General features: G+C 36.3%; 3 protein-coding genes across 4 annotated transcripts in view; all 3 read right to left on the bottom strand.

Moving 5' to 3' along the window:
* LOC121413100 (probable 2-ketogluconate reductase) overlaps positions 1 to 6,378 on the bottom strand; it is an 18,147-nt gene extending 11,769 nt beyond the window's left edge. The window contains exon 1 of the mRNA XM_041605865.1: positions 6,292 to 6,378. The gene's annotated coding sequence lies outside the window, so the exon portion shown is untranslated. The remainder of the gene's footprint in view (positions 1 to 6,291) is intronic.
* A 7,956-nt stretch (positions 6,379 to 14,334) lies between these two features.
* On the bottom strand, positions 14,335 to 47,881 carry LOC121414383 (SWI/SNF-related matrix-associated actin-dependent regulator of chromatin subfamily A containing DEAD/H box 1A-like). Of its 2 annotated transcripts, XM_041607539.1 has the most exons (18): positions 47,568 to 47,881; positions 43,871 to 44,026; positions 41,069 to 41,511; positions 39,373 to 39,525; positions 37,600 to 38,149; positions 36,524 to 36,783; positions 35,426 to 35,637; positions 34,166 to 34,256; positions 32,560 to 32,795; positions 31,957 to 32,092; positions 28,314 to 28,448; positions 27,089 to 27,196; positions 24,746 to 24,988; positions 23,583 to 23,771; positions 22,270 to 22,388; positions 20,567 to 20,749; positions 18,016 to 18,125; positions 14,335 to 15,328 (listed from the first exon to the last, which is right to left on the bottom strand). In XM_041607539.1, exons 1-18 carry the CDS (start codon positions 47,758 to 47,760, stop codon positions 15,264 to 15,266), a joined length of 3,582 nt encoding a protein of 1,193 aa, XP_041463473.1. In that variant the 5' UTR covers positions 47,761 to 47,881; the 3' UTR covers positions 14,335 to 15,263. The 2 variants fall into 2 exon arrangements, with proteins under 2 accessions (XP_041463473.1, XP_041463474.1); XM_041607540.1 differs by lacking the exon at positions 39,373 to 39,525.
* A 15,046-nt stretch (positions 47,882 to 62,927) lies between these two features.
* Positions 62,928 to 66,738, bottom strand: LOC121413099. The gene is made up of 2 exons (XM_041605864.1): positions 66,391 to 66,738; positions 62,928 to 63,033 (listed from the first exon to the last, which is right to left on the bottom strand). Exons 1-2 carry the CDS (start codon positions 66,678 to 66,680, stop codon positions 62,928 to 62,930), a joined length of 396 nt encoding a protein of 131 aa, XP_041461798.1. The 5' UTR covers positions 66,681 to 66,738.
* Positions 66,739 to 72,089: the final 5,351 nt, after the last annotated feature.

Here is a 72,089-nt window from a genome sequence, read left to right as displayed (position 1 = left end):
AATAATTCTCAAACCAAGATGAAACATGTGTACAAGTGCATGTATTAGAACTAATAAACCCTGAAAACAACCATTTTTTAGAATAAAAAGCTAAAACTACAAGGCAAACCCTGATTTTGTAAATAGGCATCTTATAGACACCTAAATAATACACATAAGTGTATGGGATGAAATTAAGATGGTGTTACTATATATTCAATTTTTGAAGCACTAAATAATCATTTTCGAATGCAATTTTTTCTGGGCTTCATTTTTGGAACGTATCACAGACACAGGTGACAAGTGTGACATTCTAGCTCAGATTTTTTAAAACTCAAACCAATCACTTTAATAAAATGAAAGCAACTTGTGATTGATTGATTGGTGGGGATTTGTTTTACCTGACTGCTAAGAAAGCATAAATGCTTGTCAGCAAGCAACCAGAGGACCGACGGCTTACGGTTCTCTGCACAGGACCTAGTAATGATGATTAATGCCTTACCAAAGGGCACTAGCGCACCAAGTGGGAATCAAACCCGGGTCACCGGAATACGAATCCCCCGCTTTGCCGACTGAGCTATCGGGCCTCCATGTCCACATTATTTAATCGTACAGAGACAGATACCATTACGATCGTCATCCAAATGATTTATACACAAAGATAGCACTACGTACTATGAAATCGTTTGTACGGTGTCCATTAAACCCTATTTCAACTGGGCTATTTCAGACCTGGATAACCGGGAAGGGAGAGTCAATTTACCCCCTTCCCCGATCAAAAAAATTTACACGTGTGTAGAGCCCAATGAAAGTGCAAGACTGTATAGTAAAATATTCCAAAAATTAATAGTTTATATTCATTTTATAATTAATCACGTAAATGAGAGTATGAAATTTGCCCTAACTTTGGTATTAATTCAGTATGATTTTTACCTGTAACTCACTTAAATTAGCTAGTAGAATGCTAAATTTTTTATGCCAGTATCATTTTTTACATTTATAGCATTATGTATATATTTTATTGTTTTTTAATTTCTTATCTATTTCTTTGTATTTTCAAACCTTTGATTTTTTCTGAACTTTGTCGGGGACCAGTTTGCGTCTTTGCGAACATAAATAGTATCAAATAAATCCATTTAAACCACAAAAGTAAAAATAATCATACATTCATGATTTTTGGTTGAAAAACAAAATTTGCATTGACTTTGTACACGGAATCACAGGTTTTGAGGCGGGAAGCACTCAATTTTATACTCAGTTTTTCTGTTCCAAGGCATAGCATAAAATCTTACTGAGAAAAAGAACAAAGCAGGGAAAGAAAGCCACTCCAAAGCATAGCATTTTCTTCATTTCGAGAAAAAAGATGAAGGAATTTTGTTTTCTTTTTACAATAATACCGCTCCAAAGCCCCCATTTTTGGTCTCACCGGCTGCACATATCTACCACTTTTTTTCAACTCTTTTGCAGGTCATATTAGATTTAGGCACATATGCATATAAGCAGACAAGGGGCACTGCACAGACATAGCTTACCTAGGAATACCAAGGGAAGTTTCTGAATGTAGTTTTACACTCAGTTTTTCTGTTCCAAGGCATTGCATTTGTATCTTATTGACAAAAAGAACAAAGAAAGAAAGAAAGCCACTCCAAAGCATAGCATTTTCTTTGTTTCAAGAAAAAAGATGGAGGACTTTTTTTTTCTTTTTACAATAAGACCGCCCCAAAGCCCCCATTTTTGGTCTCACCCGCGACACATATCTACTACTTTTTTTCAACTCTTTTGCAGGTCTTCTTATTAGATTTAGGCACATATGCGTATAAGCAGACAAGGGGCACTGCACAGACTTAGCTTACCTAGGGATACCTAGGGAAGTTTCTGAAGGTAGGCATGTTATGCCTCTGTATTCAGTTCTAGGTTTTTCCTCCTCAAGATGGCTGGCTCACTTCTGGGAACAAGGCTTTCGTAGTCATATTTTATTGGCTCATTTTTCCAGCATCTATCCAGGGCAGCTTCAAAACTGTGCACACTTGGGGCAGTGACATCATTATTTAGGCTATTCGATGTCTTACGTATTCTAACATAAAAAGAATTCCTTTATTTTGGGGTCTTTGTCCTTTATATGAACAATTTTTTACTGTGACCTCTGGTATGTTCACTATATTTTTCTTCCAGATTAAGTTTTGTACATTAATCATAACTATTAAAGTGTTTATATGTTTCAATCATATCACCCCTAACTCTTCGATACACCAGAGTTGGGATTTTTAACTGTTTTAGTCATTGTGGAAAGGAAAGCTTCCTTAATTCAGGGAGTAATTTTGTTGCCCTTCTTTGTACGTTTTTGAAAATGTTTCTTCAGTACAGTGTTCCACACAGCATGGGCATACTCAACTTGTGGTCGGACAAGCGACTTATATAACAAAGCAAAGTTATTTTTGTCTAGATAAACAAAAGTTTGCTGATCAAGCCCATAACCCTGTTAGCCTTGTTTATCTTGGATTGAATGTGTTCTTCAAAGCTGAGTTTTTCATCAATTACAACACCCAAGTCCCTTTCGGAGGTTACATGTTCAAGCGCATCATTCATTAAAGTGTATGGAAAAGCTTCCTGCTGGTCCTGCGTGTTACCAATAGAGAGTACACTACATTCTAGGGGTTGAATTTCAGCAGCCATTTTTCTGACCAGCATTTCAGATGGTCAAGATCTCTCTGGAGTGAATTGGAATCATTCTGATCTCTCATAAACTTGAATAGCTTGGTATCATCAGCAAAAAGATAAACATTACTTTCAGTTACATCTGGAAGATCACTGATATATAACAAAATAACACGGGGCCAAGGACACTCCCTTGCGGAATGCCGCTATCTACATGACCCAAACTTTAGAACTCGCCATTCACACACACACCCTCTGTCTCCTTCCAACAAGGAATGCCTCGATCCAACTAACCATGCGTTCATTCATACCAAAACTACGGACCTTTTCAAGCAGTCGACGGTGAGGTACCTTATCAAAGGCCTTCATAAAATCTAAATAAATTACATCAATTGTACCCCTTTCTTCAAGAGCTTTAGACCACTCATCAACAACATTAAGCAACTGCAGCATCGTAGAACGACCAGGCAAACACCCATACCGCCTATCACTGAAAAATCCATTTGAATTCATATGATCAAGGATCTCATTGCGTAAAATGGATTCCAAAAGTTTACAAGCTATACATGTGAGGCTTCTTGGACTATAATTTGATGGAAGCGACCTATCGCCTTTTTTAAAAACGGCACTCACATTGGCAGATTTTCAGTCACAGGGAACGACACCTTTCTGTAAAGAGGTTTGATAAATGATAGGGCACCTTAACAGGGCACCTTTTTTCTATGGGTGTAGATCTAGAGTACGGTATATTACTATGGAATGAAAGACAGTGAAGGAGCAGATACTAAGTTACTAGGCCTAAATACTAGGTAATTATTAAAAGTGACAGAAAATTCATTTCACTTTTTTTACAGTATTTTACACTCCATTCTTACTGCAGTTGTATTTTTTGCCAAGGCTACATCACACACATCAAGATATGCATGATGTACATGTAACCTTGCAATGGCGAGAAACAAAGAAAACAAGATGGTGACATAAACATCGTGGCAAGTTTTCCCCGTCTTTTCATAATATTTTTCTTGCTTTTTTAATGAATTCTTGTTTAGAAATGAAATCAATATCGTAGAAATGTTGGAAATTAAGTTTTATCCCATTTGCATGATTTAGGGCCAGATATTTCAGAAGTAGAAATCTCGGGAGCGAAAGTTTAAGTTTTTTCCCGGTACACGTATGAATGGGACGCAATCCCTGGCTCCGTGGAGAGTAAGCATATAGTACGTTAGTAACTGATTTTTACTCTCTAGAAGCCTCCTGGCTACATACACTGGCAAATCTTCCAATCAACATTGACCAAAGCAATTGAGGAGTTCATACCCTCTGTTTTCAAAGGCATAATTGTGATATAATCCACAAATCCAAACTGGGTATTATTAGAATCACACCTACCAGAACGCATGGAAATCACTTCCTTTCTCCAGAACACAGTCCCCAACTCTCACAAATGAAACACACACTGTATATACACTTGGTTTCTCTCCCTATTATCATGGACCTACTGCAATAGTAGGTCCATGCTATTATATACTTGCGATAAAATACAGTCCCCTCTCAACAGGAAATCAAGTTTGATTTTCATGGCGGTGGGGACAGTTTCAACTTTCAACAGTAGGCCTGTAGATATACTTATGATGCATACACAGTTCACTTTGCATGCAGTGGGGACAGTTCCAACAGTAAGCCTGGAATACACATTTCGTTTGGCACGCAGTGGGGATAGCTCCAACAGTTTATCATACTTGTGACACTGTTCCCTAGCTCACAAAATAAAATTGTACTCGTTCAACAAGAGGATGGGGACAGTTTCCCAGTGCAATGAAGAAGACGTCCACATTTTATTTTTATTTTTTGGGGGGTCACGTCACCAAGAAGTGTGCCCCCGTGGGGGGAGGGGGGGGCACTCGACCCCAAAAGTGGTGGGGAAGTGTGCCCCATCAGATTACCAGTAGATCACATTCAGAACATTTGGGTATTGTTATCAGCAACATTATTATTGTAATTTAATATCTTAATCATGTTAATCATAACAACAATGATTATTATTATCATTATTAATTATCATCATCATAACTTAATATCATTCTTCATCATTATTATTTATTATTATATTAGTGTTTTCCTTTTATATATCATTACTAATTGTGGCTGCCCCCAATTTCATTTTGGCAGCTTCCTGCGCCCCTTGGTGAGTTGGATCGAAAGAAGTTTTTCTTATTCATGATATTGCTGATACAAAGTATTAATCAATTCTTTATTTCCTTGGAATATTATTCTAACGATTGCTGAATATGTTATGGATATATGTTTCGGAACTTGATTGATATTGATGTGCTTTTTGTTTATATTACGTAAATATACTAAGTGACATGACAATTGGTTATGAATGATGAGAAATAGTTAAGAATTATCGTATGAAACATGTGAAATGTTTTCATTAATGCTTCTTGTTTGAAATGTCACAGAATAACTAAAAGAATAACTTAATAAGACTTGATTAATGTTTAATTGGATAAGATATTATTGCAAATTTGCAATGTACATATTCGTTATGAAATTAATTGTTTGAACTGTTTAATGTTTCACGGCATTGTTTGGAATAAACTTTCAACATCCGTCTGAACGTATCTTTTGACTTTGTCTAAATAACTTGGTGGCAGGTACACTAAAAATACAGGCCTATCATGACCACCATCACCACCAAGTACCACAATTAGTGTCAATTTTTTTATCACGATTATGCCCTAAAAAGAGTTCAGGCTCAACCATGTCAACTGGCATTCCCTGGCAATCTCTGAAAAAAGGAATCGGAAGTTAATAGAAGAAAGCAGTGAGCCTAGTCTATGGCCGGGGGGGGGGGCACTCGACCAAAAATGTGGTGGGGGTGTGCCGCGGGCGAGACAAAAAACGGGGGCCTTGGAGCGGGCTTATTGTAAAAAGGAGGGTCCTCGGAACGGGCTTCGGAACGACAAATGTTTGTGAAAACGGGGGTCCTTGGAACGGATCGCCAGCGTGCGAGTGCGTATATGCATCCCTATGGAACGGTCATGTGTGCATGATGCAGCTAGCGCGGCCTCCGCCGGGGAGCTCTGCGGCCGCTTTTCACCAAAATTGCGGCTCATTCAATGCGATCGGAGCGGCGTAACGAAAAATATGCGAAGCTTTGGAGCGGATTTCTCTCTTCTTTTTCTCGATAAGAAGAAAATGCTATGCCTTGGAGCGGCTTTCTTTGTTCTTTTTCTCAACAAGGCAAAAATGCTATGCCTTGGAACGGAAATTTGAGTGTGAAAATGGGGGTCCCCTCCGCGGCACATACCCACTATGCATTATATACTGAGTGCCCCCCTGGGGTCTATGGCTTCTGCTACTAGTTTTAGTATAACTAACCTCGCAATTCGCATGCTTGTGTGTCATCGACGCGATGTCGCTTCTTCGATTCTTGGGGGCGTTCCGGGCCGGGGTACCGGGGTTTGAGGAAGCTTGTCGGCAAGTTTTGCCGGTATTGCGGTAAGTCAAGTTAGGATACCGGTACCGGTACGTTGATTTTAGATTTAGACTAGATCTAGTGAAAATGATTTCGCACATGAGTCATGACCTTTGTTTTGTAAATTAACTTAGAAAGCTCCTAACGTTTAAGTGCTGGGTATACATGTACTTCACCTTATCTACTAAGCCGTTCAGCAACTGTCCGCGAAAAATCAGACCAGTTTGGCATGTGCCTAGTTTGCTCTTTCGTGGCTTCGTAGTAGCCTCTTTCTTTTTTTTACATATATAGCGCAAGCGCAAGCGTGTACGTGTGCACGTGCAGCGCGAACTAGGGAATTCCCCTTTGGAGTCGCGAATCGGGGCACGGTGGGGGGAATTTCCCATATCCCGCTTCGCTTCGTCGCATTCATTACTCCACAATTCGCAACTGCAATGGGAAGTGATTCTCTGTTCAAAGTACAGTAAATCTAATGGAAATGCCCGTCAAATGGCAAAGAACAGCTGGGATATCATTGTCGAAAATTTGTGATCTGGAACATCAGTTTCACCCTGTTTCAGAGCTGACAATTAATTAGGCCTATATATCCCGGGGGGGGGGGGGGCACTTCCATTCACGAGTGGATACCATGCGCGACCATGGGGTCTCGAAAAGCACCCTAAACAAGTAATTTCCATATTCTGAAAATGCACCCCTTAACAAGTATTTAATAGCGTGTGAAACCCTACCCTTAACAAGTATTAGAAACAAAACGATACTCTTGGCAAATATTCCCTGAAATGAACCCCTAAACAAGTACAGGAATTTTTTATTGTTACAGGTCCTTCGGTCGTCGGCTTTACCTTTGGTTTAGTACGACCCAACCTTCTACACCTCGCGCAAATCGGACTCTAAACACGAACAAAAAGGACATCCTTTATAAAAAAAAATTATTTTGTTTTATCATCCCCACAAATTCGACCCTAAACACGTAATCTTCCGAGCGAAATAGATACCCTTTTTTCATTATTTTTGTGTTTTTGACACCCTTATCACGTTACGTACGTAACGTGCCCTATCGTGAAAAAGACATCCTTTTTACGTGTTTTTTTGGTCGCGCATGGTATCCACTCGTCAATGTAATTTGCCCCCCCCCCCCGGGCTATATATACACAGGGTAGGTTGTTTAATTGTTCAGTTAATCGATCACCCCCCTAGTTTTTCGCGAGATGTACATGTTTCGGCCCCTAAATAAGTTGTCGCCAGAATATGACCTGGGAAAAATTCTTGGGGGAAAAAACATACCCTAAAGTCCTTAACATGTTTGGCCAGTCTTAAAGAAAAAAGCTTTGGAAAAAAATACCCCGGGGGGGGGCACTTCCATTGACGAGGGGACACCATGCGCGACCATGGGGTCTCGAAAAACACCCTACACCACGTATTTTCCACATTCTGAAAATGCACCCCTTAATAAGTATTGGCGTGTGAAACCCTACCCTTAACAAGTATTGGAAACAAAACGATACTCTTAATTGACAAGTATTCCCTGAAATCAACCCTTAAACAAGTACAGTACTGTATGTCACGGGTCCGTCGGTCGTCGTTTTTATATACTTTTACACATCATTCTGTTTAGTATGGCCCCACCTTATAGACACATCACGCCAATCGGACTCTAAACATGTAGTGTTAGGGCAAAAAGGACATCCTTTAGAAAACATTTCAATTTTGTTTTATCATCCAAGAAAAATTTGGCCCTTAACACCTAGCTTTCGTAACGAAATACCCTTTTTTTCATTACTATTGTTTGTGACAACCTTAATTAGCATGATACATACGTAACATGCCCCATCGTGAAAAAGACATCCTTTTTACATGTTTTTTTTGGTAGCGCGCATGGTCAATGGAAGTGCCCCCCCCGAAAATACCCTAAATAGGTTAACCATTGACCAGTCTTCCAAAACTACCCATTTTCTGAAAACCAGTGTTTTTGATACCCTTATGGCCTTAAGCAGTGCACTCACAGCCCGAGTCCATAACTAAACAAGTGGAATGCCTCTGGCCGTCTCTATTGCATCCGGGGATTGCATCACGCGGTTCAATATAGTAGCAGTGCTGACTTTGAAAACTACTCTAACTCGCACAAGATGTTCAGTGGTACATGGTTACTCTTATGTCCACTTTTTATGAACTAGACCAATAAACTTACAGAGATATGATGGTTATTCAACAAAAAACCCCAACATGGCCAAAGTTCATTGACCTTACATGACCTTTGACCTTGATCATGTGACCTGAAACTCGCACAGGATGTTCAGTGATACTTGATTACTCTTATGTCCAAGTTTCATGAATCAGATCCATAAACTTTTAAAGTTATGACGGGAATTCAACAGATACCCCCAATTCGGCCAAAGTTCATTGACCCTAAATGACCTTTGACCTTGGTCATGTGACGTGAAACTCGTGCAGGATGTTCAGTGATACTTGATTACTCTTATGTCCAAGTTTAACGAACTAGACCAATAAACTTTCAAAGTTATGATGGTAATTCAACAGATACCCCCAATTCGGCCAAAGTTCATTGACCCTAAATGACCTTTGACCTTAATCATGAGACCTGAAACTTGCACAAAATGTTCAGTGATGCTTGATTACTATTATGTCCAAGTTTCATGAATCAGATCCATAAACTTTTAAAGTTATGATGGGAATTCAACAGATACCCCCAATTCGGCCAAAGTTCATTGACCCTAAATGACCTTTGACCTTGGTCATGTGACGTGAAACTCATGCAGGATGTTCAGTGATACTCGATTAACCTTATGTACAAGTTTCATGAACTAGGTCCATATATTTTCTAAGTTATGATGACATTTCAAAAACTTAACCTCAAGTTAAGATTTTGATGTTGATTCCTCCAACATGGTCTAAGTTCATTGACCCAAAATGACCTTTGACCTTGGTCATGTGACATGAAACTCTGATAGGATGTTCAGTAATACTTGATTAACCTTATGGTCAAGTTTCATGAACTAGGTCCATATAATTTTTAAGTTATGAAGTCATTTCTAAAACTTAACCTCAGGTTAAGATTTGATGTTGACGCCGCCGTCGGAAAAGCGGCGCCTATAGTCTCACTCTGCTATGCAGGTGAGACAAAAACCCCCCACCCCTTTAAACACGTTTTTTTTTGGTCACGCGTGTGAACAGCGATCATTTGTCTGCCCCCCCCCCCCCAGCATAACTAGTACCAAGTCAGCTACATAGGTATTTACTATGCAGCATAAGAAAGGGTTGCTGGTCATGCAAGAAGTAATTCGTGACCTACAAACAGCTTTATGAAACAATCAAGCCTTTTAGACAAGGCCCCATGTCTGATACGACACGTATTTCAGAAACTTAGCGACCTATAGTAAATAAAAGACTAATAGCTCCATCCCAGATGAACAAACAAGCCATCTTGATCTCACATTCCGGGTTTGGACAGCTCTCTTTTTCCAATGCTGGTCTTGTTACTATATACACATCATGCAGCCTTGTCAAAAGGCTAGACACACCCATGTCACCTGGCCAGCGAGCAGACCCACGTCCTCCCTGGTTTATGTGGCGGGATGCTCTATCAAGCCATGATGACCAGTGGGAGATTGAGATAGAATACACAAATACAGGACAGCAAGACAGGCACAAAACAAGAAACAATTCACACCATAATTATTTTCAGTCACAACTTCATCTTAAATGCCTTTATTCCGTTAAAAAAATAAAACATTGACCATAAAACGATGACAAGAGATACCTTGTTACATATACAACTGCTGGTAATAAGTTACCTTTCCAGGTTGGATTTCATCCAGACAAACATATACAGCCTGTTATAAGTTTGTTAAATTGGTGTATCGATTGCAATTGGTTGAAAAGCATCACATGACATTCAACTATTTTTTTTTGTGCGGTGCACTGCAATAACATCTGCAATCGACATTGCATGCTCCAGCAGAATAGCGCTATAATGACAGAGTAGAAGAGCACCCACAAGGACTTGGAATTCCATGTCTTTACTTTAATAAAAATAAAACAAATAATGCACCTGCTCTGTAATATGCGAAAGCAAGCGCAGTGAAATTTTGTTTCTTCAGATGGTGCACACTGGGCACTTGCCAATTAAAAAGCTCATGCAGGTATCGACAGAAACCTCATGTGCATGACATTTTCACTTGGGCACTAAGTCCTGTGCATTATTTGTAGATAGTTGATCATTAGCATATTTTGAAACAATGTCATTGTAAAAAATTGTCACACTTGTAAAGGATGGATTAACAAGATATAATAACACCTTAGTTCAACTACCAATGATGTCTTATACCTCGGGTCTCAAAAATATAATAATGAAAAATCATTACATAAAACAATTTAAAAAAGCAGCATAAATACTAAGAAACTACAGAAAGGAGCATGAATACAAAATACTCTTCTGGGCCCGTCTTACAAAGAGTTACAATTGATCCGATCAACTTCAGCTATATGGAAATCCATCAAAGTCAAAAGTTTTGCTTCTACAGTAAATTTGCATGTCCTTATAAGCAAAGGGAAGCACACTGAATTTTCAAGAAAAGAATGGATAAATTTATCTAGAAAATATTGTGAACAAACCTGCATTTTAGATGTTGTCTTTGTTGGATTTCCATTGTTATGGTTGATCAGATCAATCGCAAGTCTTTGCAAGACGGGGCCCGAGATGCCACTGTCACACCAATGGATCTGACCCCAAACCAATCAAAGTTATTACATTATTTTCCATGGCATATCGTCGATCGGTTCAGAGACCGGTTTGTTAGTGTTACAGGGCACTTCACATTGCCCACATGGCTCGTCAGGGCCCCGGCTTACAAAGAGTTGCGATTGATCCGATTGATAGCAACTATGGATGGCCACCAACGTCAACATCTATCATGCATGTTCAAAATATTTTCTAGCTACGATGTATATTCATACATTCATTGTTTTCTTGAAAAATTTCACTGGGCTTCTCTTTGCATACAATGGACATAGTGCAAATTTCTACCCCTCATACTTGAATGTACTTTATTCTCAAATGAGGTTTCAATTGTACCATGGTACAAAACCATGGACTTTGCAGATTTAAAATAAAAACAACATAATTACACTATTTCATTGCGTACACAAAGTTAAATCCAATCAAATGAGTGCTTTCTATAAATCTCAATAATCCATGGTTTCGTACCATGGTACACTTGAAACCTGTTTTGACCGAGCTGCCAATCCCAAACCAACAAGAAGTCACCCAAAACAAATTGAAGAGTATACGACTTATCAAAAATGATATACAATAACCCACATACCGTATGTACTTCACTGAACGCAGAAAAATTCAAGCAAGAGCTTCCAATAATAACAGAAAAAACAAGGTATGAAGGCCTGGGTTCATTCAATCATGAGATGTGCACAATCTCGGTGAAACATCCAATCGATTCAGAAAAAAAATGGTGTAAAAAAAAAAATCCATCATCTTGAATTTCATTCATTTTCACAACTATAAATTTTGACGGTGTATAAGAATTTTTTTTTTTTGATGGGCTAATTTTAAACTGTTAGAAGACCAAATTATTACTTAAAAAAATTATTTTACAGCTAGGGAACCAATCCTGAGGAGTGTTTCATAAGAGCGACTTTAAGAACGACTGGTGAACCTTTCGAATGTGCTTTATAATCAACAGTGAACATTAAATGGTGAATATCATTTACCACAAGAAAGGATCACCAGTCGTTCTTAACTTACAAACAGCTTTATGAAATGGCCCCTTGGCAACTAACTGCTGATTATGGGTTGGCTGGTCACACACAAGAAACATACATATGAGGAATTGGTGCAAATGATATCGATTACTGCCAATGTCAGGTTTATACAATACATTTTAATATGGAACCCTTACAATAAATAATTTATATAAGCAGCTAAGACATCTGGTGAGTGTTTCATAAAAGCTGTTCGTCAGTTAAGAGTGACTTTAAGAATCGGTGATCCTTTCTTGCGGTAAATGGTATATTGATTTGACGATGGTTTAGCGCGAAGGAAAGGATCACCAGCCGTTCTTAAAAGTCACTCTCAACTTACGAACAGCTTTATGAAACGGCCCCCTGATTTAGCACCAGTATTGTGAAATTCATATTTATCAGGCAATAATTTATCAGAGGAGCATTTTTTATCATAAGAGAAAAGCCCTCCACTAAGTAATGTACAATCCTATGCCAAAATATGCTATACAAATAACTGTATGTGTAGCAGTCATTAAAACATGTGGAACAAATTGCGATGCGATGCCTCCAGGTAATCATATTAATGAATTTCTACACCAAATAATCATAGGGGCAATTCCACAGGTTGGGACAAATCATGTAACGTGAGTAACCGACACATTCCAAAGATTTGCCAGGAGCATAATAGAATTTCCCAAGTTTTGTTTTTATACAAAGGATAGTCATACTGTGTACTTTGTTGTGATACGGAGATGTTTAGTTCCTATCAATAATAATGGAGTTACAGCTCCAAGTATGAGTCAAGGTGTCTCCAAATGTAACGTGAGTAACCGTGGAATAGCCCATAGGCAGTTTTCATTATCGTGGAATGTATGAAATAACATGAGCACATTAGATAGTGTACTAAACATCCCTCAGATAGAATTTGCAGTAGACCAAATGGATTCACCCCATCCATAAAAACATGACAACTAGACCAAGTAGAAGAAACCTTTAAAGAAAAAAGGTCAATCGTGACTTCTATTCCGAGTCAGTGCATTCATCAGTGCTTAGAAGATAGACACTACCACATAGAGTACATTGATGAGAATTGTGGTTTCACTGTGAAAGTGCCGCGGTGTAGCGGTTCTGACCCTCGCCTCGTAAAAAGAGGGTCGTGTGTTCCAATCCCACCATGGTCTAGCGTCCTTTGGCAAGGTGTCAATCCACACTTTGCCACTCTCACCCAGGCGCTAATTGGGTATCGGTAGGAAGAACCGTCTTTGTAGTTGGTTTAGCAAGTGTGCATGTAACAGGCTGCTTAAAAACATGGAATCCAGTGACCAGGTAATTATTTGTGAAGTGCTTCGAGTATATAGAAGCTGATTATTATCATTAGTTATGGATAAAGTGCCCCAGTGTCCAGTACGCAGACCTTCCACGACAATAATAAGTATTCTTAGAAGGAAAAAAAAAGTATTTTTGACAAAGAGTATTTTTTAAAAATTTGTCTCAATGAATCAATCGCCAGCCTGTTGTAGTGAGAATGTGAGATTGGTGAAAAAACATGTGAAATGACCCTACATTGTACTTGAAAACTTGATGATTCATACTTGTTCCTTTCATGCAACAAGTTACTGGCCCAACCGTGATTTTTACCGGTCTCGGACTGCCGGACCGGCGCTAGTGTCACGCTTTGTGTATAATACATACTTCATGATCAGAATTTTAGAAAAAAAAGTAACAAATCATACAAAAAAAAGTATTGGTGTATTCATAGCAAAAAAGAGGAACAAATGCTCTCAAAAGGGAATGGTTGGCATGTCTGAGTATGGCTGTTGGCAGCTTTAAGTTTGATTATCAAATAACTACAAATCACCATATCTGGCAGTAAACATCACTGGTTCATCCTCGAGTTTCAAACTACACTGGACCATCTAACCCATTGAGCAATGCAGTTTTACTTTAAAGGAGAATGAAACCATTGGAACAAGAAAGCTTGTGTGAAAACAGAAAAATCAAAGAAACAGATCAACGAAAGTTTGAGAAAAATCGGACAAATAATGAGAAAGTTATGAGCATTTGAATATTGCGATCACTAATGCTATGGAGATAGCAAATTGGCAATGCGACAATGTGTGATGTCACTTGTGAACAACTCTCCCCATTACTTTAGTATATATTTCACTTGAATTGCCTCTTTTATCACATCTATCCATAAATCATGTGTTCTTTCTACATGAGGGCATGTAATACATATTTTTTAAGAATACATCATGGATAAAGAGTTTGTATCATCATAAGAAAAAGCAAAAAGAGACATTTTGAGGGTATTTTATAGTCCACCAAAGGGAAAGTTGTTCATCAGTGACATCACACATTCTTGTCGCATTGCCAATGGGAGGATCTCCATAGCATTAGTGATTGAAATATTCAAATGCTCATAACTTTCTCACTATTTGTCCGATTTTTCTCAAACTTTCTTTATTCTTATTCTTTGATTTTTCTGTTTCTACACAAGCCTATTTGTTCCGAAGGTTTCATTCCCCTTTAAACAGACCTAACAGTTGGACTGTTCATGGACTCGCAATATGGCTACCAGTAGCTTCAATCTCGATTGACGAACGACGACATGGTACCATATCAAGTTGGATTACAATATCAATGGTTCATTCTCAGATTCAAGGCTCTGTACTGCTATATTATCTCACCATTGAGCTGAGTGGTTTAACAATGCGCAGACTTGTCTTCATAGAATACAAATATGGCTCCTGGCAACTTCAGACTTGATCATCGAATGACTCCAGAGCATCATATCCAGGCAATTAACATCATCAACGGTTCTAACCTGAATTGTCGGAACATCTCACTCAGTGAGCAGCATAGTTGAACAATCCTGCAACTTGGATTCATGGAATGCAAATATGGCTGCTGACAGCTATGGTCATAATTGTCAAATGACTCCACACCAGCATATCCGGGCAATTAACAAACATGAATGGTTCTATCTAATATGTTGAACCTACTTCATTGGTGCATACAAATATGGCTGCCAGTAGCTTCAGTCTTAATTGGGTATGATCCACAGTATCGTATCTAGGCAATTAACAACATCAATGGTTAGTTCTGCAATTCATGGAGTACAAATATGGCTGCCAGTAGCTTCAGTCTTAATTGTCTATGATTCCACAGTATCGTATCGAGGCAATTAACAACATCAATGGTTAGTTATGCAATTCGTGGAGTACAAATATGGCTGCCGGCAGCTTCAGTGTTACATGTCTACGATTCATCAGCATCACATCAAGGCATTTTAAGAACAATGGGTGATTCTTGGATGCAACCCGTGAAAAAGACCGAGGTAATGATTAGTAGAATGCACAAGAGGGAATGTGAGGTAGTGAGGACATTGTCATATATCCAGAGCGTCTCTGAGCAAGCTAGCGATGTCCTTCTCGTCTTCCTTCCCATCTTCACCTGCAGTCCAATGAAAGTTATAAAAGAAACGGGGGTGTGAGTGATCACAAATAAAAAGGAGCTGAAAAAAGCTAAAGAGTGTTGAAAAAGTCTGAAATAGAAAGAGCTCCCAAAATTTTTGTACAGAGGAAAGCCAAATACAAGCTGAAATTCAGCTGAAAATCAAAACATAATAATCTGAAATCAGATAAAAATTTGAACTCTCACACCGCTGAAAAGAAATTTATGATAATAATAATAAAGTGGTTCATGATCCACAAGTCTTGCCTGATTTTGCGATCAATAAAATACTCAACACGATCTTGTAACCCCTTAATGACCTTTGACCTTCAACAACACACATATGGTATTACCCAATGATCAGTTGCATTAGTTAAAGTGGGATTAAAATTGATGCAGAAATAAAGAAAGGAGAGCAAGTTGAACAAAAAAAACTTCATAAAAGGATGGACATGACCTCATATCATTTGAACTTTCGACCCCTAGATGACCTTTGACCCCATCATCCTCATGGACACACAAGTGGTATCATTCAAGGATCATAAGTACCAAGTTTGAACAAAAAATTGAACATTTTTGTAACAGACCAACAGGAAAAGTGATTACAAACTCTCTGCCGAACTTCGTTCAAGCGAAACAAAAATAATTGTGATAAAAAAAAATAATATACTTATTCATTCAGTAGCTTTTCACACTTACTCAATCAGAAGTCTCTAAGTGCTATACAATAATGCAGCATAATAAATAATAAAAGACAATCATATTCTGAGGCACATTGTTATTATTATTACCCTGGCTTTAGCTCGAGCTGCCTCTTGTATCCACAAAATTCTAGATTTTTGCACTTATAAAAAGGAATCAAACAAAACACAACTTCATTCTATAAACCTAGGATTGCTTCTACAAATCAAACAGTGAAATGACAAAGTTTCATAGGTAAAAATACGGAAAAGTGAAATTTATGCCACTAATTTCACACTTGTTAACTGTTCATTTAAAGAACAAAAACAGATTAATTTATGGGTTATAAAAACTTATGTTTTCATTGATTTCAACTTGCGTTATACATGTATTCATATTCATCTTTGTCAAAGCATGAAAAGGAATGGAAAAATTAACATGTTTTAAGGAATAAAAACAGATTAAGTTTATGGGATATTAAATGTGAGCTATTTTCATTTATCTGGACTAATGATATGGGCCTATCCATATTCATTTTCATCAAAGCATGATGATGAATGAAAAGTTAACAAATATTGCCAATTTAAGGAATAACAAGTGGAATGCCTCTGGCCGTCTCACCTGCATCACGCGATTCAATATAGCAGCAGTGCTCACTTTGAATACTACTCTAACTCGCACAAGATGTTCAGTGATACATGGTTACTCTTATTTCCCTTTTTTATGAACTAGACCAATAAACTTACAGAGATATGATGGTTATTCAACAAAAAACCCCAACATGGCAAAAGTTCATTGACCTTACATGACCTTTGACCTTGATCATGTGACCTGAAACTCGAACAGGATGTTCAGTGATACTTGATTACTCTCATGTACAAGTTTCATGAATCAGATCCATAAACTTTCAAAGTTATGATGGTAATTCAACAGATATACCCAATTCGGCCAAAGTTCATTGACCTTTGACGTTGGTCATGTGACCTGAAACGCGCACAGGATGTTCAGTGATACTTGATTACTCTAATGTCCAAGTTTAATGAACTAGACCAATAAACTTTCAAAGTTATGATGGTAATTCAACAGATACCCCCGATTCGGCCAAAGTTCATTGACCCTAAATGACCTTTGACCTTAATCATGAGACCTGAAACTTGCACAAAACTTTCAGTGATGCTTGATTACTATTATGTCCAAGTTTCATGAATCAGATCCGTAAACTTTCAAAGTTATGATGGGAATTCAACAGATATCCCCAATTCGGCCAAAGTTCATTGACCCTAAATGACCTTTGACCTTGGTCATGTGACGTGAAACTCATGCAGGATGTTCAGTTATACTTGATTAACCTTATGTCCAAGTTTCATGAACTAGGTCCATATATTTTCTAAGTTATGATGACATTTCAAAAACTTAACCTCAGGTTAAGATTTCGATGTTGATTCCTCCAACATGGTCTAAGTTCATTGACCCTAAATGACCTTTGACCTTGGTCATGTGACATGAAATTCTAATAGGATGTTCAGTAATACTTGATTAACCTTATGGCCAAGTTTTATTAACTAGGTCCATATACTTTCTAAGTTATGACGTCATTTCAAAAACTTAACCTCAGGTTAAGATTTGATGTTGACGCCGCCGCCGCCGTCGGAAAAGCGGCGCCTATAGTCTCACTTTGCTTCGCAGGTGAGACAAAAACAGATTGATTTATGGGTTATTAAATGTTAATTCATTTGAACTAATGATATATCCATATTCATCAAATCATGATGATGAATGAAAAGTTAACAAATGTTGCAAATTTAAGGAATAAACAGATTAATTTTTATGGATTATTAAATGCTAGCTATTTTAATTCATTTCAAACTATGCTATATCCAAATTCATTTTTATCCAATCAAGATGATGAATGAAAAGTTAACAAATGTTGCCCAATTTAATGAGAAGTGGTGAAGCGGATTAATCTTAAAGTAACAAAGATGGTTGAGTTTAAAGGTATTGCTAACCTGAGAATCCTCTGGTCATCTGTTTCTCAAGCTTGAGTTTATAATTAGCACAGGATAGCATTCCTTCTTCTATAGACTGCTTGCTCACCAAGCGTATCACGCTTACCTCTCTGCCAACATCAATTCAAACATTCAAGATTTATTAAAGGACAAGTCCACCCCAACAAAAAGTTTATGTGAATAAAAAGAGAAAAATCCAACAAGCATAACACTGAAAATTTCATCAAAATCGGATGTAAAATAGGAAAGATATTAAAATTTTGCTTAATTTTGCAAAACAGTTATATGCACATCCTGGTTGGTATGCAAATGAGGAGACTGATGTCATCATCCACTCATTATTTCTTTGTATATTATTATATGAAAAATTTCTCCTCTTTGTCAAGAGAATCAATGTTCAATTCATACTTGAACAGTGGAATTAACATTGTTTTAATACTATATGGTGCAGTCAAGTTGGTCATTATTGTCAAATCTGTAAAAATGAAATATTGTATTCATAATTCAGACAATAAAAAACAAAAGAAATAGTGAGTGAGGGACATCATCGACTGTCTCATTTGCATTCACTGTTTGTGAAAAATAAGCGAAAAATTTAGAATGTTATAAATTTCTTATTTCACATCCGATTTTAATGAAATTTTCAGTGTTAATTTTTCAAATCAACATTTTACTGGGATGGACTTGACCTTTAAAGAGTGAATGTGGGAACATTGGAGGAAATAAGCATTTAGAAACAGTGCAGTTTTAGACTGTGCAACTGAAAATGTTTCCATTTTCAAAGAGAGCATGTGTTCCCCCTCCCTCTCCATTATTTTTATTGAAAAATGCTAACAGTGAGAAATGATTTTTTATCTCCTTTTTTTTAAAGTGGGTCCCCATGCTTTTTGTATAAAATCTTCCCTCCCCTGTAATTTTTTTTCTTTGAGCACTGTCCACCAGAAATGTTCGCTGGGAGTGTGAGTGGTGATAACATTTTTAAGTGGGTCCCTCCTATGTGGGGTAAACTTGGATCTGCCCTTGTTTTAAATTGACATAGATTTTGTGATGTACATGTACTCTCAATGTGCAGCTGGAAAGACATCATCGACTGTCTCATTTGCATTCACTGAGTTGTGCATATCACTGTTTTGTGAAAAATAAGCGAAACTTTAAAATGTCATTACTTTCTTATCCTAGATCCGATTTTGATGAAATTTTCAGTGTTATTCTAGTTTGACTCTTCTCTATTTATTCAAATCAAGACCTTTAAAATATATGATCTTAGCTTGAGAGCAGTCTGCAAGCACGGACTGATATTTGACACTTTTTCCAATAATTTGCCAAATGACACTTTGTCAAAACCATGTCTTGAGTGAAGACTAGACTCTCTTGTTTGTGTCATGGAAGAGAGCCAGCTAAGTGAATCTAGTCTCACTACTTAAGACTCAGCATTATGCACTGTGCAAGTTGCGAAAACTATGGGTCTGTGCATGCAGACTATCTTGACAGCTCATTGATAAAGAATTCACAAAGCAAACTGGGCCCCATCTTACAAAGAGTTACGATTGATCCAACCAATTGTAACTCTATGGAAATTTACCCACACCATAATTTCTTCTACAGAAAACTTGCAAAATGTCCTTTGTAAACAAAGAACACACCAAATTGTCAAGAAATCAGTGAACTTATGAATATACAATTATATTTAGAAATTTTTATAAAGGACCATGCATTTAATATGTTGACTTTGCTGGCTTTCCATAGTTGCGATTGATCCGATCAATCATAACTTTTTGTAAGACGGGCCCCTGGTCATACACATCCCATGAACAAATAAGCAAATTTACAACAAATCATGGAAATTATTGAATGCATCATTAACATTTCAATTCATATGGTTAATTGGGATATTGGTTTGGAAAGTTCTTTGGGAATACATAAATATATTTTGGAAAAATCGTTCAGAACTGAACTTTGTAAGAACAGTGCTTCAATATGATGTTATAAGTGGTTCAATACCCGATGATCAAATAAGCAAAATTACAACAAGTCATAAAATCATAAAAAGAATTGCACATATCAATAAGATTTATAATAATAATATGTCTATTTATATAGCGCAGTTACTATGTGCATATACTCAACTGCGCTTTGATACTTGTTATCATATTATTACCACGGCTGTAGCTCAGTTGCTATATTAATAGGCGCTTAAGCGTTCAAGGAAAAATCCTTCCGGGGACCCATTCACCTCACCTGGGTCGAGTGCAGCACAATGAGGATAAATTTCTTGCCGTAGGATTTTACGGGCTGGGATTCAAACCCTTGACCCTCTGTTTCAAAGTCAGGAGACTAATCCACTGGGCCACAACGCTCCAAACTTACAACAGCGTATCAAAAGCGTATCAATAAAACAAGGGAGATTATTGTTAAGTGTAAGCCCCCATTATTTCATTGAATATCACCCATTGGGTAAAGAGATTATAGAGGTTTAATTCCTGCCTCTTTTCACTGTAACTACCTTCACGCCATTCATTCAATTGGATTTTCAAATTTTTAAGAAACCTACCTCCTTTGTCCGACTCTATGACAACGATCTTCGGCCTGTTTGTCATTGTAGGGATTGAAGTCTATGTCGTGAAGAATGACTGTGTTAGCTGCAGTCAAGTTGATCCCGACGCCACCGGCTTTCGTTGACAGCATGAAGATGAAGACGGACTCGTCCTCGTTAAACTTGTCCATCAGCTCCGCTCTGTTGGCCACAAATAACAATGTACCAATCAATCACTGAGCAAAGTTTATGACCCGAATTCACAAAGGTGATTTTGAAAATCCATGGTTGAATCCATGGTTTATGCAGATTTCCTGTAGAAATTATGGCTAATTTAGTGCGTATGGGGTACGTGTACAAAAAATGCCCAATGATGATGTGCGCTTTTGTCACAGTGAGCCAAATTGATGTTGTTACCGTGGTTAGAAACGCTATGTTATTCCACTGTTTGAAGAGTGAACTCATCAATTCAAAACAGTGGATTTAGTGCGTATGGGGTACGTGTACAAAAAGTGCCCAATGATGATGCGCGCTTTTGAGTGAGCCAAATTGATGTTGTTACCGTGGTTAGAAACGCTATGTTATTCCACTGTTTGAAGAGTGAACTCATCAATTCAAAACAGTGGATTTAGTGCGTATGGGGTACGTGTACAAAAAATGGATAAAATAATGTGGATAACCATGGCAACAGGCATCAATTTGGCGCACTGTAACAAAAGCGCGCATCATCATGGGACATTTTTTAATATACGCGGTTAAATAAGCATAATTTGTACAGGAAATTTGCATAAACCATGGACTAAACTGTGAGTATTCAAAACCACCTTTGTGAATTTCGGGCCTATAATGCTAGAAGAAGTAGAAGTAATCCAGGTTTACATCGCGTTTAGTTCACCTCACACTCACAGAAATGAGCTTTAACCTAACCCTCCTACTCTCGAATACTTGCTTCTTCCGTTGCCCCATCTGACCAGCCACCTTGAACTCAAGCACCCTTCTAAAATCATGATAAATAATTAATAATAATTTATATAGCGCCATCTATCTCAAAATAATCTATTCCAAGGTAGGTGTATTGTTATTATCATTATTACCTCGGCTTTAGCTTGAGTTGCCTTTCAGCGCTCAGAGCATTCAAGAAATTTATCCTGCCAGGTACCCATTCACCTCACCTGGGTCGAGTGCAACGGTAAATTTCTTGCTGAAGGAAAGCACGCAATGGGGTGGAGACAAACCCACGTCCCTGTGATTGAAAGACAAGATTCGTAACCACGCCATCCTCAACAGATGTCACTATCAAAATGCTCTCTCCGCCTGCAATCAAATGACTTGCGATTAATTAGAAATTTGCGCTTGATTCCAGCATAGGCCTAAGCCATATTTGTAAATTAAACATTTTCAGCCTGCAAGCTGATTGCTTGACATGTTTTTTTTTTTTAAATAAAACAATTGTTTATTTCACTATCTATCTATCTATCTATCTATCCACTATCCACAATCCCATATCAATCCATCCATTTATCAATACATATATTTATCCACCCACCCATCCATTTATCCTTCCTTCCTCCATCCATCCATCCATCCATCCACCCACCCACCCACCCATCCACCCACCCACCCATCCACCCACCCATCCACCCACCCATCCATCCATCCATCCATCCATCCATCTATCCATCCATCCATCCTACCATCCTTCATAAAAACAGAGCTCTGACCTGTCTTGGACTGGTGTCTGTCCGTCCATACGTACAAACCGATGCCCTCTGATGTTCAGATACTCTTCTACTATATCTAGAACCATCACAAATTGGCTGAACAATAGAACTCGACTTCCCTGTTAACATAGAAAATCATCAAAAAAAGAGAGAAAATAATTTATTGATTTTTAATACACGCACAATCACATCAACAATATCCCAAAGCTAGTTCACTGAAAACAAGCACACCATGCAGTTCATATACAGAGTTTTATAGACTTTGACATTGTAGGTGAGGGCTTCATTTTGTAATTTTTGCAAGGTTTTCATTACAACAGAGGCATTTACAGATTTCTAAGACACTTCGGCAAGGTTTAAACTGGTGAAATTTGCAAAACAAACAAACACCCCCAAGGAAACAAAAATAAAAGAAAAGATCATGCACAATGGCTGCACTGGGGTGAGGTGCAGGTCTAATTTTTCTTTTGCAATGAGGAAAATAAAATAGTAAAAGATCATGAAATGGCACAGACCTACACATAAGTGGTTTATATCAAGGTTGCAGGTTTAGTCTCACCGTGGGGACTGCGGAATCAATCAACAGAACAGTTGTGTTACATCGTGGTTAAAGATATTCTTACCTAGGACATGGAACTACCCAGAATTTGGGACCAGGTCCCAGTCTTGTTCATACTCAAAACATATTCTATGAAGATCATAATCACTATGATCTCTGGTTTACCTATTCTTTAAGCTCAATGAATTTCTTATCTAGGACCTGGAACTTTGCAGCTTGCAGGGACAGTTCCTAGTCTAGTTCGTATTCCCTCAAAGCCCCAAACCTGTAGTACAGTCAATGAAGCTAAATTATAAATAAGATCCCTAGACTTACCTGTTCTTTAAGCTCAGCGAGCATCATATCAAGGAGCTGGAACTTTCCAGACTGCAAGAACAGTTCCTAGTCTAGTTCGTACTCCCTCAAAGCCCCTAACTTGTAGTACAGTCAATGAAGCTCATAATAAATATGCTCTCTAAACTTACCTGTTCTTTAAGCTCAGCAAGCATCTTATCAAGGAGCTGGAACTTCCCAGACTGCAGGACCAGCCCCTGGTCTAGTTCGTACTCCCTCAAAACCCCCAACTCACAGAACACTTAATGAAGCTTAAAATAAATATGACTTACCTGTTCTTTAAGCTCAGCAAGCATCTTATATAGGAGCTGGAACTTTCCAGACTGCAGGAACAGTTCCTTGTCTAGTTCGTACTCCCTGAAAGCCCCTAACTTGTAGTACAGTCAATGAAGCTCATAATAAATATGCTCTCTAGACTTACCTGTTCTTTAAGCTCAGCGAGCATCTTATCTAGGAGCTGGAACTTCCCAGACTGCAGGACCAGCTCCTGGTCTAGTCTGTACTCACGCAGGACCCCATACTCATGGCACAGTCTATGAAGCTCGTAATCACTCATCACCTCCATGTCTTCATAGATGTATTCTTCATTGGCATCATAATGGGTTGGCTCCTGTCATAGATGAAGTCAAGATCAAGTTAAGATTAAGTCAAATTTAAGTCAAGATTATGTTAAGATTAAATTAGGATTAAGTCAAGATTAAGTCAATGTTTAGTTCAGATTAAGGATTAAGTTTTGATTTAAGACTTATTCAAAACTAAGTTAAGATCAAGCCTACACTGATTTAAGATTAAGTCAAAGGTCATTTCAATATTATCTAACATCCACACCCTAGGAGAGAAAGATAAAGGAGGGAAAAGAGAAAAGTAACAAGAATAAGAACATGTCTCCTCTTTCATGGTCAATGAAAATAAGAAAAAAATATCCTGGGGTCTCATACTAGAAAGAGATAAAGACACTGGAAAAACAATGTATACTTCATTCCTTAAACGAAGATTATCATCTGGAATTTGACACCATTTAGATACAAATTACCCATAGTAGAATGATATTCATGACTAGCAGTTGCCATGCAATGTGACTGGAAAATGCCTGATGTCAAAGTCATAATCTTACTTTCCCCATCTTGACAGTTGCCCGGGGCTAAAAAGACTTGGCTGTACACTTTGTTGGGACACCTAGGCCCCCCCCCCCCATTTCATAAAGGACTTGCACCCGTTGTAACTTTGCCATTACGGCAAAACCATGAAAACCTTGATTGCGATCGGCTGCCGAGCCCTGTTACCATGGTAATTGCCATTACAGTAAAGTCACCAGAGTTGCAAGTCCTTTATGAAACAGGCCCCTGGTTTGCTATGTCTCTGTCACAGGCATTTTCAATGCTTTTCACAGAGTCTGTGGTCAGCGAATTTAAATGACATAACAGTGGCCTGTTACATACAAATTGCCTATAATAACATATCAACAATTACAGTTAAAAGCTACTGAAATCATCCAATTTGATTGGCTGATAATAGATTTGTAAAAGAAATGTGCATTTGTTATCATAACAAGTCTTCATGAAAACGAGACCCTGGCCAACCTACCTCCAGCATGAGCTTGGCCATTTTCCTGATCTTCTCGTTGTCATAGTGACGCCTCAGAAGCAGGGGATGGTTCGCTTGCTTCCGTAATTCCATCATGGCAGACGACATCTTGCCTCGTTTGAATCCACAGACTTTGAGGTCTTTGGAAATGGAGGCAACAAGTTTGGTGTAACCTTCCCTCTGGTCCGCTGTCATCTCAACATGCTCGATGCTCTCCTTCTTCTTCGGTAGCTGGCTCAGTACCTGGAGGTGTTTCACAAAGCGTTAAGTATGACTTAGGGGGTGTTGCAAAAAATATATGCAATCAATCGCAAATATCCTGTTGCAATTTTACAAGTGATAGATCTATTTAAGCTGTAGCAAATCAGATTACACTCCTTGTTTCATGGAGCAGATTAGCAATCAATTGCAAATTTGCAATCAATTGCATGGCATATGCTTGATTTCGGGAACGAAAATAGACTTGCAACGCCCTATTAGAGTCATGCTGAAATTTGCCCGCTTTGTTCGACAAGAGCAACACACAGCAAGCTACCGACTTTGACTCAATCCACATTTCATTCACAATACACACAGAGTGTATTAACCCTAAGAGGACTGGGGGGAGTCCATGATGGCCCCTTCCTCAACGCTTCGCACGATATTTCCGAAACACAAAAAGATAGTGCCGCAAAATTTTACGACTTTTTCTTTGGAGTCTTGTAAAACTTTTAAGATCGAATTTGCGACATAAGGGTACAGAATCGCGACGCCAAACAACTTTTTACGAGACAATGTCATGCCGAAAATGGCTCATTTTTATGGGAGAGATGAAATTAATTTAAGGGCGATTATTTTCGTTCTAATTGGTCTGCATAATTATTTAAGGGTTTAATTTAGTTGTTTAATGATTTGTAATATTGGAAATAAAACAAATGAATGCCTTTAACACATGCAACTCAGAATTTTAGTGCGACTCTAAAAGCCATCACGCACCTTATGTTTGGTCTGCGACTAGATTTTGGGATAAAGCGACGGAACATTTATGCCGAATTTCTCGATATGGAAGTACTTACTCAGCAAATTTCTAGATAATTCTACAGTACAATATGTTCAGATTCATGACAATAGCACCGTTCTTAGTAGAATAGATCAAAAGTGAATTAAATATCTAATCACAATGACTTCACAGCAATCGTGCGACAGGCTCAGAGCTGCCAACCTGAACAAGAACATTTCAGTATTTTTTTAAAGCTGAAAATCAGTATTTTGGCGAGGAAATCAGTATTTTCAAAGAAATACCATAGGACAACACATAAAACTGAAGCTTTAGAAATCAGTATTTTACATAAAACCACCAGTATTCTTCTCACTTTTCAGTACTGAATACTGAAAATCCATACTACTTGGTAGCTCTGCAGGCTATTACTTGTAACAAATTTGACCTTTTCTCCAGATTAAGGGTTTGCAATCATGCATATGTTCTGTATTGGTATTCTAAGCCTTAATTCTAACCTCACATAAAAATATTCACATTCCCAAATAAGCATTCACATTTTCAGAAAATAAGAAAAATAAGATTTATTCCAAAATCGGATCGTAGACCATTCACAAGGTGTATGGTGGCCTTAGTTATACCGGTGATGGCAGCTCGAGCTAAAGCCGGGGTAATAATAGCAGCGCTTTGTATCCACAGGCAAAAGGCGCTTTATAAATACCGCTATTATTATTATTATACTTAAGTGCAATAGGACAGGTCCATCCCTACAAAAAGTTGAAAAATCCAACAAGTATTCTCATCAAAATCGGATGTAAACTAAGTTATGACAATTTTAGATTTTTGCTTAATTCAACAAAACAGTCATATGCACATCCTTGTCTCTATGCAAATGAGGGGATTAATGATGCCATTCACTTGCTTTTTCTTTTGTAGTTTATGATCTAAAATACAAAATATTTCAAATTTAACCTCATTGTCATGTGAAAGAAAGTCTTATTCCTCCCTGAACATGGAGAATGACCATTGTTCTAACATCTGATGGTTCAGTCAAGTTAGTCCTCTAACGTAAAATGTGTAAAAATTGAAAGATTGTATAATTCAACAATAAAAAAAACAAGAAACAGTGAGTGAGGGACATCATCATCTCTCTTTTTTGAATGTCACTGAATTGTTCATGTAACTATTTTGTGACAAATAAGCGAAGCTTTGAAAGTATCACAACTTTCTTATTTTACATCAGATTTTCATGAAACTTTTAGCATTAAGCTTGCAGAATTTTTCTCTATTGATTCAAATTAACACATTATTCTGGGGTGGACCTGACCTTTAAATCTTTGTGAAACACCCTCCCCTGGTGTTCTTACATCAGCCTTGATCCTTCGTAGAACAAACGGTTGCATGATCTGCTTGGCGTGGGCGATCCTCTCCATCTCGTAGCTACTCTGCTCGTGAGGGTTGCCCGTCTTTTGTTTCTACGGAGAAGACAAGAGAACAAAGTATGTGTCTAGTTTCGTATAACTTGTTATAACAACAGGTTTGCAATAGCAGTTATAGGCTACTGAAATCCTCCAATCTGATTGGCTAATGGTAAATTTTTTACAGAAATTGGGCATCCACAGAATTAGGGAATTCCACACATTTTCATGGAAAACCGTAATTCAATTCAATCGAATTTATTAATAATTCATAAAATGCAAATTAGACACATACAATAAAATGTGTATGGGAATCATAACAAAAGCCTATTGCTTGCTAAACAGTGACCCCCTTACATACAAAACATACAATATGACATGGTAAATCAAGAACTTAAAGGAACAATGTAAATTACAATTCAATTACAATTAATGCAGTGAAAATAAAATAAAAATAAAATCTGATAAAACAAAACCGCGAATGACTGAGAAATCTACCCATTAAATCTGTGAACAGGGCTAAGCATGGGTTTGCCAACATTTATCTGCTGAAAAACTTGAGTTTTTCTAAGATTTTCACTATTTACAATTGCTTAATAGTTTGTACATGACAGCAAATAACACCAAATATGTAATTTTGAACAATGAAAAACAACTGATTTATCATACTATCATGATTACTTTATCAATTTTTTTTTACATTTGCAAGAGCCTACAGAAATTACTTGAATATTTTTATAAATAATTCAAGAAAAGTAAAACTGGACAAAAGCCTACAGGAATTATTTGAACATTTCACATCAATAACAACGTAACAGGGCAAGATGAACTATGCAGCATATCCATTTACCTCACCAGGGTTGATTGCAGCACAATGTGGGTAAATCTCTTGCTGAAAGAAAAAAATCATGGCTTGGAATAGGACCTACATCCCTCAGATTGAAAGACGAGTGTCTTAACCACAACACCATGGTATCCCTAATCAAGATTCCTCACAGACATCACTAATACCTTGGTCACATTTGCTCTACGGCGGCCGTACGGCGAGTCGAAAACAGCCGTTTCATTCATTTTTATTCAAACCACCTATATATTTAGCTGGTACAAAATGTTAAAACGGCTGGTTTCGACTCGCCGTACGGCCGCCGTAAAACAAATGTGACCATGGTATTACCTTCATACTAAAAACTCTCGTGAGATCGTTTGCCTTGCCACTGAACATCTTTGGCAGGGTGAATGCCAATACCGAGATGAGCTCTTGAAGATTGTTTTGTAGAGGGGTTCCGGTCAGAAGTAGCCTCTTTTCAGCCTAAAATATAAAGAAGGAAAAAGTTCAATTCTCTCTTGGAGGGTGTTTTGGAGAGAGGAACCTGCAAGTAATAGCCTCTTTTTGGAGAGATAATTAAGAATGTCACTCAGTTACATTCTCTCTTTAGAGAAAGTTGTTTTGGTGGTTGTTTACAAGAGAAGCGCCAGTAAGCAGTCTCTTTGAAATTATTAAATAATAAAGAAATACATGTAGAATGATACATGCTAGTTTCAATCCTTTAGTTGTTTTTATAGAGGGGTGCCACCCAGTAGTAGCCTCTTTTCAGCCTAAAATACAATGAAGGAGAAAGTTTAATTCAATCTTAAAGGTTGTTTTGGAGAGAGGAACCTGTAAGTAATAGCCTCTTTTCAGATTGATATATAGTTAAGAATATCAGTTACATTCTCTCTTTAGAGAAAGTTGTTTTGGTGGTTGTTAATAAGTACCGATCACTTTGCAACTTAATAAATGATAAAGAATTAGAATGATGCATGTTAGTGGTGCCACTCAGTTATAGCCCTTTTTCAGCCTAATACATAACACAGGTGGCTAGTTACTCATGTATAAAACATAGACTAAAACCATGTTTTGAACACTTAAAGGGGTGTTAGACTGAATGAGAATTAGACTATTATGCAGTGAAGACCAAATGGGTAGGCAATGTGGTATTACACTATCTGAGAATTTATGGTTGGTTTATAAAATCACCAACAAAAATAGGCTGACTTGCATTGAATAAACAAAATATGACAATTCAATGATGGAAAGATATAACAATAAACAAGTGGAATGCCTCTGGCTGTCTCACCTGCATCACGTGATTCAACATAGCAGCAGTGGTGCTGGCTTTGAAAACTCCTATAACTCGCACAAGATGTTCAGGTTACTCTTATTCCCACGTTTTATGAACTAGACCAATACATTTACAGAGATAGGATGGTAATTCAACAAATACCCCGAATGTGGCCAAAATTCATTGACCTCACATGACCTTTGACCTTGATCACGTGACCTGAAACTTGCACAGGATATTCAGTGATACTTGATTACTCTTTTGTCCAAGTTTCAAAAGTCAAATCAATAAACTTGCAAAGTTATGATGGTAATTCCACAGATACCCCCATTATGGCCAAGTTCATTGACCTTTGACCTTGGTCATGTGACCTAAAATGTGCACAGGATGTTCAGTGATACTTGATTACTCTTATGTCCAAGTTTTATGAACTAGACCAACATACTTTCAAAGTTATGATGGTAATTCAACAAATACCCCCAATTCGGCCAAAGTCTATTGACCCTAAATGACCTTTGACCTTGATCATGTGACCTGAAACTTGCACAGGATGTTCAGTGATACTTGATTACTATTATGTCCAAGTTTCATGAATCAGATCCAAAAACTTTAAAAGTTTTGATTGTAATTCAATAGATACCCCCAAATTGGCCAAAGTTCATTGACCCCAAATGACCTTTGACCTTGGTCATGTGACGTGAAACTCATGCAGGATGTTTGGTGATACTTGATTAACCTTATGTCCAAGTTTAATGACCTAGGTCCATATATTTCCTAAGTTATGATGACATTTCAAAAACTTAACCTCAGGTTAAGATTTTGATGTTGATTCCCCCAACATGGTCTAAGTTCTTTGACCCTAAATGACCTTTGACCCTTGGTCATGTGACATGAAACTCTAATAGGATGTTCAGTCATACTTGATTAACCTTATGGCCAAGTTTCATGAACTAGGTCCATATACTTTCAAAGTTATGATGTCATTTCAAAAACTTAACATCAGGTTAAGATTTGATGTTGACGCACCTCCGCCGTCGGAAAAGCAGCGCCTATAGTCTCACTCTGCTATGCAGGTGAGACAAAAACTATAAATGCCCTTTTTTTTAGTAAAAGGACAAACACATTGGGTGATTTCAAGTCCGGTGTTGGCCTTGGTGTTAGTGTTGGTGTTGAAATTTTGATTGCTTCCTCTAGCTCCAAAAAACTTATTCAGAGTTTGTAAAACTGTTCCAGATCACATTATTGACATCTCAACAACTAGAGAGTGACTTTTCGGGACCATCTTCATTTTATGTCTGGCTTTACAATCTTGTAAAATTGATCTAACACCAACACCAAAAGGTCAACACTGAACTTGAAATCACCTAGTGGGTAACCATGCAGACTATGGAAAAAGATGACCAGAGTATAGAGACAAAGGCCCGTATTCTGAAGTCGGGTTTACCTTAAACTCAGGTTTAAAGTTGTGGTTTAAGTATGGGAAGCCAAAAGTATCAAAAATTGTATTAAGTTGTATGTTTCTTATATTTAATGTGCTCTTTCCCCGATTCATCGATGGTGAAGACAATCATCTATTAATATTTCCTACACAATTATGAATGTTTTGAGAGTCGAATGAGCTGAAAGTATGATATCTCTACTGTTAGTGATTATGTAACAATTGGCTGACCATACTTAAACCACAACTTCAAACCCAACTTCAGAAAACAGGCCAATGGGAAAAGAAGATTTAACAGAGTAGGGGATGAGGTAGATAGGCAGAACATAATAGAGGGAAAGAAGAACAGTAATACATAGCAGATAACAATTTTCATTTACACGAACGGGAGAAAAACTGAAGAGCGAAAAACATAGCTCGTCAAATTAGGACGGGTGTATAAAATTATAGAAATATGCTGATGATATCAACCTCATCCCCTACTCTGTTGATCTTCTTTTCCCTCGTCTCTATACTCATCAATGGTTATCTTTTTCTTTAGTACATGCATAATAAATTGCGCTATTTATTACGCGTGTACTACAGGTGTACATAGCTAGAGGTGTATTAGCTCTCAAAAGAATAATACCGGTCACAAGCATAGTCTGGCATGGAAATAATAGAAATTACAACTTTTATCTTAATAGTTGAAGACCATGAGGATACATGTACAAGGCTCAATATGGGACAATATCATAAAGGACAGATCCATCTCAACAAAAATTTGATTTAAATAAAAAGGGAAAAATACAACAAGCACAACACTGAAAATTTCATCAAAATCGGATGCAAAATAAGAAAGTTACTTAATTTCACATGACAGTTATATGCCCATCCTGGTTGGTATGCAAATAAGAAAACTGATGACATCACCCACTCACTATTTCTTTTGTATCTTATTGTGTATTATTCCTTATGTGGAATACAATTATTTAAACATTTTGTGGTTCAGTCAAGCTGATCACTACTTCCAAATCTGTAAAATTGAAATATTGCATAATTCAAACAGTAAAAGACAAAAGAAATAGTGAGGAACATCATCAACTCTCATTTACATAGCACTGAGTTGTGCATAACTGATATGCGAAAAGCGAAAGTTAAAAATGTAATAACTTTATTATTTTACATCCGATTTTGATGAAATTTTCAGCATTATGCTTGTATGGTTTTTCTCTATTAATTCAAATCAACATTTTTCTACGGGTGGTCTTGACCTTTAATATTTGGAAAGAACTTACCCTAATTTTCATGAGATGGTTGTACCTCTGTGATTTCATGTTCTTCAGCATATGCCCTTCATCAAAGATTGCGTAATGCAGAGGTAGTTTCTTGAAGACTGCTCGATCCTCAGCACTACTCGCACATATATTGTATCTGGGAAGGAGAGTTCACACTTCTTAGAACAGTCGATACCATTCACACAACAAGAAAAGCTGTTTTGATTGTACTCAATTGCATGTATTATGATCAATATTGAGATTGAGGTGATATGATCCCCAAAATATGTAGGAAAGTCAGGAAGATGCACTTTTTCATGTTACGTATTGAAAAATCAAATCTCTTTTCCCTACTTCCCTCTTTTTTCGATCTTTTTTTATCATTTATAACTTTCTTCCATTATTCCTTCCTTCCTTTCTTTTTCTATCTTTCCTTCCTTCCTTTCTTTCTCCCGTATATCCTCTTTCTTACTTTCTCCCTTCCTTCCTTCATTTCTTTCTTATTTATCATCTTTCTTCATATCTTCCTTCCTTTCTGTTGTCATTACTATATCTTTTTTCCTTTCATTGTCTCTGTGTCTCTCTCTCTGCCTTTATCTACCTTAACAATAAAGAACCACTCACGAGGTCACAATAACGTTGCAGGGAAGGTCTTCATAGAGAAGGTCCTCCCGAATTTCCTGCCGATCCTCTTGCGATCCGTGATACAGTACGACCTCGAGGGCAGGACACCACGTCTGGAGCTCTCGCACCCAGTTGTCTACCGTAGAAGATGGGGCAACGATGAGGTGCGGTCCCTTGGTCCCTTCTTCCAGGAGATGACTGAGTAGGGCAATGACCTGGATGGTCTTCCCAAGACCCTGTGAAAAAAAGATAACAGATACTTAAAGATCAAGTCCAGTCAAGAAAAAATGTTGATTTCAAACAATAGAAAAAAATCAAACAAGCGTAACACTGAAAATTCCATCAAAATCGAATGTAAAATAAGAAAGTTATGACATTTATCGTTTATTTTTTTACAAAGCAGTTATATGCAAAATTCAGTGACATGCGAATAAGAGAGTCGATGGAAAAAAAGAATCATATTAATAACAAAAAGAAATTTCTCAATGCGACCCTTTACCCTTTGAACCCTGAATTATTAGGGGCAGTGGTGACCTATACCCTGAATTATTTGCACATAAAAATAAGATCTCCCCCCCTGGACACATTTACAAACTCCCATGATTCGAGACCCAACGGCACCTTCCCCCCGCTAGTACCTGGACCGAGCCGGCTGAAGTTGTTTAGCTTCTCGTAGACCTAGTCTACAAACAGAAATATCAAATGTAGTGTCTGTTTTGGGCTCAAAATCACTCTTTTCACCAAAGTCTGATACACCAATTGCTTCCCCATAGAAAGCACGCGACTCGTCGCGTATCACACCGTGTTTTACCGCACATACGACACGAGCAACCACACAATAGTAGCATATTTTGGCCATTTTTTATGCTAAATCCTTCCGAAATCATTGCCGCCGTTGACTGAAATTATCGACTACGTATTTCTACACGTTCTAGAAAGATGATGTCAATTTAAAAGATCACCTGACATCTAGAATCCATGTTTTTGAAGTCACATGGCTGTAGGCCGGTATTCTGGCCTAGCGGGTATATGCGCATTTACTGACAGGCCGGTATTCCGGCCTGTCGGGTTCAAAGGGTTAACAACAGACCTTCCAATCTCTGGGAACAAGTATTCAGTGATCCTCAAAACTGTATTATGAAATATTGACCTACATATTACCTTCCGGCTCGTTACCTGAAATTACATTTATGCAATTACCTAAATTGACTTTTATGAAAAATTATCGATTTAACGACTGTTCCAACGTCACCATGACTTGGAGGAAGCAATTAGCAGCGAAAATATGGGTAAATTTCTCACTGAAGAAAAACGCACCATGGCAAGAATTCAAACCAACAACCCTCAAATTGGAAGATGAAAGTCTGAACCACTAGACCAGAAATGCACAAGTTGGGCTTAATAACTGTAGGGTCCAGGGAAAAATACACAGGGACTGACACCGCTCCTGAAATGCTCAAAAGGGCCCTGAAAACTCAAACGAGGGCACTGGAAAATCCACTTTCATTGCAAAGTTAAAGCTTATCCAGTATTGCAGATTTAGGCAGTAAGTTGTAAAAATTAGCCCCCCCCCCAAAAAAAAAAAAATTGCCCGGTAGGGTCTTACCATCTCATCTGCCAAGATGCCATTAACTTGTTCCGAGTGCATCAACTTCAACCAATTTAAGCCTACCAACTGATAGGGCTTCAGCTGCATACTGTAATAACAAAGAATAAAATGCAGGGTTAGGATGATGTAGTCACAGTTGCCATGTAACAATAATTAACAAATATATAAGGATGATGATGATAAGAATAATAATAATATTCAATATTTAAAACAAGCTTTTCCCACATGGCCCAAAACGCTCACAATTTCAGTTGAACTTATTTATACAAACAAAAAGATCAGAATGACATATCAAGTGAAGGCAGTTGCCTAGCACAACTTTTTTTTAAAGGACTTCTTAAATGACTCAACTGGTGGGCACTGTCTTAATGTGAGAGGAAGTTTGTTCCATTCCATTGAGGATGCAACGGTGAATGTTTTATCTCCGTTCTGTTTTCTTTTAGTTGGATATTTTAATTTAAGTGGGTCTTCAGATGATCTAGTTCTTCTACCTGGGACACAAATTTTCTAAACAATCAGACAAGTATTTTCGGGCTAGGTTATAGAGTGATTTGTATACAAAAAGAAGTAACTTAAAATAAAAATAATCCTTTGTCTAATAGGGACAATTGTCTGATAACCATAAATCATGATAATGATCTGATGGAAAGGATTCAGATGGCGGAGGTTATGATGATGACGATGGTGAGGATGATGACGGTGGTAATGGTGGATATGATGCTGCTGCTAATGATGGTGGTAATGATGGTTATAATGTTGATGATGATGGTGGTGGTAATGTTGATGATGGTCACAATGATGGTGATGATGATGGTGACGATGATGGTGATGATGATGGTGATGATGATGACGATGATGATGGTGATGATGGTGATGACGATGATGGTGATGATGGTGGTGATGATGATGGTGGTGATGATGATGATGGTGATGATGATGGTGATGATGATGGTGATGATAATCATGATAATGATTGGATCCAATGGTGGTACCATCATAAAAATGTTGACCATGGTGGTGATGTTGGTATGGTGATAAAAACGATGCTGATGGCGATACTGATGAAGAAGATGGTTTCAATGATGATTATAGTGACAGAGGTGTCAAAAACATAAATTGTCACACGAAAAGCGAAGAACCAAATGAATTTTTCATTTTCAATACAAGTAAACGGAAATCACTGTCCCGACAAGTGCAATTTCAAACTGATTTCTGTGATCGTAAAAGATTCCACTTTGTGGGCATGCTCATTAATACCTCCTATTAAGTAGGGCTGGTTGCCGCGTAAGCTGGCCGTTGACAGCAGAATCGGGGTTCTCGATAACCGATGTCACCTTCCTTTGTATGCGCTCTGAGATCTTGATGCACCTAGCCATGACATCCTCAACCACCTTGCGTTCCTGGAACACGGCCTCTGAATTCCAGACAAGATTAGCATTCAGTTGCTTCACCCCGTCAAACTTTTCCAACTGACAAAAGGAAGACAGGAAGAAAAGTATGAAATTAAACTAAGGGGGAAAAGAAATGCTCTGTGATCAATCATCATACATTGCGTTACAGGGGCTGGAACATTGCTTGGAGAGAAGTCGTCAAATGGCCCAGATGTAAATGACCCTCTCAGCTTACCTTTTCAAGCATTCATTAGTGCAATCAATGCTAACAGTTCTCTATGATTAATCGTCATACTTTGTGTTAAAGGGGCTAGAACGTTCCTTACCAGATCAGAGAAGTCATCAAATGGCCTGATAGAAATGATCTTTTAAATTTATTTTTCCTTTGGGAATCCCCAGGACTTATGGTTCAAAGTCCAGAGACTTACTGAGCCAACGCACCTCTCCGAACCAATACCATCAATGCTACCGAAATGCCCTTAAAATCATCATACTCGTGTTGCAGGGGTTAAAACGCTCCTTACCAGATTTGATAAATCATCACAAGATCTGAAAGAAATCATCTTCACAGCTTTCCCATTTGAGGGATGCTAAAAAAGCTCTATGGTCCATCATCACACTTTGTGTTGCAGGAGCTAGAACATTGCTTTAATACCAGATCAGAGAAGACTTGGAATGGCCTGATAGAAATTATTTTCTATTTTTTTTCCTTTGGGAATTGAATCCCAGCCCTTGTGGTTCAAAGTCCGGAGACTTACTGAGCCAACGCACATCTCCTAATCAATACAATCAATGCTAAAGAAATGCCCTGAAAATCGTCATAATCAAGTTGCAGGGGAAGATGTTGAACGGCCTAATAAAAATGATTTTCTCAGCTTTACCTTTCGAGCATTCATGAATGCAATCAACGCAAAAAGTGCTCTATGATCAATCATCATAATTCGTGTTATAGAACATTCCTTACCAGATCAGAGAAGTCTTCAAATGGCCTGATAGAAATTATCTTCTCCGCTTTCCCTTTGGAGCATCCGTCGACGCTGATCAGCTCCTCAAGGGTTGCGTCGTTGAAGAAAGTGACCGCCATGGCCTGGAACTCTGGACTGACCTCCTCCTCGAGTTCGTACTCTGACCCGCTGTCACCGTAGCGGAGGTCATCCTCCTCCTCATCGCTGTATCGCGGTGACCGTGGTCGTTTGATAGGTTTGATGCTTGTTGCCTTCGAAGCTGAAATATAGGGTCGACACAGGTATAACAGAAGCCAAATGTCATAAAACAGCTTAATCTTCTCTACATTGTATTAAACCCATTTCACACTACGGAATCCGACTTGGACACACATTTTGTTGAGAAAATCGCATTTTGCATTAAATATGAAAGTTCCAGGAAGTAAAAATGATCGTAATTGATGTCTGACAAAATTCATAGCACATTAAAATCAGAATTCTGCTATGCTGCAAGCCTTGTGGTCACAGAAAGTCCTAGTCTACTTCAAGGTGCAGCCGATGATGAAGTCATTACAATTTGGTATTCAATTTTTAAATTTCCTTTCATTCCTACAGTGAGGCTAAAAATAGATTGGAATTTCAATTCTAGCATTCATAATTCTATTCAGAACTGCTTAAGATGTTAAAGGTTGGAATGTTCCATGTCAAATAATATTCCTATTTTGTTTAAAATCTGATCGTAATGCATCATGTAGTGTGCGCCTGGCTTTAGAGGTGAAAGAAATATGTTTAAAACATAAACAGTCCAGGGGCCATTAACACAAAGCTTAGCAAATCATCCTAGAACCTTTTTGAATGGTTGATTGTATTGACTACAATGCACAATTAATTGTAAATATCAAGCATTCATTTAATTGCTAGCCTCTGTGTTACAGGGCCAAGAGAAGCTCTTCCTTGAATTTGTCTCTGAAAAGATGGATTTATCTCGGTAGGTTTGAAATAAAGGGTAACCTACATGTATCAATGTCAATTTTGACAAGTTAGTAAAAAAATAAACACGGTATTAAAGAGTTGAACTGTTTCTTAGCTTCCTTACCAGCTTTGGTCCTTTGTTTCTTGCCAGTTGACTTAGCTGCAGAACTGCTATCTCTGGAAAGAAATCCAGCCCAGACCTTCCGGAATGGCTTCTTTCCTGCAACACCATTTTGCGTCGGTGCCCCCTTTTTGTAGAACCCATTTGCGATCTTCCCCGAGGTATTTCCAGCTCGGCCATTGCCTTTGCTCTTGTCATGATCCTCGTTCTCATCAGAGTCTGTAAGGATTTCCTGACCCCCCTCACCCTTCTTGGACGAAGATACTGATTCTTGATCACTCTGGTTGTCCATGTTCTTCCCAGTGTCCAAAGACTTCCCCTCCGTCTTCTTGACAGGAGACGCATCCTCCATGCTGTCGGAAGAGAACGTTCGTATCCGCTTGAAAGTCTTCTTCTGGTTACTTTCCTTGCTCTTCTGCGGGACTTCCACGACGTCATCGTCGGTGTCATCATCTGAGGAGCTGATGACCTTCCTGGGAACCTTCTTCTGTTGTGGCCAGTTCTTCTTGGGCTGACCTGCAGAAGGTTTCTGCAGCCAGCCACTGAATGCATCCTAAAGATACATCAATTTATTAACAAGAAAATAGAAAGAAAGAAAAGAAATTAAACATGACTTGCATGACTCCAACACCGTGCCTGCGGGAAAGTAGGTCTTTCCATAAAATTTTAAGATGTGTTTAAATGCATATGATCACCTTATTTATCGCTTTTAAGCTAAACCGGAATATAGGAGTCAAGAAAAATGCACTCCCTGATATAATCCTTCATAATCTAAAAAACATATATTCCTAGCCTTCCGATAGAATAAACAACAGAGAAATAGAAATCTTAGTACTTAGTTCTTACAATAATTAGGGGAAGGCGGGGTAAGTTGAGCATAGGGGCAAGTTGAGCCACCTGCCCCAGGCCAATAATGAATGAGTCAGACATTGTGGTGGTGTCATGTATTGATGACCCATAGCATAACCCCTAACCCCACCACATTGTTTCCAACTTTGAAACAAAAAGTAGTTTTTTAGAGGGAAAAATATGAATTTCAGCCAAAAAAGTAAAAAAGAGTGTGAAATAGATAGATGCTTTATAAACACACACGTCTTTAAATATAATAAAGACATGATAAGAACATTATTAGTCCAGGTATGGATCTTCATTCTTGTCATAGTCTTTTATATGATAGATGCATAATAAATGTGTGGATACAAAATTATCGCAATAAGTTCGGACTGGGGTAAGTTGAGCCAAACAGCATGGGGCAAGTTGAGCCATGGTAATTCCTATGGTAATGTATCTTAAAAAACAAACAAATCATAAAAATCGATTGAAATGCAGGCTGAAAGGAGCAAATTTACATGACTGCTCTTTTCCTTTTACAAGATGTTAGTATTTATAGAGTTTTAGCAAGTGAAAAGACTTTAAACAAAAAATTGACATGCTGGTTCTCCCCCATACATTTTGTACATAGTTTTTTGTGGCTCAACTTACCCCAGAAGGTGGCTCAAACTTACCCCATATATGGGGCAAGTTGAGCCATTTGACATCGTTTTTTTCAAAGGTCACGATGACTTTCAGTGTGGGGATAGAAAGTTATATATAGGTGGAAAATATTTCAGAAGAATTAAATTTCAAGGCAAGGTACTTATTACAACAAGATTATTAATCATATCAATTCTAACATGCAAAAAGCAAAAACTGTCACAACTTACCCCGCCTTCCCCTATCCATTTTTTTTTTAGATTTTTCCCCTATTTCATATTTTGATGACCAATGTCCACTGACCTGGAAATTTGATTTCTTGATAAGAGAAGGTTTTTTCGGCTCTATCATTGGAGAGGTGCAACGCTTGCGCCTTGGAGGACTTCCCACTTGCATGAGATCATTGGCTGCCTGATTGATGTTCCAATCTGTGGCTTTTAAAGCCCTTTTCAGCTCCTGTCAGAAGAGAACCAAGAACAATAAACAGAATTCATATTGATACCTTTCCTTTTACCAGAAGAAAATATGACACAATTAATTTCTAAAATACAACCTTAGGAGCCAAAACTAAAGTCAGATTACATGTACAGTGAGCAAAGTTTGACTTTAATTCCATGAGGTTACCAAACTGTGGTTGAGTCAATACTAGTATCACTCGCATAAAATGCATGCTGTACATGTGCTAATTTGTATGATTTTTTTTCTTTGCAAAAAACATCACAGCTAAATTTCCAAGGAAAGTACACCAAGTGATGAGTATTTTTTGAGAAGAAACTTTAATACATTCTGAAATTAGAAACACCATTCCTTGCTCAAACCCTGGTGAGATTTGCTTGCCAAGGCATGTTACACATGACGGTTGTGTTTTAGTTATCATCATCATCCAACTCTAGTTTGCAACCTATCCTTTGTTTTTTGCAGTGTATAATGTACACTCTGAAGTGGGAAATGAGGTTAACATTAACCTGTAAATCAAAACAAAAAATCAATTTTGGCTCTTTACATTTTGTGTGGAAATTCATTGAATTTACCTTGTGAAACGTTATCCATTATTTTGCTGTATACATTTTCCATGACAAAAAAACAAAATTTTCCATTTTCAATCAATTTCGAAGCAGAACAGGCTTCTTGTCATTTTTTTTACACAACAAGTGGAATGCCTCTGGCCGTCTCACCTGCATCACGCGATTCAACATAGCAGCAGTGCTGACTTTCAAAACTACTATAACTCACACAAGATGTTCAGTGATACTTGGTTACTCTTATTTCCATGTTTTATGAATTAGACCACAGAGATAGGATGGTAATTCAACAAATACCCCCAATGCCGCAAAAGTCCATTGATCTAACATGACCTTTGACCTTGATCATGTGACCTGAAACTTGCACAGGATATTCAGTGATACTTGATTACTGTTATGTCCAAGTTTCAAAAGTCAGATCAATAAACTTGCGAAGTTATGATGGTAATTCAACAGATACCCCCATTATGGCCAAAGTTCATTGACCTTTGACCTTGGTCATGTGACCTAAAATGCGCACAGGATGTTCAGTGATACTTGATTAACCTTATTTCCAAGTTTAATGAACTAGGTCCATATATTTTCTAAGTTATGATGACATTTCAAAAACTTAACCTCAGGTTAAGATTTTGATGTTGATTCCCCCAACATGGTCTAAGTTCATTGACCCTAAATGAACTTTGACCTTGGTCATGTGACATGAAACTCTATTAGGATGTTAAGTAATACTTGCTTAACCTTTTGGCCAAGTTTCATGAACTAGGTCCATATACTTTCTAAGTTATGATGTCATTTCAAAAACTTAACCTCAGGTTAAGATTTGAGGTTGACGCCGCTGTCGCCATCGGAAAAGCGGCGCCTTATAGTCTCACTCTGCTAGTGCTATGCAGGTGAGACAAAAATAAATCGCTGTCCCTAATGGTATGATTTGCTTAAGCTTCAAATTTGATTGGAGTCTACGGTTTCAGACTACTCACCTTTTGTTCCTTATGTGGAAAGCAGACCTTGAGCTGTTCCATGATGTCTTTCTTCATCTTATCATCCTTCTCATCCTCATCACCATCCCCGACCTCTCCACCGCTTGACATCTCTGACAGCTTCCGCTTCAAACCGCCCGGCCGCAGGGAACCCTGCTCTTCGTAACTGTACAACACAGTCTCTAAGCTGCTTTGCGTGTCTATATGGGTAGAGTCCGACTCTGTCTCGCATCCTGCGTTAGATTTCATGTCCCGACGACTGTTTGGAGAATGAGAAATTGATTCTCTCCGATGCGAGATGGGCTCGCTGTCCGATTCGCTCTCCGATTCATCAACAAAACGGAGCTGTTTGTTTTTTGTTCTGTGAGAGGAGGATGACGGACTGGACTGCTTCCCGTTTGCTGCGTGGCTTTGCTTGCCAAAGGTAGGGCTCTTGGCAACACCTGAAGAAAAAGTGAAAAATATTGATTCGGTCAAAAAAATGAGAGAAACAAAACGGACAGGATATTCTAATTTCCATCTGGAGCTCAAGGAAGATAGCTTTCACAAGTAGAATTTTTTTCCTCATCTTCTGCCTACTTTATTTATTTTGGTGTTGAATCTAGTTATAGCTTGACAAGAGGAAGCATTGTTTGATCATCTCTTTTTATTAAAATTGTCAACATAATTAAAGTACTTTTATTCAATAATTGCCTGATATTTATGCACTTATATATACATACACATATTAGAAATATCGATTGACACATTTAATAAGTCATTAGAGGTTTAATCTGCAGCAAAAACAATAATTTTGAAGATTCAATTGTCAGGCAGATTGCCACAGACATGCCCCCTCACAATTCTTAATCACTAAGCATAATGGGACTAAAAATTCTAGTACATTGCGACGCAAGTGCAACAATTAAAACATGTTTATTAATGTCTGGTCCCACTTCAATAAGTCCAACAATTTGCTCATATTCTTATCTTTCAAGGACAAGTCCACCCCAGATAAATATTGATTTGAATAATTAGAGAAAGTTCAAACAAGCATTATGCTGAAAATTTCATCAAAATCAGATGTAAAATAAGAATTTCGCTTATTTTTCACAAAACAGTGATACATTTATGCACAACCCAGTGACATGCAAATGAGAAAGTCAATGATGTCCCTCACTCACTATTTTTGTTTGTTATTGTTTGAATTATAATTTTTTTACAGATTTGACAGGAAGGACCAACTTGATTGAAACATATAAAATTAAACAATGCTAATTGTACATGTTCACTTGTTCAGGGAGGAATTAATCTTTGTTTCACATGACAACAGGGAGAAAATATGAATACTTTATATTTCATACAATAAAATACAAAAGAAATAGTGAGTGATGTCATTGGTCTCCTCATTTGCATACCGACAAGGATGTGAATACAACTGTTTTGTGATAATAAGCGAAACTTTAAAATGTCATAACTCTCTTATTTTACTTCCAATTTTGATGAAATTTTCAGTGTTAACTTTTTGTTCAGGTCGACTTGTCCTTTAATCAATTGTAAATCTATAGAGGTAAAGCAAAAATATCCTAACTGTAGAAATAATTGGTGAATCAGATGAAAACAACAGTTGGTATTAATCTGATCAAGAAAAAAAATGTGTTGATTAACAAGGTGTCATATGATCGGTTAATACTGTCCATGCAATATAATTCCTTTCCAAGATGCATTGCTATATGTAACAACTGTTAACCTTTATAGTATGTCCCAGAAAAAAGAAAATCCATTACTCTAGTATTAGGATATCCCAATTGATCATCACATTTTTTTTAAAATTTGACACAAATAAAATTTTAGACTAAATTTGTGATGGATACATCATTGATGGTTTTGACCAATGAAAATCATGCATGGACAAAAATGATGACAAATTCATATCTGAATCTGCTCGTTTCATTTGAAAGAAAAACAAAAAGAAATAATGAGCCATTACTTTATAACGAGGAATCATCATAACCCCAAATAAAGAAATCTTGATCAAATTTTTTTTGCGCAACTTGATTCTGACATTTAGATTTCAAACCCTCAATGCCCATTGATGTACAAAGTTTTAATTGTCTATTCCATATCAGAAAATCTGAACCTCTTGGTGATTATAAGATATAAATATTTGATATCAATATTTCCTCTATGCTAGAAAAATTAACTGAGAACCGTTTTCTATATTTTACAATTAAGCCCTATTTCATAATCAAGTATTTATTAAAATAAATGTAGTAGTAGTATGGTATTTATTCAATAAGAAAACTGGCAAAACAGTCCAAAGACTGAAAAATCCAGTGCACAGTATAAACAAAGGCAAAGTACAATATTATAAAGATGAAATAAATAAATAATCAGCAAAATAAGAAACATATTAATGGAATTATGACTCTACACACTAATTTTTTTTTAGTGCATAAAGGGTTATAGATGGAAAAAAAACAAAAAAAAACAGACCTCCATTTACCAAAATGTGAAGATAGTTTACCTTTCTCTTTCGTATTCTTTATTTCTGGGGTTACCGGTACTCATTAAGATTTAAAGCCAACAAAGTAGGGGATATTATTTTGAAATTTGCAGGGATAGAAAGACGTACATGTATGAAAAAAAGCGAATGTCCCTGAAAACAACGGATTCTTTCAAAATCTAAAAATGTACTTTTATTTCCCTTGTTATTCATTATATCAACTATTTCTATAGACCACAAAGCTTGTATTCAATAACATTCTTGGAGATATCATGTACTGAAGATTGTCAGGTCAGTCAGGGTTATGGGTGTCATACTTGTTGAAGGTGAGAGGAGGCTAGAGATGGCTGAAGTGACCAGGGACCGCTGGCTGTTCTCCGCAAGTCGCTTCTTGGCAGATGGGAACACCGGACTCCCGGATTCTATGGACTCTGGTAAATCTGATGTCGGTGTCTCGGGTATACACAAGATAGCTACAGTGTCGTATTGAAAATAGAACCAGAAATTAGAAACCGATTACAAAGTATTGCACATTCATGAATTTTTACTTCGCTATGTTAAAATTCAAAACAGTTAGAATGGTAATGACACTGTTTTATAGAACGCATACACTGTCCAAAGAAGCTCACGGTGGTGCAGTGTAGCTCAGCAACAGTTTTCATATAAAAACTATATAAAAAATTCGACTAATAAACCTTAAATTGTGTAGCTAGGAGAGATGGAGTCGAGGCCGGTCTCAAAGCCACATTTTGCTGGCCTCGGCCTAAGTCACATGTATGAAGTCTAAAGCTTTGCACTACGGAATACATGGCCACATCCCAACAAGCCAGGAGGCTCCTAGAGATTAGAGTCATACAACTAACAACTTCATCTTCACAGAGCCAGGAATGGCATGCCATTCTTTTGCACTACACACACCGTAGCCTAGCTAACAGACGCATACAGAGGGCGGCAAAATCATAAGTGGTGCAAGATGAAAAATTGCTTGCATTTGCCAATAAATATCATGAATCTCACCTCGACACTAAATCCCGCTTCAACTGGTCTAGCATGCGGGGTACTTTTGGCATCAAGGTGAGATATTTATTGGCAAATGCTCATATTTTTATCAAGCACCGCTAATGATTTTGGAGCCCTCTATATGCGTCTGATAGCTACATGTATCTGATAGCTACATGTAGGCTACATAAAAAAGAAGACAAGATGGCAGCAATAACAGAATGTGAGAAACGCTCCTGCTCTTAATCATTTTTCATTATTTACACTTTATTTGAAAATACACGCATCATTAGCAGTCCTTCACGTTTATAATTTCGTGGAGCTCTATAAATCGCTCTCCTTATGTTTTTGAGGAGCTCAATTGAGCTCCTCAGAATCACTCTCCTTGAGGAGCTCAAATCAATTCAATACATGTATGATAAATTATAGAGTTTTCTTAACATCGTATATGCAATAGCTGTGTAGCTATTAATTAATCTGTGGTGAAACTAGGTCTGGGTCAATACGTTTTCAAAATATTGTGTTCCTGCTAAAAAAAAGAAATTGCTAAAATTTCACATTCTACATTTTTAAATCCATGAAATGGCCATCTATTTTCCATAATTCCTTGAAATTATTTTGATTTAGTTGAAAACTATCAGAAAAATGAAGAATATTCACATCTTTCCCGATTCTGATTTGAACTTACCTCGGTAAATATTGTAGTCCCACATGTAGACTTCCATGGTGTTCATGGCAACACCATGAGAGTCTACATGTGAAACTACAATAATTACCGAGTTTAAATTCAAATGAGTCGGGAAAGAGATGAATATTCTTCATTTTTCTGATAGTTTTCAACTAAATCAAAATAATTTCAAGGAATTATGGAAAATAGATGGCCATTTCATGGATTTAAAGATGTAAAATGTGAAATTTTAGCAATTTTTTCTTAGCAGGAACACAATATTTTGTAAACGTATTGATCCAGACCTAGTTTCACCAGATTAATTAATAGCTACACAGCTATTGCATATACGATGTTAAGAAAACTCTATATTTTATCATACATGTATTGTATTGACATCTGTGGAAAGACTTTCTTTAATTCTTATGTCCCCTCCACTAATAAAAAACATACTTCTCCAAAACACCCTCCTTTCGTTCATTTTTCTTCTTACTTCCGGTTCAAACCTCTCGCTGCAGAATGAGGCATCTCCAGTCTGTCGCCTTACTCACTGAGCTAGCATAAGCAGGAATTGTTGAAAGCCATATTTACAAATGTGGTATAGGTTTCATAACGGTTATCATTGTTGTTATCTTGCCGATTCTTGGGTTTTAAGGTGCGTACCATTCAGATATGAAAGACTCCAGCAACAAGGAGTAATAAGAAACAAAGTGCGCACTCCCAATTCCTCCTCGGGTGGTTCCTCTAATAGGGACGTTGAGGAGTATCATCAAGAAGAATATTTACGCTACCAACCGATATTACGACTAGTCTACTCTCCAAGAGTATTGTGGTATTTATTTTTCAGACTAAATTAAATAAACCGATGCCATTCATGCCATTGGGAATTACAGTACACACTCAAAATTTTGACAAAATGAAGCCATATTTTGGTATGTATCCAACTTTTCCTTCCTAAATGTCTTAGGCTTGGATATAATATGTTAGATAATTCTTAATAAACCTTCTCCATTTTTTTTTTCAATTTAATTTTAGTGGCAGGTGGCCATATAACTATGTAAGTCTTATTTTGGTTAAAAATATTGCCTGGTATGTATCCAACTTTTCCTTCTTAAATCTCTTAGATATATAAAATGTTTGTTAGATAATTCTTAATAAACCTCCATTTTTTTAGGGGAGGGGACATATTGAAGTCTTGCCCTGTCGGTTATTTATTAATAGGAGAATAACAAATATATAAAAAATCAGAAATTGTTTTTATTTTTTTATTAACAAAATTTATTTTTAACTGAAAGGCGAAACAGCTACTTTTGTACATGCAACTAGGATGAGTGATAATGCCCAAGGAAATTAATTAGATGGTCTAGATCTGATAGATGTACACGTATAGTCCCGTATTGTATTACCGGACACTATCATATTTCCGGACGCGCATATTATTACATGCGTAGGAAATCAATTTCATACCGTAAGATTTCGGCAGTTCAATTTCACAGATCAATTCAAAGAACAAGATTGCAAAACAAGGCGAAAAATACAAATGTTACCTCATTTTTTTCTAAAAATGACAAAAAATGACTGAAATAAGGTATAACATAGTTTTGCATTAACAATTGATCCAAATTGATCTATTTTGACCTGATTTGCCAAATTTCAATCTCGTACGCTCAATCGATCAGATCGTCGATGGCTAGTCAGGCTAGATCTAGTTCTAGCAAGGTACCCGGTACCCCAGCCGTGCGTGAGGTTTACCGTGATAGAGAGCCGTCGACGATCGACAGCGCATCGATAGAACTTGATGACTGAGTGTTACGATATGAATGAGCATTAGAACACTAGGAAGTTTCATAGAACGTGCAATTGAAAAAAAAAATGAAGTTAGCAAACCAAATTTAAGATCTGCTCAGAATCGATATAAGAAAGCAAACAAAAACTTAGAATTTTATACTCAAGAGACAATGAGATGTTGATATATCCTGAAAAAAATCGTACCAATTCTTTCTTACATCATGATCAATATAGGCCTACATGTAGGCCCTATTTATAATCAAGAATATTTTACCCATCCGGAATTACAGTGTAATTTGTCACGCACGAAAATAATTGTTTTACGTGGAGGGGTATGCGGCAAGTGCGGTGCAAAGAAAACCGTTGGAAAATATAAAATAATTTCATTATATTTATAATTTACCTTACCGGTATATTCATAATTTTCAGAATAATATTTGGAATAGCAAGTGATAATTTTTCTTGATTGTATTTCCTCTAGGTCTAGTTGCCATTTTTAAAGTACTGAAATAAAGGTGTCCGGCAATAGGATACACTGCCATACATTATTATACAATTACCATCAGAATCTGGCGTTGATGAGCGGGATTGCAGCGAAGAAGCCGAAGATTGTGTTGCATCCCCATTCATTCCACAGTGTTTTACGGAGGAAGATGGTTTTTCTGGTCCAGAAATTGAAGCGGTTAACTTTTTGCTTGACCGCTGTTCGAATTTGAAACGATTCAGTAACGAAGAAACACGACCTGAAGCCATGATGTACACTCGTTTATATCATCAATTCAGTCCCAATTTGTACTGTATTACGATAGATCTTCTAAAAAAATGTAGGCATATTCGACTACTTGTACTAGCGGCCGGCGTCGAGTCAAAACTTGCTTTCGATTCATCACGACGGCGGCCGGATTGCAAAATAAGGTCAGATTATAGCCTTGCTCTAGATCTAATTCATTTTTTTTTTTTTATTCGTATTTCAGTTTTATGGTTTTACCAATTTTTTCAAATTGTGTTTTTTTTAATCAAGAGCTATAAAAGAATTATTAATTAATAATACAATACAAATTTTGAATAACATGTATATGAATACATCAACATGTTTATGACAAATTATTAATAATTAGTGCCTGATTTAAAGGTCAAATTAAAGGGTTCAAACGCGCGCCTTCTTGCACATTATTGCTAATCATAGAGAAATTCGGTGGATTTTAGAGGACGTCGGGTGATGTCACTTTGTTTTTCTCAATTGAAGAATAATACCCGACCCGCCGCGGAGCACTTTCTTTGCTCTCGTCCCATTTTCCCTCTCATTTTCCTTTCCACTCTTTTTTCTCCCCCTATTTGATTTAGGGTTGTGAAAAGAATAAATTCTAAGTTTTTCGATTCATGGCAAAATACGTCTGCTTTTGCATCCAAGATTGGTATTTTTCTTCTGTTTTTTTTTCTTTGTATTTTTCTTTTTTTAATACCTCGTCGTCACTATGTTATGTTTATGTTGTATTATTTTTTTCTAATGTTCCTTTTTGTTTTTGATGATGATCCTTATATGTCAGGATTTTATATATCAATAAACTTTTGAATTTGAATTTATATGGGCCGGTTCGCGCCGCTCATACCCTCTGCCATATACCCCATAGCCCCCTCACACCACACAGCCCTATCCCTCTGACCGTCCCAGCAAGGAGATGTCCCAGCTAGGAAACATTTTTTTGCAAGTGTCGGCAAATAGGCCAACTAACATGCCAATGTCGGCATCACAAATTATTATTGGCAAGAAATACACCCGGGAAATACCTGGCGTAACTGATCGGCAGGGGGGGGGCATTCTCCCCCCCCCTGGCGGAGCTCACCTGTAAAATAAACAATTAAATAAAAAGCGGGATAAAGGGAGAAATGAAGAGATCGAAAGCGGGAAAGAAAAGGAAAAAAAATGAGGAAATTTAAGGGGAAAGAAAAAAAGTGGAAAAAAGAATATAACTAATATAACTAAATGAAGATAAAACAGAAGGGGGGGGGGGGAGGAAAAAGCATGAGAATCTAATTCATCCTGAAATACCAATGAACGTGGTACCCCGGCTCAATTTTTTTTTTGTTGAGTGGTTTGATTGAAAATAACAATTTTCCAGGTTTAAAATGGAATCTCGTTAGGTTTCGGGGGCCCTGGACTCCCACCCACAAATGGAAGGCTTTGGGGCTTGGCCCAAAAAGTTCTATGAAAAAAAAAAGAAAAGAGAGAAAGTTTTAGGTATATGTTATTTTCTGAATAACATGTCAAATTTTATCACATATGATTGTAATGAAGGTGAAAAACGGATTAATTCTTTCATAATATCATTTTGGAGGGGGCTGTAAATGCAAGTGAAAGCGTGTAGAGCACGCTCCATCGGGTGTGGGGGATTTTCCCCCTCCCTTGCGAAGCTTTCAATGTTTCATCTCATAATTAAAATGAAAAGGAGCCGTCTCCTCTCTCTTAATTGTACCAGCTCCAAATCATTTAATTGACTATTTTGATTTTGAACCTCGTTCTCAAAATATATAATGGCTATATTTGGTTTGGGTTGACTGCCGGCCATTCCATCTGATTACGATTGTCATATTATTGGTTTACTGTGCGGCAGCTATGGACCAGTTTTCATCATTTTACGATGTCAACATCAGGCTCATAGAACAATCTAAAACAAAAAAAGTAATGAACTTACAAAAAAGGCCGAAAATGAGAAAATTAGAATATTAGGCCTATATAATTACCCAGCGCGAAAGCTTAAGCGTTTTAAAAAGGCTCCAATCTGTATTCTTAATTCCGAAGGTTCATCATTTTGAAACAAAGAGAGTGCTATACCTTGATGTTCGTGATCCGAACTGAAACGAAAACGGGTTCATTGATCCGAAAATTATTTTGTGGCGTTATTCCGAAGGTTCATTAATCCGAAAATGATATAAGGTTCGTTGATCCGAAAAATTAAATAATCTTTAGCGGAAGCCGGGAAAACCGGCAAGCGTGGGGGGGGGTAGGGGTAGAAACACATTTGCTGTTCAATGAGGATTGGAAAGCAGTGGCGCGGTGGAATGTATTTTTTTTTTTTGGGGGGGGGGGCAAAGCAAAAAAGGGCACTTATCTGTCAAAATTCGCATTTTGGTGATGTTTTCACCATCATCATCTGCGTGAAATCGCTGTGTGTTTTGCATCAATTAAATCGAGCAAAGCCTTTTTATGTGATTTCTGATTATTATTCAAGAACAAAATGAATGGATTATAAAGTTTGTCATTTTCTTTTCTCCAGCAATGTCTTGTCAATGATTTATTTCTAGTAAGAACGGACAATTTGTTGAGTTAAAGGAAAAGTCCACCCCAACAAAAATGATTTAAATAAAAAGAGAAAATCCAACAAGCACAACACTGAAAATTCCATCAAAATCGGAAGTAAAATAAGTAAGTTAAGACATTTTAAAATTTCGCTTAATTTCACTAAACAGTTATATGCACATCCTGGTAGGTATGCAAATGAGGAGACGGATGACGTCTTCCACTCACTATTTCTTTTGTTTTATTATACGAAATATTCTAATTTTCCCTTCATTGACAAGTGAAACAGTGAATAATTCCTCCCTGACCATGTGGAATAAATTATGGTTCATTCATGATGGTCCCTATGGTAAAATCTGTAAAAAATGAAATATTTTATAATTGAAACAAAAGAAAAAACAAAAGAAATAGTGAGTGATGGACATCATCAGTGGCGTACCGTGGGTCACGGCATGGGGGGGGGGGGCACCAGCCCCCATTTGAGTCACCAAGTGAGTTCGCGAAGCGCGCTCAGTTGCTAATTGTGCTGACCTAATAGAGATATTTTAAGGACAGTGTCTTTAAAGGGATATGTATGTCACTGATCACATAATGCGAGCGCGAAGCGCGACCTGAATTTTTTTTTATATTCAGACCTAAAAGAGGAAATTATTAGCAAATTTTTGTAATCATGATATGTACCTGTTTCGCTAAACAAACAATGCGAGCGCGAAGCGCGAGCTGAAATTTTTGTATATATTGATCCCAATCAGACATTTTTAAGGACTATATTTTAGGAATCTATTAAGAGTATACAAATATCTCACCAGAGTATTCTAATGCGAGTGCCAAGCGCTTGCTGATTTTGTTAGAATTATATGCATCCAAACACAAAAAGCAATTGTCATTGTAATCATGATTGAAATGCGCATCTCACTAATCAAATATTGCGAGCGCGAAGCGCGAGCTAAAAATTTAGGAAATTCAGACGTGAAGAGGGACATTTTAAGGCTTTTTTGTAGGAATTCACGACGACCCTACGTATTTCATTAACCAAATGAAGCGAGCGTGAGGCGCGAGCTGAAATTTTTGTATATATTGACCCCAAACATGGATATTTTAAGGACTATTTTTAAAAGAATCCATTAAGAGTACAAATATCTCACCATAGTTATCTAGTGCGAGTGCCAAGCGCATGCTGATTTTGTTAGAATTACACCTAAAGACATACTCTTTGTAGTCATTGTAGTCATGATTATCATACGCATCTCACTAGTCAAATATTGCGAGCGCGAGCTGAAAAAATTGGAAATTCACACCTGAAGAGGGGCATTCTACTAAGGCTTGTTTTTAGGAATTCACGTAGACCACTGACCAAATGATGCGAGCGCAAGCTGAAATCTTTGATATTCAGATTAAAAAAATTTGACATTTTAAGGACTGATTTTAGGAAATCATGAAGAGCAGATATATTATCTCACTAATCCACTCTAAGCACGGACGGGGAATGTTTTGTATTAAGACCTTAAAATGATATGTCACTACATAAAACAATAATAATTCGAAGTGCGAGGAGTTATATTTGCTGTATATCGACTTGAGAACGGGAGGTTTTTTTATACAACAGGATTATATATCTCGTTAAACAGACAATGCGAGTATCAGGAACAATGAAGACATAGGCCCTGAGCAAAATATGTTATATATACTTTTTTATTTTTATTTAATATAACATAACATAATTATAATATAATATAACATAATTAACAATAATTTCTTCCTTCCCACTATGTTTCTTTCACATTCTCCGTCTTTTTCTCTTTTCCCCGTTTTTTTTTTGGCCAGCCGATGGGGGGGGGGTGCACGTGCCCCCATGCCTCCCTGTAGTTACGCCACTGGACATCGTCGACTAACTCATTAGCATGTCACTCAGTTGTGCATATCACTGTTTTGTGAAAAATAAGCGAAACTTTACAATGCCATACCTTTCTTATTTTACATCCGATTTTGATGAAATTTTCAGTGTTTTTTTTTATTTTTCTCTATTTATTCAAATCAACATTTTGCTGGGATGGACTTGACCTTTAAATATTCAGATAATGTTTAATAACATTTTAGTCACAATGAAAGAGTATTCACGACTTAAAGGGATGGTCCGGACTGAAACTATTTATATCTAAATAGAGTAAAATTCACAAAGCAAAATGCTGAAATTTAATCAAACTTATCGGAAAATAAATAACGAAGTTATTGAATTTTAAAGTTTATCAATATTTTCATTAAACAGTCATAATTATGTACATCAAAATGAATATTTATTAGGTGGGCTGATGATGTCACATCCCCACTTTAATTTTTCTTATTTTATTACACGAAATAATAAATGCTTCATTTTTTCATACATGTGTAAATGCTGTGTCTCCATTTTGATGAAATATGTTGCGGCAATAAATAATTAGCGCACTTAATCAGTTGTCAATCCAATTGTTTTAGTTCTTGGTTATTTTTTTAATAAGCTAATTTCATATGAAGAGCTCACTTGCAAAAGGGGATAGGTCCATTTTTCATCCAATTTGATCTTTTTATCTTAATGAATAGATTTTTAGTAGCTCTATATAAGATGATACCAAAGAAAGTTTAAATTCCCATTAAAATGATCTAAAATGGCAAAGAAAAATAACTTTTTTTTTCAAAAGGGGATAGGTCTATTTCAGTTTAGTTGCAAAAGGGATTAGGTCCACACAGATTTTTTTTGGAAATGAATTTTTTTCAAAAATATGAAGGCAGGTAGATTTCTTTTATACCCAATTTTATGTTCTCATGGTAGAATATCATGAAAATTAAGTTTCGCATAAGAATATTGCAATATAGGAGAATAAAAGAAATTATTTTCATGGAGTGGACCTAACCCCCTTTGCAAACAAATTCTTCCGAAGAGCTCATTTCGTCAAAAGGGTTTAGGTCCATTGTTCATTAATTTTATTGTTTTCTGTCTCAAACCTCTAAATTTTATAGTCGCTCTAAAGAAAACAAAGAAAATTTGAAATTCACATGAAAACGTGAATATAAGTGGCAAAGAAAAATCATTTTTTTAATAAAAATAGATTGGATTCATTTAAGTTTACTTGCATAATGGGTTAGGTCCACAATGACAATTTTTAAAACAATACATAGAAAAAAAATGAAGACGGGTAGATATCTTTTATACCAAATTTTATGTTCACATGATAGGGTATATCATGACAATTTAGTTTCTCATAAGAATATTGCAGTAAGTGAGAATAAAAAAAGTTTTTTCTCGGAATGGTCCAAAGTGGACCTAACCCCTTTTGCAACTGAACTCTTCATATATAAATACAAAAGAACAAGTTGGGATATGACATCATCAGCCCACCTAATGAATATTCATAAAGACATGCCTGGAACAGTTTATCCGGAAACTGATTGCAGTGTAAAAAGTCTTGCAAAAAAGTAATTAGAAAAATCTTTCTATTTGAAAGTAAAAATAAAGAAAATGTGTGCATGAAAACCAGAAAGAACACGGTCATATTAGTATTTGGCGGCCTTTTAAAAAATATGCTAATTAATATGCAAATGAACCTTTAATCAAACTGTAAGCTTTATCATGCCCCATATTTATCCGGCCTTATAACTTCAAATTAAACAAATAAGGTATTTTAGACTCTAATGTTTTGGCGGCCATGTTAGATTTATCCAAAATTATAATACTTTCCCCTTATTCAGATTGGGGGACCTTTATAATGATCTTCTGTGGAATACAGAGAAATGTTCTTTAGTTCTTCAAATAAAAGTTGGAATTCCTTCAGTAAAATGGGGGCTCCAAAATAATAATAGAGTATTTAACGTCTCGTCTATCTGTTCGGACATGCCCAAGAAGTAAAACAAATTAGAAGCAGCTTTTCGATGTACCAGAAATGCCCTTTCTCTCATGGGGAATCCAAAATTGCAGTACATTCCAAAATACGATCAAGTGGTTTTGGGCGTCATGTCGACATGCTGACATGAAATGAAAGAAAATAGAACGTTAAAAAAATAAAGAAAGACAGAAAAGAGGATTAACAGTAAAAAAAAAAATCCAAGAGTACCCATCATTAGGGAACGCCATTTAGCAAAGTAGACCTGCATGTGAATATTTTCATTATTTCCCAAAAGATAGCTAGACATGCACCTTTTTATTCAATGGTCATCTCTTTACATACATTAATTGGACATTTCCAATTTATCTATAATCATATATTTATATACATTTCAAATTTAACGACATATTGAAATACTTTTATGAAGCTGATTTTCAATCTTTACTGTGTTATAAGCAACATGGCAATTATTAATTGATTGATTTTATTTGGCAAGTCATCATAACATATTAAACAGTAGCATTAAAAAACCCCCAGACTTGCAGAGGATGACCCACGAAAGCTCGAAAGCTTAATTCCAGTGAGGTCTTCGACATAAAGAATTAAGATAATAAAATTGTAAAATTATACTTTTTACTTATTGAAAAAAATGAAGAAAAAATCAGAATCTGCTATTACCAATAAATAAGATATAGATAGAATATAACGACGAAGAAGAAATACAGAAGGAGAAGAAGGAGGAGGAATAGAAGAAGAAAGGTGGGGTGGAGGAAAAGGAGAATTACGGAAGAAAAAGGATGAGGAAGAAAAGGAATAAGGAGAAGAACAACAGCAAAAACAGCGACAACAATAACAATACGAAAAGGAGAATAGAAGAAAGAGAGAAAAGAAATAGAAAGAATAGAAGAAAGGACATATCGAAACTTCAATCAAACTATGTAAATTGAATAATGATACCTGGTATAGAAAAGAACGCGTTCAATATTCAGACTAAATCAACCGTATGACATATCATTTGCATCTTCTCTTTGACTCTTGAAAGATATTCTTTCAATTTCCTCTCAAAATGCAAAAAGTTTCCTCTTCCCTTTATATCATTGGGAAGAGAATTCCAATGTTTTATAGCATTGCAATAAAATGAGTTACCAATACTACCTACCCTTTCTGGTAAGCAAAACTTGAAATGGCCGTTTTTGTATTATAGTTACGTAATTCGGGAACTAGATTAAAGTTTGATCCAATACAAATAATTCGATCTATTGTGATAGATTTTATGCACGTGGTGCACAATAAGCTGTTTTGAACATTCGTTGACTTCAAGAAAACCTGTTTCAGATAGTTCGGTGTAGTCAACATGGGTTCTGTGACCAGCCAGAACACTTAATGAATCTTAACGTTTTATTCTGTATAATTTTTAACTTCTTTTTATCGAGTTCGCTTATGCCACTAAACCAAGCAGGGTTAACAAAGTTACATAAACTCTGAATAAGAGCACAACAGAGAATACGCCTTGCTTTCTGATCCATACAAGTTTGATACCTGTACAGAAATTTCAAACGGGCATTCGCCTTTTACGCTTCACTCTGATAAAGATGAAAATGAAAGGGAGCTGGTAAGCTCAATGCCTAAACACTTTACAGATTATTTCCTATGAATTATTTTATTATTGTATGTCACTTCAAATTCAAATGACGTTTTATAACTACTATTATACAAAACAGAATGCTCTCGGTTTTGTAACGATAATCTATTATCAGTCATCCAATCGACACATGTAGACAGCTGTTCACTAAGTTTTTCTTCAACAAATTTTGGGTTAGAATTTGAACAAAGTAGTACGCTATCATCTGCATACAATAATAATTGACAGTCAGCTTTTATACAAATAGACATGTCATTGATATAAGTTGAAAATAGAATTGGGCCTAAAATACTTCCCTGTCGAACTCCACACGTTATAGGCATCATTTGGGAAAGAATATCGCCACTACTTGATGTCGATTCGACAAGTGGATTTGAACCATACTACAGTTTCCTGGTTAAAACCCATTATTTGTCATTTTTTTTCAATAAGATGCCATGATTAACTGTATCAAATGCTTTTTGAAGATCTAAACCAGCCACATGATGTATTCACAATTAAACAATATATATCAGTGAGGTTTGCATACAGGAATTTAATTTTTATCCGGTTTGTATTGGATCTCTATATATCTACATTTCCGATCCATGTGATGATAACGGGGAGCACCGACAAAGGATCTTGAGACGAAATCGTTTTTATAACCTATCACCTTTTATTTCATAATATCGTTCAAGTTACATAATCATAATGACGAAATATAACATAGGACACTATAAACGTAATATAAGCAACTACACAACAAATACTATAATCAGAACACTACAAATAATTCTACTGCAAAATAATGTTATCCCATATGCTATCAATCAATTCATGTTTTTAACATTCTAGATAAGTACTTATACCAAGCGCAGCGATTCAAGCTCAACATGATATCTTTCAACAGTGGAATATTAATGTGCTTTTTGCATTTATTGGAATTATGCGAAAAAATCGAATTCATTTTTCCGTTCCTGCATAACATAACAATATACACAGTATGACCATCAGAAAAGTAAAAGAAAATAAATTTTACATGAAAAGACGTATTATAATTTACCATCAATGGTAAAGAAACACATGCAGCGGTATGAAACTATATGCGTGAGAAGTTGTCACACTTTCAAAAATATAAAACAAATAAGATAATACCTAGAAAATCACAAATGACAGTATAGAAAAAAACCCAAAATAATTGTGTTCCACAGATAAAATTACAAATATGTAGAAAATACATGCATGTGAGGCGGTTACTTGAAATCATATCAATACGTTTAGATTTAAATATACAGTACAACAACTATTCCGGGTATAGGAGGGAATTATATATTTATTACTGCTTTCACACCGAGGTACGATCGCTGAGTATAGTCGTAGCGACCGTACCGAGCGACCAACTCGCTTGTGACGTCACACTGGATGAATATGGCATTTCGATCGGTTACTGATTACGTTGAAATGCTTCCAAATCATGAACAAAGTAGTACGCTATTATCTGCATACAATAATAATTGACAGTCAGCTTTTATACAAATGGACATGTCATTGATATAAGTTGAAAATAGAATTGGGCCTAAAATACTTCCCTGTGGAACTCCACACGTTATAGGCATCATTTGGGAACGAATATCGCCACTACTTGATGTCGAATCGACTAGTGGATTTGAACATGCTACAGTAGCCTGGTTAAAACCCATTATTTGTCATTTTTTCAATAAGATGCCATGATTAACTGCATCAAATGCTTTTTGAAGATCTAAACCAGCCACATGATGTATTCACAATTAAACAATTTATATTAGTGAGGTTTGCATACAGGAATTTAATTTTTATCCGGTTTGTATTGGATCTCTATATATCTACATTTCCTATCCATGTAATGATAACTGGGAGCACCGAAAAAGGATCTTGAGACGAAATAATTTTTATAACCTATCACCTTTTATTTCATAATATCGTTCAACTTACATAATCATAATGACGAAATATAACATAGGACACTATGAACGTAATATAAGCAACTACACAACAAATACTATAATCAGAACACTACAAAATAATTCTACTGCAAAATAATGTTATCCCATATGCTATGAATTGATACATGTTTTAACATTCTATAGATAAGTACTAATACTAAGCGCAGCGATTCAAGCTCAACGTTATTTTTTAAACAATGTAATTTATGTATTAATGCGCTTTATACATTTATTGGAAAATATGCAAAATCTAATTCATTTTTCCGTTCCTGCATAACATAACAATATACACAGTATGACCATCAGAAAAATAAATGCAAACAATTTTACATGAAAAGACGTTTTATAATTTACCATCAATGGTATAAGAAACAAACATGCAGCGGTATGACACTTATGCTTAAGAATATGTCACACTTTCAAAAATATAAAACAAATAAGGAAATGCCTAGAAAATCACACGTGCTAATGACAATATAGAAAAAACAAACAACCAAATCATTGTGTTCCACAGTTATAATTACAAATATGTTGAAAATACATGTTTGTGAGGCGATTACTTGAAATCATATCAATACGTTTAGCTTAAAACATAGTTACAGTACAACTATTACGCATCCAAAGGTCGCAGCGACCGTACCCAGCGACCAACACGCTTGTGACGTCACAATGGATGAATATGGCATTTCGATCGGTCCGATATATTTGTGAGCCAACAACGTGCAAGGTAATGCAATTGCACATTAGATGCTTATCTTGTGTGACAGCCGGGTTCATTATTTAGGTCCCCTATGCACAAGAATGCGTGTACTGTTTGTTTTATACAACCCCCTCACCCATGTTAGTGAGTTGCCCCGAATTCTATGTTTGATCTATATTCTAGATAATTCTAGAAAAGTCCAGACCTTGCACTGTAGTACAATTCGCTGAATATCATGTGATTCGATTTGGACCACTTACATTACGAACAGAACATTCTTGGGAGTTGTATAAAACCAACATTGGAACTACTAATTGCTGACTGGCGGAAGGATTGGGGCCATCCGGCTTACTGTTTCATGCGATAAATTTGATCCCGTGAGGAGATGTTTTCATAAATGACGATTTATTTCTTAAAATGAGCTGGCTAAGGTGCCATAGTCTGGTCAGGTATGGAATGGCTTATCCTATATCCACTGGTAGTAAACATTATTTAACCCTCGAATTGCAACTTTATTTTTTATTAATTTTTTTAATAGTGCCATTTTAACATACGAGTCTATAGGAAATGATCTACACACGTGATGCCTGGTGCAGATCTATTTTTTAAAATATCAGTTCTATTATCTGTTATCTATCAGTTCTATTGAGTCTATATACTGCCCTCTCTCGCTGCATTGTGTGTTCGAAAGCTTCCCAGTATTAGGGTAATGGCCAGGTCGGTCTCTTATACCTCGGTCACATTTGCTCTACGTCGGCAGTACAGCGAGTCGAAAATAGCCGTTTTATTTATTCATTTTTATTCTCTTGACCGTTGGATGAGTGAGTGCGAGAGCAATTGTAGCAGTAACACCACTGTAAAACGTTTGAATTACTAAAATGAAACAGTACATTTGGTTCATAATAGTTGTCATAAATCTCAGCTCATATATCTCGTCGGATAGCCTACATCATCTTCAATGTCAGATCCTGGATGCTGCTATGTCTACAGTTAGCTATGGGAGAATGAAAATGGAAAGATCAAAGAATATTCAGCAATTAGATATTCGTTTTATTTTAGACACAATACAATGTCAATCAGATTCAAATTAATTGATGGTCATTACTTTATAAAATTACATTATCAGTGACTGTAATGAGATAATATGACAGTAATTGAAAAAAAAGCAGCATACGAAAATTAGAAGAAAGGGTCCCATACACAAAAATGTGTGTAAAGTATCTATTCCCCTTGAATGTTTAAACAAGAAATTTTGTATTTAACATCATTATATGCGTACACTGTATCGGAAAGAAAAGGAAAGAGAAATCATGGGCGGATAGAATGGAAAATAATCGGATTGACGTAAACTACTTCGAATTACACACCCGGGCTCCGTTGCATAAAATTAACTAGTATAGTAACTCTGTCATCCAACGGTAACTCTCATGGAATCCTTGATTCTGATTGGCTGTTGAGCTTTGTTACCATGGTAGTAAAATCTACATGTTAAAAGTTACCACAATAGCAATTGTTATGAACCGGGTCCGGATGCAGGCTCAGTCACACAAAGAGAAGACGAAACAAAACAAGATACACTGCAGAACATGATACGGGGGCTTTCCACACGTGAATCTTGATTCGTAATTTTAATGATGATTGCTATCGTAATCGTGACTGTGATTAGCGTCCGTGATTCTAATCATGTTCTGGTTTGGTTTTACACGTGCTACATATTCGTCATTAGTCTTATTTTTTTCACTGAAATCATCATACAAATTACGATTTTTGTACCGTGTGAAAGGGTGGCCAGTCCAGTAGAATTTATTTTAAAAAGTAGGATATAAATGCACTTTTTTTGCTGGGAATGAAAGTTGGGGGACACCGATTCAAAATCAGAATGCCATTTTCCCCCTTGAGCAACTTTGTTAATCAACGTTTTCAGCCACCCAACTTTAGTTACACAGGGTCAAATTCAAGGTCATAAAAGGTCATTTGTTTTTTATTTTATGTATACACCAAAAGGCGACTGTCATTGTTATATCTGTGTTTACATCGGTATTGATTTTTAGTAAACAAAAAGTATTCACATTAATTTCGACTTTAAAAGTATACATAGCAACACTCTTAGCATAAGAAAAGAACTGTTTGATCAAATCACATTCACTAAAAGCGTGTATCAAGTCTTCTTTTACGTGACAGTGCGGACAATATTTATCGTCAGCTAGACCACATTTAAAAAGATTACTTCTAACGGGTAATAGATTGTATAAAAGTTTAAAATTTAATTCTCGTAAACGAAGCTCACCTATACATGTCAAGTTTCTTTTAAACACAGAAACCAGTAAATATCAGTCTGCAGTATATTTTCCCAAAAGATACAACATATATTCGTATAATTCGGTGTTAAACAAGTCAGATTATAAAAACGTTTACTACTTATGTCACTCACTGCAACGAGCCTTTCTTGATTAAAGTCTTGTTACATTGCCTGACATCATTTGGCCTACCATACTGCACTTTGGGTGATCTTGTGATGTATTTAATCTCCTGTAACTTTTATAATTGCATTTTACTTGCCACAAGCTTAAATTAGTTACTAAACACGTTATGTGTATTCTATAAAGTGTCACTTTCTGTCATAATTACTTATAGGCCATATAAACGTAAAAATGGGCGTGGTTCGTGACGTCAGAAATAGAAATTGCCAAAAGGTGAGGAGGTAGAACTCGTCACATCTTAAATATACACATCCTCAACCAAGCGTGACATATTCCACATTGTATGTTGCATTAATCAAATTTGTGGCCCAGTTTGACATTTTTTATAACCTTAAAATGGCCTTTAATTTTCCTTGAAAACTAAATGCCTAGTGATTCATCTGGATTTTATTTTGAATTTCGTTTAATTCGATATCAAACATGATAACTTTATTCTTCTAAATAATTAAGAAGAATGTAAGAAAGCTGGTGTGGTTTATGGCGTCACAAAATAGAATTCCACAAGATGACAAAGTAGCAACGGCCGGATTCTTGATATACACCCTCAACTTAACCTTAACCAACATATTCACATAATATCCAACTTGTTTGTATTTAAAACGTGATATCTTCCACATTATATGTATTTCTTACATTTGCAGGGCAATTTGAACTTTTTATGACCTAAAATTACCTATGCATGAATGACCTATGCGTGATTCAATTGTCCAATGATCCATAAATTTACATTTGATTTATCATAAGCTTTAATTTGATACCAAACATGACATGTTTATTCCTTAAAATATGAAATTCATTTTTAAGAAGCATGTGCCAAAGTGGGCGTGGTCTATGACGTCAAAAAAACAAATGCCAAAGGGTGCCCAGGCGGCACTCGTCGGATTCTTGAAGTAGACAACCCAAACTACAAGTTCCAGCAAAAGAATCCCAGTCATACCCAACTTGACGGTCATGCAGTAATGTTTATAATATCTACACGACTATATATATTTATATATATTTAAAGAAAAGGTGGACAAGGGAACGTTGAAGAAAGATAGAGAAACAGACGGAAGTGGAAGGGAAGGGTGGGGACTAGGAAATGGAAACATTACGGATCGACGACTGAGCAAGACTTGAATCTGCGTGGACAGTACAGTGCACTCATCTAGTACATAAATCCAATTTCAACAAAGTTTCACAGAGCTTCTAGCATTAAAATTCACATGAATAATGTTGTATAGATTATATACGTACAGGTACAACTACTGATAAAAAATAGATTCCAGGCTTTGTCTTGTAATCTAATAAGGCAATTTTTTCTAATTGAGGTTCTTTCTAAACCATTTGTTGTAATAATCATCGATGTTATTGATATTTCCATTTCCATTTATTGGTTCTGCAACACTTTTTTTAAACACATTATTAAAGAAAATACAATAATATTATACGTATACCTGACAAGCAAAACATTAAACAAAAATTGTATTTTCTATTAATACATATCGATTTTAGAAGGTTATAGGGGTTGCTACTATACTCTAATCTTGACTACGTGGGAACCCCAAAGCCCTGCGTGGCAACCCATTATATTGATATAATATAAACGATATCTTGAGCGAGTTCCTGAATTTTAAGCTGTTTTAAAATTGAATCTATTTTCTGTATCATCCAGGCTACTCTACACTCACAATCAATAGCTCTCTATATCAATTATTTTAGAACATATTTTTCCCTACTGAATGTTGATTATGATATTAGAATGACGAGCACAAAACAGGGATTGGATTAATATCACATGATCTAAGATCGAATACAGTAGAATACCATGTGTGCTTTCATTGCTAATTGTGAAAATGATAAAGAACTTTATTAAACTTGTGCACATAAGAATAGGATATGACAGCCTTTGAAATGAATAAATACGCAGTAAAGCCCGACTGGGGAGGGAATTTGAATATATTGGAAAAAAAGGAATGTTCTCATAAATGACATCTAATTACTTACAAATCTGGTTCGCCATGTACTATCTCCACCTGTATCTTATGTTCACCATTGGAGTCAATACAAGAAGAATCTAAGCTCTCATCGGTCCTACATCTTATGAATCTAATATGAACAGAACACACATTCGTCGTACACTGCAAAAACTCCGGTGTTGATTTAACACCAGCCCGGAATTTACATATGTCCACACCAGGGAAGTATTGGAACAACACCAGTTTGGAATCGAACCGATGCTGTTTTAATACTAATTGGTGTTGTATAAACACCTATCTGGTGTTAGACCAAAACGAAACTGGTGTTGTTTAACACTTCTCTGGTGTGGACATATATAGATTCCGGGCTGGTGTTAAATCAACATCGGAGTTTTTTGCAGTGTAAAAACCTGCTTTGCATGATATGGGGAAGGGTGATATTTGTTGGATGGGCTCAAGGGAAAGCGAAGTTAAACAACGGTAAAGGTGGAGACAAAATAATTTAGTTTACGCATGTACGATAGACCCACAACATTTGAATGTCTCTTTCTTGTAGGTTCACGTTATAAGAGGTTAAATTGTAAAGTTTAGAAGAGCATTGCCCAACCCATGGACCATCGGAAAAGAGTGACCCCAGGGGAAATGCAAGACAATATTCCGCTAATTCATGTTTGAACATGATTGGTAAGGGCTACACGATATTAAATTATCCACAGGAGGATCCAGGTAGGGGCCCGAGGGGTTCGCCCCCCCCCCTATTGGCGGAGCAAAAACTAAAGAAGACAAAAAAGAAAAGAAAAAACAAAGGAAAAAGGAAGGAAAATAGAGGAGAAAAAAAGAGGAATAAGACGAGTGAATAAAATGAGGGGAATTTTTTGAAAATAAAAAGAATCTTTCATGTCTCTATTTAAAATTTTCGCATTGCCTGTTAGGTGATTTTCATATCTTGTTCAATATAGAGTTTATATATCAAGTTTGGAAGTCGATATACATGTACAAAACATATTTCATCTCGGAAATCGAACTTTCATTATTTTGTGTGATTTGCAAATTGATTTTTAAAAAGTGCATTGTAAAAATATCAGTTTATAGTCTGGACATTAAAATTTTCTGCTCGCGCTGCGCGCTCGCCGAATTTTGATTTTTCCAGGTACCTTTTATTTTCGTGTATTCCAAAATTTTTTTCAAAATATCCCTTTTCAGGTCTGATTGTAAAAACGTATCAGCTAGCGCTGCAAGCTCGCATTTTGATTGGCGGGATATGTATGTCTCGTTATTGATTATACAACAAAGTACTTAAAATCCCCTTTGCAAGCCAGTGTATAATTTTTTTGGCTCGCTTTAATGGTTTAGATATATTAACTGATACATCCTATTTATAGTTACAAAAGTGCTTGAAATGTTCAGTTTCAGGACATAATATTATCAGATTTCGCGCCCTCATTAGGCATTAATGAATAAGATAATAATTCAATAATTGATGTCCCTTTGTTTCATCTCGTGCTTAAAATGACATGTCCTAAGGATGTCCCGGTCCGGTCCTATGTCAAAACTCTTTTTTTTCAGATCGGAATATAAAATAGTTTAAGCTCGCGCTTCGCACTCGTTTTGATTTCATGATAAAAGATTTAGATTTATTCTTGCTCGAGCTTGCTCGCATTATTAATGTACGAAGATCCCCTACTCATTCTTTTAATGATTTACAAAACGTTAATAGAATGTCCCGTTTTTAGTCTAAATCTCGTTTTTTCCTCCGCTCGCATCAAATTATCAATCGTTTAGTTATATTGCTATCCTGTTCACTATTACAAAAAAAATCCATTCTTTACGTAGAAATGTCAAAAATTTTCAGCTCACGCTTCACGCTCGCTTTATTAATTTTGATTGTTGAAATATGCAACGTCTTCATGGCTAAGTGCAAGCAGTCATTAATAGGTACCTTTTTGATCAGCTCTAAACGTACATAAAAAAATTCTGCTCGCGGTTTGCGCTCGCATTTTAATGTAAGGAAGATTCCCATTTTCTCATCCTTTTAATGATTTACAAAACATGAAGGTCTACATGTAAATCTCGAAATTTTCCGCTCGCATCAATTGTTTAGTCTCTTACTAATTCTGTTACAAGAAGTTCCTAGAATTTCCATTCCTTAGGTAAAAATGTCAAAAATTTCAGCTCGCGCTTCACGCTCGCATTATTTGATTTTTGAAATATGTAACGTCTTCATGGCTAACTGCATGCATTCTTTAACAGGTACCTTTTCCATCAGTTCATCTGTGCTCGTGCTTCGCGTTCGTAGTAATTATTTAGTTGCATACGCATCTTTTTCAGGATAACAAACATTGCCCAGAATGTTCAAATTTTATGAAAAAATGCGTAAGATTTCCAAAAAAATATAGCTCGCGCTTCGCTCTCGCATTATATTTTTATTTATGTTGATTTATGAGTATAAAGCTAAGAAGTGACTATTAGGACTACACCTTCAAAGAAACCAAAAATCCTCATCGAGCGGCCGATCGGGGAAAATATGGCTGAAAAAATATTTCTGCCCCCCCCCCCAATTCGCGAAGGCTGGATTCGCCCCTGAGATAACATAATTATGCCAATACATAAGGTAGGAAATTGTAGACAGACGTTTCAAAGGGGATTAAATTAATTATAAACTATAATCTAAAAAAAATTAAGCAAATTCACATTGAATGCTGTATTTACTCTTTTTCAAACCCTATATTATTTTACCCCGAAAAGTAAAGAACCTAAAACAAAATTAGAAATTAAAAAAATCCCATCATCGAAATAAGGAGCAAAATTAGAAACGTTATGAACTCTCAATGTTTCGCTTGCTTTAAAAGAAGACATCAAATGTATTATGGAAATGAGGGAAAAGATGGCGGTACCCAATTAGGGTATTCCCTTTTCCCAATTACGATAATACATGACACATTTCTTCCTACAGTGCATATAGTCTACATGCATCTAAACACGGCTTGACCCAACATGATACTTATCATATTATTAGATCAAGTGTTTCCTTATTCAATCCATAATAATTGAAATATTTTACATTTCGTACAATAAATCAAGGGTTAGCGTTCCCTTTTCGTTTTTATTCATAATTCATAAATATGACTTATGTATAATACATGTATGTGTATAAAGCGTATCCTAAAGCAAAAACAAACAAAAAAATAAATTTCATTTTATTTCAATTCTTATATTTTCACTATTCAATAAAACATAATAATTTCTCCCTTTATCTTTTTACGAGGGTAAATATCACCCCCCCCCTCCCCTCTATGATGGTCATTTGTTTTTTTTATAATTTTATTTATAGCATTGGCCAGGGAGCTCCAAAAGAGGTTAATATTATACATTGTAATTCTAACAAAATACCTATTCTCCACAATAAAAAACACACCTTGACAAAGTGAAAAGGATGTACTCTCGCCATGAACCAACAGAGTATTAACAAATACTAAATGTATCATACCTTAGGATCTTCAGATGTTTGAGGTCCTCCGATGATCTGAAACCTTGAATGATGTCTCTAATCTCACTGTTACCGATGTTGAGATTTGTGAATGTGACCTTGACAAGCTGAGGTGAGACCTTGTGAAGAGCACTGGGGAGTAAAGTTGGATCACCGTGGAGAGAAGCCGGTTCCCAAGCATATGTTTGAATGGTGAGCTCTGTCACTGCTGGTAGATGGATCCTCTGGATGACGTCACATCTGGTCGTGCGCCGTACCTGTATGGTGATCCTCCTCACATTGTCAAACATCGAACCACAATCCTGCCATTTCTTAAGTGTATAATCAGTAACGGTCAGATCAGTCACATTTGAGCTCGAGTTGCAGTTATCCTACAATAGATAAACAGATAATGAAATGAACATAATCGATGACAAGTCATCATACTAGTGGAAACATGATATTAATTTAAAGAAAGTAAAAGTATTCATTTCTTGTCCATAAATGGAAATTCTTCTTGTTTGTATGCCGTACAAATACATATTAAGGACAACAGATTATATAAATTTATAAAGATGTAACATGAACAATGTTATCTACAAAATGGAGGAGAGGAAGAAGAGAGAGAAAATATATAACACGCTAGAGGAAATAAAACATCCAAAACATATATTAGCAGAAATTACAGATCATCAATGAAGTGTTTTCTTTACTACGATTGTCTTTTTGTCATTTCAAGAAACGCTAAAATTGATTCTTAGTAATTTTTCCTGCACCCCATATTATGCTTTCGAATTTGTAGGCTAAATTCACTTAAACCAACATATTCTTGCAAACACTTCATTTTATGAATACGAATGGAGAGTTAATAATTGCATAGAAAAATAAAATGAAAGAAATAACATAGCACTGTGATTCATCAAAACTTCATTTAAAATGAGAGCATTAAAAATGGGTTGTTACTAACTTACCATCCATTTTGTATTTTCTCTTTTTAATTCAACAATACTTTATTTAAACAGTACAGAGACTCTTCATTAAAGCACAATGAGGTTACCATAATGGCAATTTAACTTGATTTCGAGATGAATCAAACTTTGTTTCACATGAGGTGAAATATATCAAAATACAATTGTAAGTGGGTGACTTCGTCAGTTTCCTCATTTGCATGCCAATTAAGATGTGTACATAACTATTTTTATGAATTTGAGCAAAATCTAGTTTGAAACCCGGTTTTGAATAAAAAAACAGAAAGGTCTTTTGATTTTCTTCTATTGAATGTACCCTTTCGAACAGCAGTAAAATGATATGCGCTACGGCTAGGTAGGGCCAGAAGAGAACACAATTCTACTACACACCCTAATACATTAATCAGTGCACTCAAATTCAGTAGCGGAATGAACTGAATATTTTGAGGGAGCGAGCGTGGAAAGAGAGGTAAAATTTTAAAACAATAAACAGCGAGAGTGAAGATAGTGAACATATTCGCATTATTTAAAAAAATGTAATTATGAGATTAGGCTATATTATTTTCAGTTGTACTTTGATGTTCATTTTCTACTACAGAGATAAATTTTACATATATTCCCGCAGAGCGTTTAATTACTCTGTATATAAATTGTAGTTTAATTATAAAGCTGAAAACATGATATTCGTAAACGACCTAGAACATACTCAAAATTAAACAAGAATTTCAACAAATAAAATTGACGGATCCGTATAAATAGGTATAGAAATGAAAATTTGATTAATAAACAGTGTCGTCATCACCTTATCATAATGTTTAATGAAACCAATAACGTATGATTTGATCTATTTCATTTACATGTAACCTCTTACTATATATTTACCTTTACAGTTGATGCCATCGATGAGGATGTTGAGTAGAAGTCATTATGATAATGACCGTCTAGTGTCAGGTTCTTAAGATGATTCATCTTACAGATGAATTGAGCGAAATCACGTGATGCAGACGGACGTTCACTGAGATCATCATAGTGACAAAAAGTCTCAATCTGATAAAATAATAACGTTTCATTTCAGTTCATTGATTTTCCATTTCCAACAATCATTTACACTAAGTTTTGTTACATACATCTTGATATATAAAACCAATAAAACATGGAACCTTGATATATATAATAATCAAGATAACCATGTATCAGGTCGGAAACGGAGGAAGCTGCTAAAATGCAAAGGTTGTAAAATGCAGCCTCCTAATACAATTTGGTAGAAATTCGAACATTGATCCAGTTAAATGTATAGTTTTTAAAAATAAAAAAAAAACCGAGATCAGTAGTGTCCAGATTCTTGCCCCGGCACTCATAGCAAATATTACGGATTAACAGGAAAACGAAAGAATTCATGAGTCATGATTCGCAATGCTTAGTAAAACAAATAAAAAAATATGTTTGAATGATGAAGAGTTAAATAAACTTTCATATATCTCGGAAAAAACTTGTTCAACTTAAATTTAAAAGAATTTAGGCTTGGGGAATCTTTGATAGTATTATTAAGAGTGCTCCAAAGTCGAGAGCCTTCGAAAGTAAATTTTGATTTGGCAAGAATTGTCCGGGGTAGAGGTAAATGAAATTCATCGGATTGACGTATAGGGTGTTTATGGATAGCTTTGTTTTTGTTAAATGACGAATCAATGATTGATGGTAGCATATTATTTAATTGATACATGAATTGACCCAAGATATCTTGAAGATGAAACCAAATTTACCTGACGTTTCATACATCTATACAACAATGTATATTCAAATCGCATATGATTGGCTTTATCGACAAAATAATATACTGTTTTGATATGGTGTATAGTAATCATGGTAAAAAAATAATTATTTGATATAAACAAGTGGAACGCCTCTGGCAGTCTCGCCTGCATTACGCAATTCGATATAGCAGCAGTGCTTACTTTGAAAAAAAAAACAGCTAATCAATAATCATTCACAGAGGAAAACATTTGAAAGATAATAAAATATTATGTCCATTGACCCAAAATGACCTTTGACCATGATCATGTGACCTAAGGATTGTGCAAAACTATCATTCATACTTGATTACCCTTATGTCGATGTTTCATGAGCATGTACCATACAATTCTGATGCCAATTTAACACATACTCCCAACACGGTCAGAGTTCAATGACCTTTAAATGACCTTTGACCTTGGCCATGTTCGTGAAACTCACGCAGGGTATTCAGGGATACACTGCTGCCCTTAACTAAATCCATACTAGACTTTAAAGTTATGATGACAATTCAAAAATACCCCAAACATTACCAAAGTTTGTTTACCCTAATAACCTTTGATCTTGGTCATGTGACCCGAAATTCGCACTGGATGTTTAAGGATAAATGATTGCCCATATGTCCAAGTTTCATGAACTAGATCCATAAAATGTCAAATTTATGATGACAATTCCTTAAATACACCAAATATGGCCAAAGTTCATTGACCCTAAGTGACCTCTGACCTTGGTCATGTGACCCGAAACTCGCACATGATATTTAGGGATACATGGTTGCTCTTATGTCCAAGTTTCATGTACTAGATCCATAAACTTTTAAAGTTATGATAACAATTCCTCAAATAACCCTAACATGGCCAAAGTTGGTTCATTTTCTATATTACAGGCTTAATCGTTACTTTATTTATGTCACGTATTTAAGTTTTTTTAGGTTTGTATATTATAGCTTTTTTGTATAAATTTTATTTTGTTCTATTGGTGGCAGCACCAGTAAGGCTTCTCTGCCTTCTAAGCTGTCTCCTAGTTTGATGAATTATTTTTATTTCTTGTATATTCCAATATGTTTGTAAATGTTATTTTTGATATATGAACGAAATAAATGCATATGAATGAATGAACCCTATGTGACCTTTGACCTTAATCATGTAACGTGAAACTCAGCCAGGATATTTAGTGATACACTATTACCCTTATGTGTAAGTTTTGTGACCTAGGTTCATATACTTCTGAAGCTATGACAACATTTAAAAAACTTAACCTCATTTGAGATTTGATATTGATTCCCCTAACATGGTCTAAGTTCATTGACCCTAAATAACCTTTGACCTTAGTCATGTGACCTGAATCTCAAGTAGGATGTTCAGTAATTTTTGATTACCCTTATGTTCAAGTTTCATGAACTAGGTATATATACTTTCTAGGTTATGACTTTTCAAAAACTTAACCTTGGTTAAGATTTCAATATTGACGACGCCGCCGCACAGTGGGCCAGAATTAGTTAAAAGTGCGCCAAAAATTATTTTCTGTGTTATATTTTTACTTTAACATGTTGTTTACGGGTAAATTTGGGCGTAGAATCGACTGAACATAATTTAAAGCCCAAATGACGTTACTTTGATACCAAATTTTGATTGGCTACTTGAAACCTATCTGTAAAAAGAACAATTACGCTAAACAATGTGCAGTATATAAACTTTGCGTTATGTGTTATACTTAAGATTGCCCAGAGTGAATTTTGGTTTATGCTTATCACATGCCTAAAAGGTGTGTATGAGATCCTGAAAATAACTTTATGGCATCAAAATGATAAATTAGATTAAACAAAAAATTTGAAATGTGAAAAATATTAACCGTGCTTTATCAAGCTGTGTATACTAGGGTAAAACGCAGAGTATATATAACACCACGAATGTTTTGCTATTAGGAGGGTTTCTGGCTGAAATTATTCTACAAGTAACTTTTATCTCTCGAAGAGGGCTTGGGAGCCCTTATATGCGTATCAACCCTCATGCCTGGAATTTCCCGCCGTGCAAAATTGCAAAAATGAACGGCAATGTACACCCCACACGGTGTGCTGCGATGACTCCGCGGTATAAAAATGAGCGTTTTTGAACAGGTTTTGGGGGTGATGTCTCAAGTAAAATCTGCTCTAACATAAAAACAGGCAAAATCGGGCAGTTAAATTTGGTATCGATCTAAAGCTTAGACACCGGTCGAAATGATCATGATAGCATTTAAACGGAAATCCACGGAAATCAAAACATTTCCCATGTAAATGCAAAAACATGGATTATTAGCCTATTTCAAGGAATAATTATCCTATAAACCTCCTTGTGTCTTTTATCTACTTTGAATCCTTCGACATAAAAAAGGATATATCAGGATTATATGGGAGCCATTTCTGATTCCTACATGAAAAACCTTCTGTGAAATGGCTTGTTTTTCAACTAAGTTGTCGTACACATGGTACACGCGGCATTTCGCAAAATGTCACATTTTACGATTTGTGGTAGGCAACCTTAATGCAAAATCCCGAATGAAATATTTTGCTGAAGTATTCTTCAAAGTGTTGTCTTTCAGCTGGGCATGACAAAAATAAAAAATCTGAAATTGCCCAAAATGACTTTTGGTGCACTTTTTTTCGCCCCGGCCCACTTAGCGCCGTCGCCGTCGGAAAAGCGGTGTCTATATTCTCGCTCTGCTATGCAGACGAGACAAAAATACAAATAGTATATGTTCAACATTGCATTTGCATATTCCCGAAAATATCACGCTTCATGTTAAGGAAACTATAATCCTGCTAAAAAAATGATAGAGCAATATCTTTTAACATCTGTTATATTGATTTCACCCAGAATCACAAGGTTTAAATGCATTTTTTTACACGAAAGTTACTATTGATATCAACTTGGGTTAAAATATACAGGCCTATTCATTGTGTGAAACACGTTTATATTAAATGGT

Source organism: Lytechinus variegatus, chromosome 4 (genome assembly GCF_018143015.1).
Source record: "Lytechinus variegatus isolate NC3 chromosome 4, Lvar_3.0, whole genome shotgun sequence".
Taxonomy (NCBI): domain Eukaryota; kingdom Metazoa; phylum Echinodermata; class Echinoidea; order Temnopleuroida; family Toxopneustidae; genus Lytechinus; species Lytechinus variegatus.
This window is presented reverse-complemented; position numbering and strand designations above follow the sequence as displayed.

What these genes read in the sequence shown, in the direction of transcription:
- LOC121414383 (XM_041607539.1), bottom strand. Translation starts at nt 47,760, where the DNA reads ATGGCTTCAGGTCGTGTTTCTTCGTTACTGAATCGTTTCAAATTCGAA. An exon ending in ATCAACGCCAGATTCTGATG is followed by an intron (nt 44,027 to 47,567) that starts GTAATTGTATAA and finishes ACGACACTGTAG; the next exon opens with CTATCTTGTGTATACCCGAG. An exon ending in TGGCCAAGCTCATGCTGGAG is followed by an intron (nt 23,772 to 24,745) that starts GTAGGTTGGCCA and finishes CATCTATGACAG; the next exon opens with GAGCCAACCCATTATGATGC.
- LOC121413099 (XM_041605864.1), bottom strand. Translation starts at nt 66,680, where the DNA reads ATGTTTGACAATGTGAGGAGGATCACCATACAGGTACGGCGCACGACC. An exon ending in AAACATCTGAAGATCCTAAG is followed by an intron (nt 63,034 to 66,390) that starts GTATGATACATT and finishes TGTTCATATTAG; the next exon opens with ATTCATAAGATGTAGGACCG.